A 72089-nucleotide genomic window follows, 5' to 3' on the forward strand; every position below is an offset into this window, starting at 1 on the left:
GGATTACTAGTCCCATGATAGTACCACCATCTCCATTTGTGAATTAGTGGGATTTTAATTTCTGGGATGGAGAATCTTAAATCACACAATGACTTCTCAGTGGAAATATCTCACAACAACCAGAAGGTGGCAACAATAACACATACAACCAGGAACGCAGCAATCTGTCTCCAACCGTTTAAGCATAAAGTCACTATTCAAATTTTAGTGCAATACAGGGGCTCACCCCAAGAAAATTTAGAATAAATAGTTTATTTTTAGTACGGTCTAAATCTAAAATCGAGTCTATATTATTATTCATTTTGTTCTCTACTCACTAAGTCTCAATGTAATATCTGTGACGGCGCATTATCTAACAGTGCCTTGAATGCTGGGTTATAGTTTGAAGCTGTTAGTTACATACAGTCCATCATAAGGATATCAATGAGGTTGATGTGATACTTGGACTTAATTATCTTCCACAGAGATATGTGAAATCAAATTAAACTTTTACTTTAAAATAAAATCATAGAGTCAGACAGCACAGAAACAGACCCTTAGGTCCAACTCATTCATGGTGACAAGGTTTCCCAAACTAAACTAGTCCCCTATTTGTCTGTGTGCGGCCTATATCTCTCTAAACCGTTCCCATTTATGTACATGTCTAAATGTTTTTTAAATGTCATAACTCTACCTGCAGCCTCTCTTTCTCTGGTAGTTCATTCCACATATTTTGTGTGTGAAGTATCCCTCGGGTCCCTTTTAAATCTTACTCATCTTAGCTTAAAATTAGGCCTTCTAGTTTTGAATTCCCCCACCCTAGAGAAAAAAACCTTTGCTATTCACCCTATCTATACCCCTCATGATTTTATAAACCTCTACAAGTTGACCCCTCAACCTCTTGCGTATCAGTAGAAAAATGTCCTAGCTTATCCAGGTTCTCTTTAACTCAGACCTTCTATCCTTGTAAATCTTGAATTTAATAATATCCTTCCTTAAGCAGGGTGACCAGAACTGTATGCAGTATTCCAAAAGTGGCCTCACTAACATCCTGTAAAACCTTAACATGATGTCCGGACTCCTATACTCAATTCTGATAAATGAATGCAAGCTTGGCAAATTGTGTACATGTAATGCAACTTTCAATGAGCTATGTACCTGAACCTCGAGGTCTGTCTGTTTGACAACACGCCCAACCATTGATTGTTTAAGTCCTGCCCTTGATCACCTTACCAAAATGCAACACCTTGCATTTATCAAAATTAAATACAATTGCCACTCGTTGGCGCATTGGCCCAATTGATCAAGATCCTGTTGCACTCTTAGATAACCTTCTTCACTGTCCATGATACGACCAATTTTTGTGTCATCCTCAAATTCACTAACCATGTTTCTTATATTCTCAATAAATCATTTATATAAATGATAAATAATAGTGGACCCAACACCAATCCCTGCAAAATACTGCTGGTCACATGCCTCCAGACAGAAAAACAACCCTCCACCACCAACTTCTGTCTCTTACATTTAAGATAATTTTGTACCCAATTGGCAAGCTCCCCCTGAGTCCCATGTGATCTAACTTTACTAACTAGTCTACCATACAGAACCTGATCAAAGATTTTGCCAAAGTCCAAGTGGACACCGTCTACTGCTCTGCCTTCAACTTACCACTGACATAAGACTCACTAGTCTGTAGTCCCAGGCTTCTCCTTACAGCCTTTCTTAAATAAAGGCACAACATTAGCCACCCTCCAGTCTTCTGGCACCTCACCTCAATGTCTCTGCCAGGGCTTCACAATTTCTTCCAAGCACAGGAGTATAAGAGTGGCTATTTTTCCCTATTTAAGAGTCCCCAAAAATCACAATTCCTTGATCTGACTTACAGCTCAAATTCATTTTGCATAATAATTATCTCTACATCAACTCCACTGCTTTGTAATCAAACATTAGATGGAATTTGATAGCCAACCAATCAATGTCTACTTGAAGGAATGAATTTGAGGCAAACACAATGACTTATTTCGTTGCATAGAATTCTGGCAGCATGGTGGCATGGTAGTTAGCACTGCTGCCTTATGGTGCCAGGAACCTGGGTTCAATTCCAATCTCAGGTGACTATCTATGTGGAGTTTGGACATTCTCCCGTATCTGTGTGGAATTCCTCCAGGTGCTCTGAATTCCTCTCACAGTCCAAAAATGTGCAGGCTTGGTCATGCTAAATTGCCCAGAGTATCCAGGGATGCACAGATTTGTTGGAACAGCCATGGTAAATGTGGGTTGTAGGGGTCTGGGTGGGATGTTCTTTGGAGGGTCAGTCTGGGCTGAATGCCTGCTTCTACACTGTAAGGATTCTATCTAATTCTTGAAATCACTTATTGAATCTCTCTGCTAACATCCTCAGGTGTGCATGGGGATTCATGGATGGAACTATTTTTGTTTGTCTTTGACTTTTTTCTCCTATTTTCTTCAGATTTTGGAAGAGTTGCAGTGTTTTGTAAATTGAGAAGACCACAGACCCAGTTTTAATTTAAGTGTATTCACAGCATTGATCAACTTTTGGAATATTTTGCACAACGAATAGGCTGGGGCTGTTTACCCTGGAGCATCAGATGCTGAGGGGTGACCTTATTGAGGTTTATAAAATCATGAGGGGCATGGATAGGATAAATAGACAATGTCTTTTCCCTAGGGTGGAGGAGTCCAGACCTAGAGTGCATAGGTTTAGGGTGAGATGGGAAAGATATAAAATAGACCTAAGGGGCAACGTTTTCTCACAGAGAGTAGTGTATGTATGGAATGAGCTACCAGAGGAAGTCGTGGAAGCTGGTATAATTACAATATTTAAAAGGCATTTAGATGGGTGTATGAATAGGAAGGGTTTAGAGGGATATGGGCCAAGTGCTGGCAAATGGGACTAGGTTAGGTTAGGATGTCTGGTCGGCATGGACGAGGTGGACCACTGTTTCTATGCTGAACATCTCTATGACTCTGTGACTAAATATGCTAAATTACTGTCCTTTCATTGCAGCTTACAGTTCAACCCATTCAGTTTTGACCTGATGTCTATAGTAAACACAAAGCTGAGTGACAGCACTTTAGCTGACAACTCACTACACACTTCAATCCTTGAGTCAGGCTAAAAATCATTGCAGGACCTTTGCTCGACTTAATCACCTCACATCAACATGGAGGATTAGTTAACCATAGACAGCACTGAGTTTATTGAGTAAGCACTTAAACAGGTAATGCTGAAAAGCTCTTGTGCAAATTGAGTTCACAATCTTGAGAGCAACTTTCATTATATAAAGTCCATAACTTTATTTGCTAACCATGGTGGTAGATTATACAGTGATAATTGGCTAAAAAGGAGTATCAAGATCATTTCTACAAAAGACAACAACATTTGTGCTCAGCATAAATGTTATGATGGAGACCAGCTTCTTGATTGGTACATTCTTCTCAAGCCTGTACCTTTTGAATACATTGTGGGTATCCTCATTTCTATGCTTGCTTTAAGGGACAAAAGGGTGAGAAGATTCTCTTTAGTTGTTATATTTTAAAACCATGCACCCAAAAGCAACCAGGTGGGCTTTACCAGTCATGTTTATGGACTTGTCAAACTGCAATGAGAAACATTCACAGTCCTTCAGGTCTTGCTGTAGTTGCTAAAACTTGTCTTTGGACAAAGATTCCATTTGTCTTGCTGCTGGGGAATCAGCAAATGGCATCCTCTGGATTGCCTTTATTATTGTTCTTCATGCTGTTGAATAAAGAGTCAGTTTTTGCTTCTTTAATTACTTCACCATCTGTGAATGATACCTTGTGTTTTGCCAAAGGATGGCAAATGCGAAATGATGTATGAGTGCAGGCCTTACCTGTTGTTGCTAGTTAAGGAAAAAATGAGTTTTCAAAACTGCTTTCAGCTCACCACCTTTCTTTATCTGATGGATGCTGTTCACTGGAAAGCCATCCTTCCATTTTAGATTAGACTTACAGTGTGGAAACAGGCCCTTCGGCCCAACAAGTCCACACCGACCCGCCGAAGCGCAACCCACCCATACCCCTACATTTATCCCTTACCTAACACTATGGGCAATTTAGCATGGCCAATTCACCTGACCCGCACATCTTTGGACTGTGGGAGGAAACCGGAGCACCGGAGGAAACCCACGCAGACACGGGGAGAACGTGCAAACTCCACACAGTCAGTTGCCTGAGTCGGGAATTGAACCCGAGTCTACAGGCGCTGTGAGGCAGCAGCGCTAACCACTGTGCCACCGTGCCATTTAATGTGCATTATTATGTGGTGTTGTTCCAAATGTTTTGCTTTTACTTATTATTGCACTTCAGTCACAAATAAGACAAACACTCTTACCTTTTACAATTGTGAACAGAAATTCATTTCTCATTCTGTCTGGAAATTGTACATTTTTGCTTTTTTTTAAATGGCCCAGGTTCATCACTCCATCATTATTCTTCACCTTGTAGTTTATAACATTACTCTGTTGCTGGTCACACTGCAGCTCAGCCTCTGGAACATCCAGAATATTGCTAGCTGCTTTCAAACGTGGAGCTATAGGAGGTCACGTCTGTGGTTGTGATGTGTTTCTGGATCCTCCGATCGGCTTACATTGATCAGATATTGGATATGGGGCACAGCAACATACCTTCCAGCTTTTCTTCATCCTCTTAGATGTATTAGATAAGTAGCTGAAGAAAGAAAACTGCAGGCCTACAGAAAAGGGGCCGAGGAGAAGGACTAACTGAGCTGCAGAGCAAAAGCTGAGTGGGCTTGTATGGATATGATGGGCTGAATGGTCTTGTATGTGTCTAGTACAGGTTACATACTGGCTCCACAAAATAGTTCCTAGAACATTTCTTCTTCATTTATTGGAATTGCAACCACAAAACTTACTTTGCTCTGCAATGATAGTCCATCTGCACCAAACTGAAATACTCTGCCACAAGCTGGTAAAAGCTCTACTTCCAGAAATGGAGACCATTCAGTGGCATGGTGATTGATGTGTGTATGACAAAGGAACAGAGTGGGCAGTGAGATCAACTATCAGAGACTCTGCAATTGAACAGTTGGTTGCGATCCATGCTTTGGAGACCATGGTTTTATAGTATTACACTTCATAATAGTCATTACTGCTTCTTTGAATAGAGGCTGAAGCAGTTCCTATCCACCAACACGTTCCCCTACCTGGCTTCGATTGTTCTCACTTCGAACAATTTCTCCTTTAAATGTCACTTTAACATGCAACTTTATCCAAGTAAAGGATGTCGTTATAGATACGCACATGTGTTCTAATTATGCCTGCCTCTTTCTGGCATATGTAGAATATTCCTTGTTCTAATCTCTGATACATTGATAACTGAATCAGTGCTGCTTCCTGCTTTCTTCCAGAAATGGAAAAGTTAGTCAACTTTGTTTCCAATTTACATCCTTCTCTCACCTCCAGCTTCTATCTCAGATTCTTCTCTTGCTTGAACTCTCTGTTTTCATTTCTGGAGATAGGCTGTCCACCAATATCCACTAGAAACCCACCAACTCCCACAGTAACTTTGATTACACATCCTCATAAGGACGTCTTCCATTCTCCCAGTTTCTCCATCTCCATCTTATCTGTTCTGATCATGCTACCTTCCATAGGGTGCATCTGACATGTCTTCTTTTGTTCTCAACCGAGGACTCACCCACCCTTCTCTGCTTCTTTCCCCTTAGAGCCTGTGTCCTATCCCTTTCCTGCACATCTTACTCATACTTCCTCCTCCCTTCACAGGAATGAAATGATTCAATTTCTCTTCACTTTCCACCACACCGCTTTCAAAGGATCATCCTCCTCTATTTCTGCCACCTCCAGCAAGATGTCACCACCAAACATACATTCCCATCCCCTCCACTGTCAGCATTCCACAGTGACTGTACCCTCCTTGACACACTGGTCCCCTCCTCCATCACTCCCAACATCGCTTCATGATATCATTTTGATTATACCACAAAGCCCCATGCTCTACCCACCCCCCACCCCTCCACCCCCCCACACTCTCCTGTGTCTTGTTTGCATAGTTTTGATCTCAGAACAATTTATCTGATTTATGTTAGTAAGGCCTACCATTCACATCTACTCTTCATCTATATCTTCTCCCTACTAATATTAACACTCCCTTTACCTTTTTTTTCAGATATAACTTTACTATCTGTTCCACCTGCTCTTCCCTGTTTCTTATTGCTGTGGTATAAAACCTACCATCTTTCCCATATCTTTCAGTTTTAAGGAAGTGTCATATTGGACATCAAACATTAACTTTGTTTCTCTCTCCACAGATGCTGCCAGACCTGCTGACGTTCCCCAGCATTTCCTGTTTTTCCTCTAATACTTTACAGTGCACTTTTTCTGCTCAACGGAGAAAGAGGGAGAGGAACAGAGGCAGAAGGAGAAAAGGAATGGGAGGAGAGCAAACGAGAGACAGCAGAAGCGATAGGGTTAGAGGGTGAGAACAAGAAAGAAGACAGCAAGGGAATGAAATGGACAGCAAGAAAATAATTAAGAGAGCAAGGAGAGGGGAAAGAGAAGGAGAAAAAAACAACAGAAAAAGAGATTAGGAAAAGAAAAGCAAAGGTGAAAAGGAAAAAAGAGAAATGGCCATCACAAAAACAAGGGAGAATGGGAGCAGGAGGGGAACAAAGGCTAAAGGAATATGAAGGAGAGATCAATGAAAGACTGAAAAGAACTGTGACTGTTAGGAAAAAGAGAAAGTGTGAAGAGTCGTGAAAGTGTTAAAAAATGTGAAAAGGACAAAGAATGTTAAACTTAGATCTATCCCAGAGTACTGTAGGCTTTTATTCCCATTATCCTGGTCCACCGTATTTACTGTGGATAGCAATAACCAAGGCAGCTTTAACAATGGAATCTAACCAGTTTTCCTTATTAAAGAAAAGCACACTACAAGAAATACTGCAAGCAATCTTACCCTTACAATGCTTACAAGTCTATTTACATGGACTTGTCCAAGATCAGACCAAAAGAGGTAATCAGCCTGCTCCATTCAACCTCCAGTCATTGAGCCGATGACCTCGTCCTGACCTCCTCCTGACCTAGCTAACTGTGCTCTGAAGCAATCTTTCTTTACACTCTTTCTCTATACAGACAAACTGCATTCAAATTTTTACACTATCCATTCTCCAGCGAATGATCAGTTTGATCACTGGCAAACATCACAATTGTGTCATCCACCATGACTAGTATGATTAATTGCTCATTAAGACTTGCTTGTGAATCTAGCTCATCTGTTTGACTTAATAAACTTTGACCTCAGCTTTAGTTTGCCATCTTTATATTATTGAAATCAACCGTATGATGTTTACATAGATAATTTTATGATAATCACAAATTATTAACTGATAAATAATCCATATGATCATATTTATTTCACGGTTCTAAGCAAAACTTCAACTTTTTCAGAGTTACTGTAACCGTTAAGTTCATTACTGCTAAGTTAACACCTAATATAAACACACATGCTCCTTCAGCAAAACACAGACACACATTAAAACCCATGACCTTTTTGATCATTAGGCTATCACCAGGCTTCATATGTTTTCTTATTCATCTTTCAGTTTAACTTAACATCATCTTAGCTAACCCAGCAAATTTTAGGTTAATATCTACAGTACCTACATCATGAGTCAAATTAATTTAATTCAGTATAAATGACAATAAAGCTGCAATCTGAATCATGTTGACACTGGATATTATGCAGACTAACACATTTGAGACATCAGTCATATGGCCAAACCCTTAACATTAATATAACTTATTATAATGCTTGCAGTTCCATCTTGACAAAAAAAACCCTGCCTTCCTTTGTATGAAATTTCAGAAGGATTCTTTTGTCAAAACTCAAATGCTGAACAGCTAGTCATACTCTGGGAAATAGCTTTGGTGACTCATCAAATGGAGTGAGTTACTAGAGGACACAAGGAGCAATTATTGGCCATCAGAATGTGGAAGGCAGAAGAAAACAAATGGAAGGTCTTTAAGGTTTCCCTAATATGGTGCCCCACCCACAAAACTTAGCATGAGCTTTGTGAGTCCATGATCCAAGAATTGAAGCAAAGTGAAGTCTGAAAGACATGGGCTGAAACATTCAATATTTTGGTGCAATGTTAATTTTGTAGAGTTTCACAGAGAGTTTCTGTTCCGAGGCCTATCAAGATTTCTCACACTATCAGCCAAACTTGCCTCATTAATTCCTTATCTTGCCTTATGCTGACTCTCTTAACTGATGCCTGTGCCATTCTACCAGTGTAGCTTGAAGAACTCACCGCTCAACAGATATCCCAGAATACACTAGAATCTCTGACATCAGTAGTATGTTTAATACCAGTTCAGAATTGGCATTGTGGAGTTCACTGACAATGTAATGGCACAGCAGCCCCACACTCATGCTGCTCATGACACAAGGTACTGTCTCACCTCTAGACCATACAGCTTACATGCGCTTTAGGACATCCCACTCTGCTACCTTTTCAAAGACACTGCTACTCTGTCCCCAGTGCCCAACATCTTATCATTGTCCAATGGACAGCATCTACTGAAATCTATTGGAACCGGGTGTCCATCAAGTTCTGTCTGCTTGATGCAGCTAAGCTCCGTCATACACAAGGAGACCTTTCTCCTTCTCAATGTCCTTGTCTTCTTTCTCAGAAGATTTTTTTTCTATTCACCCAGTTCTTCAGCAACTAGCACATTGCCTCATTACCTGACCCAACTGTGCACTTGTGCAGAGTACAGCACGCTAGGGTGATGTGGCACATTCTGTGTGGAGTATGTTGCAGGCTCCCACCCCTCCAGACCAGTCCTAGCACACCTTCAGCACACTATTAGCTGCTCCACCAAATTCTACTGCCCGGGCTGCAGTAGCACTGACCTCTTTGTGAAAAAATGAAGGTAACCAATATGATCTTATACTGATGGCATCAGTCACTGTCCTGATACATTGTGGTTGGATGAATTGGAAATCCCATGCAGGTTACTCCTCATCCTCTGATGCCTAGACGTTCCAAATAGCTCACATCTTCACAGCCAGGAGAAGGAGATGGTCCTTCCACTCCTGCAGGCCTCAGGTCCTGATCTACCAGCTGTCACAATTCTGTTAGTGTCCCAAGTTATAGGTCAACGCTGTGTTTCACTCACTTCAACCTGACCCTCCTGGGGCCCCAATGCATCCTCAGGAGCCAAGCAGTTGCAACCTCTCACTGAGCTGGATGCTCCTCAGCCTTGTCTTGCTGCTGTTCCTGGGCTTCCTGTCAAATCCTGCTCTTCCTGTATCTGTTTTCACCTTCTCAGCAAGGCAGGTACTGCGCCCATCTATATCCCTGGCTCCTGCTGGTAAGGATCTCTGTTGGGAATACAAGGAAGAGAACAGCTTGAAGAAGGGTCAGTGCCAGCACAACCTGCAAATAATGACCGCACACACTCCTTCCTACCACGAGACATCCTGCACATTAACAACAAGATCCATGTATGGAGTTCTTGTGGACCAGTGGAATAGCCCCTAGTTAGTGGAGGAATTTCAGACACTCTCACACTGTCTGAATTTCACGTGTTTGATGATTTGCAGAATCATACAGTACAGAAGAGGCCCTTCAGTCATCAGGTCTTCAGCAATAAAAATACCCTAAATCTACATTAATGCCACTTTCCAGCACTTATCCCATAGCCTGAAGATTATGATGCTTCAAGTGCACATCCAAGTACTTTTTAAAGGTTGTGAGGTTGTGCATTCCAGATTTCCACCATCCTCTGGATGGAAAGGTTTCCCTCAAGTCACCTCTAAACCTCCTGATTTTAACTTTAAAATTTATAGCACCCCTCCACATCCCACCATTATTGACCCTTCAACTAAGGGGAACGGCTGCTTTCTATCCACCCTGTCCATGACACTCATAATCTTATACACCTCTATCAGGACCCCCTCAACCTTTTCTGTTCCAAAGAAAACAATCCAAGCTTACCCAAAGCCCTTCAAAGCTGAAACGTTCAAACCCAGGCTACACACTGGGAAATTTCTTCTGCATCCCCTAGTGCAATCACATCCTTCCTATAGCGGTGACCAGAACTACGCACTGTATTCAGCTGTGGCTCAACCAACGTCCTGTATAGCTCCAACATAACCTCTTTGCAGCTATAATCTATACCTTGACTGATAAAGGCAAGTATCCCATATGTCTTCTTAACTACCCTATTAACCTGCCAGCTGCCTTCAGGGATCTGTGGAAAAGCTCAGGGAATTCAGCATTTATTTTTAAAGTAGAGATTTGGTGTCATTTTTACTTAACTTACTTTCAACAAAATTGAGCATGACCCAACACTCAGATATGCTTACTAAGTATGGACTTTCAGATCTAAGCAATGCTAACAGCAGAGGGCAGCTGACTGAGGGGTCATTGGGGGAGCACTTTGGGGTCAGTAACTGTATTGCTATTAGTTTTAAAATAGATTTTTTAGATTAGATTGCTTACAGTGTGGAAACAGGCCCTTCGGCCCAACAAGTCCACACCGACCCGCTGAAGCGAATACCACCAGACCCATACTCCTACATTTACCCCTCCACCTAACACTACGGGCAATTTAGCATGGCCAATTCACCTAACATGTACATTTTTGGATTGTGGGAGGAAACCGGAGCACCCGGAGGAAACCCATGCAGATACAGGGAGAATGTGCAAACTCCACACAGAGAGTCGCCTGAGGCGGGAATTGAACCCAATACTGACAGAAAAGAATAGACTGGATCCAAAAGTTAAACTTCTAAATTGGAGGAAGGCCAATTTTGACGTGATTAAGCAAGAACTTTCAAAAATTGATGGGGGCAGATGTTTGCAGGTAAAGGGACGGCTGGAGAATGGGAAGAATTTTAAAATGAAGTAACGGGAGTCCGGAGGCTGTATGTTCCTCTTAGGGTGAAAGGCAAGGCTGGTAGGTATAGGGAATGCTGGATGATGAGAGAAATTGAGGTTTTGGTCAAGAATAAGAAGGAAGCATTTGTCAGGTATAGACAGCAGAGATCAACTGAATCCCCAAAGAGTATAAAGGAGAGAGACCTGTTGCTTTTCTTTATATTACTAATGAGTAACACAAATTGAGTGGTGTTTACTTGAAAAGCTCAAACAGGTTTGTTATCAGCTTAGATTACAACTAACAGTTCCACAGAATACTTACAGGGAACCTCCTGTTTCTTGTTGGACTGTACACAGCAGTTTGCCCTGTGGCTTACACTTGGGTCCTTGACCCCTGTGATCTCATGGGTAATTGTGGCCCTATGGCTAACAGGTAAAGCTCAACAAGAATGATGGGAAATGATGCTAATTTTACCATAAACACCAGATGAACTTGCTGTGAAAGGAAGAACTAAACTAGACTGCTGAAAAAGGCAAATGGCTCACGGTAGAATGTTATTTGGTTGCAAAAGGTACAAAAGAAGACTGATAAAGTACTATAGACACAGATGTCTCCTGCATATATGACTCTTGGACAAATGAGGTCTAAGCTATGAGGGTTTTGTACAAAGAAGCAGGACATCAACAACCTGAATGACTGTAAAAACACATAAAAGACACACCGAAGACATAACCAATGACAACTCAAGACCAACTATCATGAAGAGGAGACGGTGAGTTCAGAACTCAGAGAAGACTGCAACTTGTCAGAATTAACCTGGCCAGTTCATCGCCCATATGTAGGATCTAGGTAATGTGTTGATCGTGTGTTTACAAATAACTGAAGAGTTAACAACAAAGAGGAAGTTAGATTATATTCTAATTTGGCTGCCTGTTTCTTTATCTGTTACAAAATTTGAGATCCTCATGGAATAGGGGTCAAACAGCTCATTAGCATATTACTCTTAAAGCAAAAACACACATCTTTTTTCCAAGGTTGAATTATATCCACTAAGAGTAAAAACATGTGTACATTAGCATAGTTGCAACTCTAATAACGCAGAAAAATGTGTTGCCTATGATCAAACCACAGCTCAGGGATATCAAACACAGGGATACCAACATACTCACTCCTCTTTGATGGGAATTGGCTCCAACACTGAGCCTTGGCACTTTAATTTTCAGGACAGGGGCCTGCAAGGTCTGGGCAAGGGTACTGTACAATTGTGGAGGGTTGGGTAGGATGTGAAAGGGACAGATTCCAAAGCATGGCTGAGGAGGTGTAATGAAGGAGGGGTGTTACCCAAGGTCAGTCGCAGTAGGGAAGATAACCATGTTCAGGATCAGCAAGACAAATGACATGATCTATGAAGGAGGGGACTGTAGCACACACCAGTCTGAGGGTTTTTAAAGGGGTACAACATTCCCCTAAAACGTCTGGGCAAAGTCCTGTAGAATTCATACTCCCCTACACCATTGACCATCTCTGAACACGGCATAATTGGACAACTCTTTGGCAGCTACAGCTTTGTGCACAAAGTGATCCAAACATCGGGAATTGTCATCCAAGAGGGCCAAAACCCCCAGCTGGACACAAAGCCATGTGTATAGCCTGCTCCCCTGATTGTAGCTGATGTTGTCAGCACAACCCTAAATCAGCGAAGCCTTTTGTTTGGCTACTGCTGGATGCTGCAACAAGGTGTTGAGCACCTACATAGACAGGCTGACAAAAAAGTGCATGCAAGTTAGTCAACAACATTTATATACAAAATGTGAAAAACAAGATAACAATGCCCTTAATGCCTTTTGTTCTTTATCTCCCTTTTTAAAAAAATATTCATTCTTTAACCCCTTTTTAAAAAATATTCATTCACAGGATGAGGGCATCACTAACTGGACCAGTATTTATTGCCCATCCCAACTTGCCGAGAGGCCAGTTAAGAGTCAACTCCATTGCTGTGGGTCTGGAGTCACATGTAGGCCAGACTAAGTAGAGATGTCAGTATCCTTCCCTAAAGAACATTCGTTCACCAGGTAGATTTTCCCTGACAGTCAATAACAGTTATCATTATTAGACTCTTAATTCCAGATTTGTTATTGAATTTAAATTCCCCCAATGTGGGATTCAAACTTGGGTCCCCAGAACATTATCTGGGTCTCTGAATGAATAACCTGGCAATCTTGCCACTAGGCCATCACCTCCCCCCAGCTGGTCCTACAGCTGGGGTGGAGGGAGCATGTACCGATGTAGAGGACATTGCCCCTGAACCATGGTGGGTAATTCCGGGGCACTTGTGCACGGATGGGCAAGACAGGATGATAGACTTGTTGTCAGAGTAAGATTGACTGTCCATCCCCAGTTGCCTAGAGGCTGGTTAAGAGTCAATCACATTGCTGTGAGTCTGGAGCCACATGTGGGTTTGACCAGGTAAGGATAGCAGTTTCCTTCCCCATAGGACATTAGTGAACCAGATGGGTCTTTTTGACAATCAGCAATGGGATTCATGGCTATCTCAATTCCAGGTTTTTTTTTAGAATTGAATTCAAATTCCCCCCAAATGCCATGGTAGGGTTTAAACCCAGGTCCCCAGAATATCAGCTGGGTCTCTGGACTAACAGTCTAGCGGTAATACCACTCGGCCATCTTCTCCCTGGGGTGGGGGAACTGAGATTACAATGAGTGGCCTGGCTGTTAGTGCTGGTGCTTGGGGTGAGTTGTAGAGAAGGACTGAGGAAGCAGCACAGCGGTTATGCAGGATTAATGGTGTGAGAGGCTGAGGGTGGAGAATAGTGAGGAAAACTGTTATAGACAATAAAGAGAGTAGTGGGCCATGAGCCTTTTTGGAGATTGTCTACAGTGGCACAGAGAGTATATGTGAGGTGGCAGAGAGATGAGGGTGGTACATACCCTGGTAGAATTGCAGCCATTCCTCTGCATCGTGGAGGCGGTATTAACCCAAGCAGTGATCTCAGCCCAGACTGGTGAGGTCAGGTAGTAGGGTCTTTTCTGGCAGTCTTCTGGGAAAAGGCAGCTCTCTCCAACACCACACTGTCCACCATGCCCTCCAGGTCTCTGTCAGTGAGAATAGTCCTACCATCTTCCCTTTTTTCTGGTCTTTTCTGGACACGTCCTTTAATGATCAGGGCAGTATTGGAATGCCAGGGCTTTGGTGCAATGTGGCATTTTTAAGATGGTGCAGATACAAGGGATGCCAGTCCTTGGGCAGATATCCCACTCAATGGTGTGTTTCTGTGGGTAGGTTGTGTGTATAGGATGAGAATCTGACATGAAGGGACACATAGTGGCGATGTAGGCAATTGATGCAGCGGGTTTGGTAAGATACAGCAAGAAGATTCACTTGTCCTCGAGGGGACAAACTCTCCCCTCGAGGAAAGGGGATGAAAATAGATAAGTCTCCTGGGCCTGATGGCATTTATCCTAGGATCCTCTGGGAAGCTAGGGAGGAGATAGCAGAGCCATTGGCCTGGATTTTTATGTTGTCATTGTCAACGGGAATAGTACCAGAAGACTGGAGGATGGCGAATGTGGTCCCCTTGTTCAAGAAGGGGAGTAGGGATAGCCCGAGTAACTATAGGCCAGTGAGTCTGACTTCTGTGGTGGGCAAAGTCTTAGAGAGAATTGTAAGGGATAAGATTTATGAACATCTGGATAGGAATAACGTGATCAAGGATAGTCAGCATGGTTTTGTGAAGGGCAGGTCGTGCCTCACAAACCTTATTGAGTTCTTTGAGCAGGTGACTAAGGAGGTGGATGAGGGTAAAGCAGTAGATGTTGTGTATATGGATTTTAGTAAGGCGTTCGATAAGGTACCCCATGGTAGGTTAATGCAAAAACTACGGAGGTATGGCATTGAGGGTGCATTAGAGGTTTGGATTAGAAATTGGCTGGCTGGAAGGAGACAGAGGGTAGTAGTTGATGGTATAGATTCATCTTGGAGTGCAGTTACTAGCGGTGTACCTCAAGGATCTGTTTTGGGACCATTGCTTTTTGTTATCTTTATAAATGATCTAGAGGAGGGGCTTGAAAGCTGGGTGAGTAAGTTTGCGGATGACACAAAAGTCGGTGGAGTTGTGGATAGTGAGGAAGGATGTGGCAGGTTACAGCGGGATATAGACAAGTTGCAAAGCTGGGCAGAAAGGTGGCAAATGGAATTCAATGTAGCTAAGTGTGAAGTCATTCACTTTGGTAGGAGTAACAAGAAGATGGATTACTGGGCTAATGGTAGGCTACTTGGTAGTGTGGAAGAGCAGAGGGATCTTGGTGTCCATGTACACAGATCTCTGAAAGTTGCCACCCAGGTAAATAGTGCTGTGAGGAAGGCATATGGTGTACTGGGCTTTATTGGCAGAGGAATTGAGTTCCGGAGTCCTGAGGTCATGTTGCAGTTGTATAAGACTCTGGTGCGGCCTCATCTGGAGTATTGTGTGCAGTTTTGGTCGCCATACTATAGGAAGGATGTGGAGGCATTGGAACGAGTGCAGAGGAGGTTTACCAGGATATTGCCTGGCATGATAGGAAAATCGTATGAGGAAAGACTGAGGCACTTGGGGCTGTTCTCATTGGAGAAAAGAAGGTTTAGGGGAGATTTGATAGAGGTGTACAAGATGATTAGGGGTTTAGATAGGGTAGACACCGAGAACCTTTTACCGCTAATGGAGTCAGCTGTTACAAGGGGACACAGCTTTAAATTAAGGGGTGGAAGGTATAGGACAGATGTTAGGGGTAGATTCTTTACACAGCGGGTTGTGAGTTCATGGAATGCCCTGCCAGTAGCAGTGGTGAACTCTCCCTCTTTATGGTCATTTAAGCGGGCATTGGATAGGCATTTGGAAGTTATTGGGCTAGTGTAGGTTAGGTAGGATTCGGTCGGCGCAACATTGAGGGCTGAAGGGCCTGTACTGCGCTGTATTTTTCTATGTTCTATGTTCTCCAAGAAACTCAACGCAACTCAGACTCCGCAAAAAAGAAATGATTCATCGCTCTCAGTCTGTATGATGTCTAAGCGGTTTGAAAACCCTTCCAGATCTTGTGATAGTATAACCTTTTGGGATTAACACCTGACACTTGTTCTTTACCTGTAGGTGTGCTGAAATCTTGAATGTTGTACGCATGTTGATTGTATTCCATTATCCATGCTTGATTTTATGTAAAAACAAAAATGCTAGGGAAATTCAGCCGGTCTAGCAGCATTGGTGGAGGTTTAAAAACAGAGTTCATGTCTTCAGTCCAAAAAGCTCATTAACATAACTTTATTGGATCTACACTCACGGCATGGCTTGAATACTTATGTGAGTTACCATGTTCCTTTGGTCGGATATATGACTCTGGACCTTTGTCCTATGTGCACTTACATGGCAGACATTCACCATTGTTACTCTCCTGTGTTTTTCTAGAAGTTGTCTTATATCTCTCAAAATCTTCACAGGTGATGGTTTCACAGGGTTGTTCAAACTTGCCTTCTAAATGAAGCTGTTGATGATTAGCCCATACCCAGATGTGTTACTCTTAGCTGTAGCACAGCAATATGAAAATCTTGTTTTGTTGTCCTGCACTTAATGATACGTTCTTTGACAGTGCAATTCATTCCTCGAGACAGTTGGATCTGGGATAATGTGGTAAAGCTGTCATATGGTTTATGCTTCATTTGGCACAAATATGTGAAAGGGCTCCATGTGTATTGTGCCCTATTGTCAGATACGAGTCTTTCAGCAATACTGAACAGACTGTATATAGTCCTCATTGTGTCAATCACTGATGTGGTTGAAGAGTTCTTTAACTGTTTGGCAATGGAAATTTAGAAATGTAGTTGATGACTAAAAGAAAATTGGTGCCTCAGCCAGTGAATAAATCCATCGTAATTTTGGACAAAAGAACTGACAGATGCTTGTGAGATTTTTTTTGCCATGGTTAGTGGCTCTGACATGCCTCACACATCCTCACTGACTTCTCTCTGTCACTGTTGATTACTGGCCAAGACATAGTATCCTGTGCCAGGTGTGCTGTTCATTCTATGCCTACATCCCTGAGGTGGTTGTGACAATATGTCCTGGCAAAGAGATTTGAAAACAAGCACTTGTTTCCCTTCTTGAGATACCTAATTCATCTCTGTCCAGCCAAAAACATCTGAGAGTGTCTGGCACCTCTTACACCTGGTCAGCCCATTTTTTGATGATAACTTTCCACAGTACCTTCAATTGTGGATCATTATCTGTTTCTTCCTGAAGTAGGTTGCATTGGTGCTGACAAAATTTAATCAAAATGACCTTGAGCACATCTTCCACCTCAATGTGCATACTTGAATAAAAACAAAGTTCAGTGGATGCTGGAAATCTGAAACTGCTGGAGAATCTCAGCAGTTGTGGCAGAATCTGTAGCAAGAAGAACATTTTGACGAAGGGTGATTGGCCTCGAAATGATAACTGTTTTTCTCTCTACTGGTGCTGCCAGACTTGCTAAGCTTCTCCAGCACTTTCTGTTTTTCTGTCAACTTGTATGTCTGGCTCAGTATGCTCAATGTAACCATTTTAGTATCAATTTTGTTGCAGACGTCAAAATCTTGTCTCTGTGCGTTTGCTAGGAGAGGTTGTAGGCTAGGTTGTGCACTTGGCAGCGGTTTGTATCAAATTATTTCCAATGGTTTGTGATTAGTTTTCACAGTGAATTGTTCCCTGAACAGGTACATATGAAATGAAGCTGGAAAAGTACAGCAGGTCAGACAGCATCTGAGGAGCAGAAAAGTCAATATGTCGGCCCAAAACGTTGACATCTATTGACTCTGACCTCCAGCATCTGCAGTTCTCACTGTCTCTAGGTATGTATGAAATCTTTGATATCGAACACGAAGAGAACATCTTTCATGTTCTGTGTTGGAATACTTAGATTGTGCTTACAGTAGACCTTTGGATCCAAATACAATCTCTTTAGCATCTTGCATAGTGCACACTCCTAACATTTTCTGAAATGCTCTGACTTTCATGTTCGCCTTCCGACTTTGGTGATTGTACTGTAGGATACAAATTTCTGCTGACAGCACCTGGCTGATGATTGGAACACATGCGGATGGTCTTCCTACCTTACAAAAGGCAAATTTTACATATGCAAAACATATACATCCAGGGACATTTTTTGCAATTCTGTCCATATACTGCTGGAAGAGATCCTGACTGACACATAGACATAAGGGTGGTCTCTGGAAGCAATATCTTCCAAATGGTGTTCTTAAAATGGCAATTTACTGAGCTTTATTTACCAAATAAACCAACCAATATGAATGCTTGACATCCTTCTTGGAAAGTAATTTAGTTCCTGCGAATTTCAGATTCAATTTTTCTGATGATTTTGACATCTTGAGTCCAGATTCCACATCATCCCACTTACTTTGAAGCTGCTCTTGCATGTAGACACTACATTTTCTGAAAGGGTCAATTGACAGAATTGCAACTTCTTGAGGTGTAATACTGCTTCACCTTTGAAGTTTACAATCATTTGAAATCTATTTCTGTCCGATTTCTTTGATTGGATTAACTCAATGTGAGTATTCTTGCTTTCTTCTGCTACAACTGGTATCTTGGTGACCTTGTGGATGGTCATAATATTGAGATCTACGCATGCTGTAGTCCTGCTATTGCTTGTCTGTTTCTGTCCACCAGGCAAACTTGTTGTTTCCATGCTAGAGCTGCATTTCATTGTCCATGTACCAATGCAAAGGATTGGTTTGATTTGATTTTATTATTGTCACATGTACTGAAATACATGAAAACTATTGTTTTGTGTGCTATCCAGACAAATAATACCTTACATGTACATCAGAGTAATAGAACCAAATGCAGAATATAGTGTTACAGCTGCAGAGAAGGTGCAGAGAAAGATCAATATATGAGAGGTCTGTTCAAAAGTCTGACAACAGCGGGGAAGAAGCTGTACTTGAATCTGTTGGTATGTGCTTTCAAACTTTGTATCTTCTCCCTGATGGAAGAGGGTGGAAAAGATTATAACGGGGTTGGGAGGGGTCTTTGACTATGATGGTTGCTTTTCCAAAGCAGTGGGAAGTATAGATAGAGTCAATGGAAGGAAAGTTGGTTTTTGTGATGGACTGGGCTGTGTCCACAACTCTCTGTAATTTTGTGCAGTCTTGGGCACAGCAATTGTTATACCAAGCTGTGATGCATTAGGATAGGATACTTTCTGTATTGCAGCTATAAAATTTGGTAAGAATCATTGTGAACAATGGAATTTCCTTAGCCTTCTGGGGAAGTAGAGGCATTGTTGTGCTTTTTAACATGTCGAGCATTGACGTGGATGTACCAGGACAGATTGTTGGCAATCTTTAATCCTAGAAACTTGAAGCTCTCGAACATCTTCACTTCAGCATCCTTGATACAGTCAGGGGCATGTCTGCCACTTCACTTCCAAAGGCCAATGACCAGCTCCTTCATTTTGCTGACATTTATACAGAGATTGTTGTTTTTATATCATGCCACTAAACTCTCTATCTCTTCCCTCTACTCTATTTCATTATTGCATCAGAACTGATCCATTATGGTGGTGTCATCAGCCAACTTGTAAATGGCGTTAGAGCAGAATTTGGCCACCCAGTTGTGAGTGCACAAGGAGTATAGTAAGTGGCTGAGTATACAGCTTTGTGGGTCACTGATATGAGGATTATCATAAAGGAGATATTGTTGCCTATTCTTACTGATTGTGGCCTGTGAGTAAGGAAATTGTGGGTCCAATTACAGAGGGGGAAAACAGAGTCCTAAGAGTCAGAGTTTGGAGATGAGTTTGGTTGGAATTATGGTGTTGAAGGTGCAGCTAAAGTCAGTAAGTAGGAGTCTGATGTGAGTGTCCTTGCTTCCAGATGTTCCAGGAATGAATGTAGGGTTAAGTGTCTGCTGTGGACCTTTTGCATCAGTAGATGAATTTATGAGGATCATGGTAGTCTGGGAGGCTGGAGTCGATGTTTGCCATCACTCACGTCTCAAAGAACTTCACAGTGATGGCTGTCAGAGCCACCAAGTGGTTGTCATTAAGGCATACTGCCTGATTTTTTTTTGGCACTGAAATAATAGTTGTCTTGAAACAAGTGGGAACCTCAGATGGGAGTAAGGAGAAGTTAAAGATGTTTGCAAATACTCCTGCCGGCTGGTCTGTGCATGATGTGAGTGTACAGCTGGGGATTCCATCCAGGCCAGTTGATTTCCATGGGTTCACTTTCAAGAAGGAAATCCGCTGTCTGTGGCAGTGATTGTGGGTACCGGTGTACCTGAGGCTGTCAGGGCAGGTGATATCATTTCACTGACCTTCTGTTCAAAATGAGCATAGAATATGTTGAACTCATCAGGGAGTGATGCCCTGATGCCAGTGATTCTATACAACTTTGCTTTGTAGCTCATTATGCCATCAGCCTTTCTGATCAATGCGTGCTCATATGGTGAGTCTAGAACCCTTGCTTCATCTGGTATTGTCTTTTGGCTTCTCTGATGGCTTTGTGAAGGTCATATTTAGATTACATTTATAGGTCAAGGTCACTTGACTTGAACACCTCAGACCTTTACTTCAGTAGGGAGTGAATCTCTTGGTTCATCCATGGGTTCCGGTTACTTGGATAAACATCTTTGGCACATTGTCCTCTTCATCAATATTGAAGAAGGTTGTGATGGTAGTGATATACTTATTTAAGTTAGCTACTAGGTTCGTGAAGATGATGTTCTGTTATAGGCAGTTAATGTTTCTGTAAAAGATTGTATCATTGACTTCACGTGATTCAGGTATATTTCATTCAGGATTTTATTTTGATAGGCTTAAAGCAATAATCAGCTCTATTAACCGCCTAGGCATCTGAAAAATGACAATCATTGCCCCTGTCATGGCACCCAATGACAAACTGATCAATTGATTCTTGTGCCTGCTGCTTGTAAGACATCAGCTCTACATGATGATTTCTATGAGCTTAATAGTTATCTTTACTTTCACTGCTTGCTTATCTAGTTCTCCAGGAGCTAAATATAAAAACGACTGCTTCCATCCTTTGTTTAAGAAGCTTAAATTGACATCTGTGGTATTCCAATTCATGTGTTTGAATCCAACCATGGTGGATGGTGACATCTGAGTTTAATAAAATTTGGAATTAAAAAAGCTAGTCTAATGACAACCATCTAACTATTGTCAATTATTATACAGGCCCATATGGTTCATTATTATCCTTGAGGGAAAGAAATCTGCCATCTTTACCATGTCTGGCTTTCAGGGGACTCCAGATTAACAGAACTATGGTTGACTTTTAATTTCCCTATTTAAATGGCCTCACAAGCCACCCAGTTTGTGGGCCATTATGGATAGGTGACAAATGCTGGCCTTACCCTGTGAGACCCACATTCCATGGAAACACCTAGATTTTTCAATTCCAGTATCTTAAATCTTTTGGGGATGTGAGTTCTTCTGTTGTGCCTTCCAAAATACTTTCATTAACCTTAATTTCTAAATAAGCTTTAGGAATTTGCTCATAATAACAAACTAATCCACTAATTAGTTTTAGCTATTTCAATTATTCTATGTCATGATCAAATCTCTTTCTTGAGATATCAAAAATCCAATGCTTGGTTTAGCTTTAAACTACTGCAACACAAGTTGATCTGTTAAAGAGGAAATGGGAATGCAATCTCTGTATCAATATTGTGGAAGGTTCCTGCTGAATAGCACCCTTCACCTTCAATTGACTTCCATGATAAACTGCACAAGTGTAAAGATAGCTTACTGTAATTATGCTAGACTTTCGTGAGATCACACCTGGTGATATTTGTCTCTACTTGAAGAATGATCTACCAAAGGTTCACTAGATTTATTATTGGTTTCAAGGTTGATAAGTGCTTGTGGAAAATGAGTTTATATTCTCTAGAGTTTAGAATGAGACGTGATCTCACATTACATTTGAAAGAGCTGTCAGGGTGGATGTTGCTAAGCTAGTGTCCCTGGCTATTGAGTCTGAAAGGAGAGAGTGCAACTAAGGGTGTAGACGCCGGGTCAGGGATTGACTGTTTAGGACTGAGATGAGGAGAAATTTCTCTATATAGAGGACTATGAATCTTTAGAATTCTCTACTGAGAAGGAAACTCAGTCATTGACAGTACTTTAGGCTGAGATAGATAAGTAATATGTAGATCAGGCTTTAAAGTGGAATTGAGGTGGAAGATCCAGTAATATATTATTGAATAGTGGGAGCAAGTTAACAGGGCTGTAAGAATTTTTCCATACTTCCCAGACTCTATGCTCACCCATAGACTGCAATAATTCAAAAAGAAGGCCTATTGTCACCTTACCAAGGGCAACTTGGGATGTGCAATGAATCCTATCCTTTGGAAGCTGAATCATAATACTTTTGACAAGGCTTATAAAAGGCAAAATTGATTCATTCTGGTCATAAAGATTTCATATACTTTTCAAAACTGGTGAGCACATTCAATCATTTTACCACACAAACATTTAAATCTTGGGAAAAAAGATGGTCAGGGCTGATCTATATTCAACTCATGTCCTCATTGGACAAAATAGATGATGGTTCATCCTACAGCATTGGGTGTCCTTCCGTTACCAATGATGTGCCTATTTAACAACACGAGTAGAGCATATTGCTAATGATCATTTAATTAATGTTGTTTTTCATTATTAATACAACAGGTAGGATAAACAAAGGAGTGTCATTCTAATTTGACTAGCAGATTTTGTAATTTACAAAGCCTTGTCTCCATAGTCCTCTCATTCAGTAATCACTGATTGCAATCTGGAGAGTGAGCGGAGTTTTGTCTGGGTGAGACAGAGGGATTCATCTCTCTTTAGAGAGGGGACACTTGCAACTGTCAAATAATAGTTGAGATTCACTGCCTTTTGTGACTTTCTTTTTTAAAGAAGTATGGTAGATTTGTGTCCTGCTACTGGGTGTATCACAGGAATTGTGAATTGCTTGTCTAATTTGGAAAGCTATGTGAAGACATCTTAGGATGTCTCAAACGTTGAGCTGCTTTAGAGTGCTGTTATGTACATTGTGAGCATTAGTACCTTTGGTGAGTTGGAGACCAAGTACAACCTACAGTAGCGACTCCATTGATCAGTCATGGAGAAAAATAAGATTGACAGAACAGCTGTCATTTATGCTATTTTCTGGTATTTATGTGCAGCATATTGGCAAGACTGACATACATCGTCAATCCCAATATGTCTTTGTGAAGATTATGGTGAGCTGACATCTAAAACCACTGACGTCTACCTAATAAAAGTACACCACTGTGTTGTTAGGTAAGCTGGTCCAGGATGTTGACCCAGAGAAACAACAGTATTTATGAAACAAAAGCAAAATGCTGTGCAAGTTAGAATCTAAACAATATTTCTACATGAAGATAATATGTTACTGGGAGAGAAACCTGCAACAGTTTGGTGTTCTCACGTGTTTTTTGTTCTTGTCTTTCTAGATGATAAAGTTCACATGGTTGAAAGATTCTATTGATGAACTCTTGCCAGGGTAGAGGGAGTGAAGTTTTGAAAATGGTAGATTGGATGCCAAACAGATTGGCTGCTATGTCTTGAATGGCATTGAGTTTATAGAGTCATAGAGATGTACAGCATGGAAACAGACCCTTTGGTCCAACCCGTCCATGCCCACCATATATCCCAACCCAATCTAGTTCCACCTGCCAGCACCCAGCCCATATCCCTGCAAACCCTTCCTATTCATATACCCATCCAAATGTCTTTTAAGTGTTGCAATTGTACCAGCCTCCATCACTTCCTCTGGCAGCTCATTCCATACATGTACCACCCTCTGTGTGAAAAAGTTGCCTCTTAGGTCTCTTTTATATCTTTTCCCTCTCGCCCTAAACCTATGCCCTCTAATTCTGCACTCCCCCACCCCAGGGAAAAGACTTTGTCTATTTACCCTATCCATGCCACTCACAATTTTGTAAACCTCTATAAGGTCACCCATCAGCCTCCGACGCTCCAGGGAAAAAAGCCCCAGCGTGTTCAGCCTCTCCGTATAGCTCAAATCCTCCAACCCTGGTAACATCCTTGTAAATCTTTTCTGAACCCTTTCAAGTTTCACAACATCATTCCGATATGAAGGAGACCAGAACTGCATGTAATATTCCAACAGTGGCCTAACCAATGTCCTGTACAGCCGCAACGTGACCTCCCAACTCCTGTATTTAATACTCTGACCAATAAAGGAAAGCATACCAAGTGCCTTCTTCACTATCCTATCTACCTGCGACTCCACTTTCAAGGAGCTATGAACCTGCACTCCAAGGTCTCTTTGTTCAGCAACATTTCCTAGGACTTTACCATTAAGTGTCTAAATCCTGCTAAGATTTGCTTTCCCAAAATGCAGCATCTCAGATTTACCTAAATTAAACTCCATCTGCCACTTCTCAGTCTATTGACCCAGCTGATCAAGATCCTGTTGTAATCTGAGATAACCTTCTTCGCCGTCCACTACACCTCCAATTTTGGTGTCATCTGCAAACTTACTAACTGTACCTCTTATGCTCGCATCCATAACATTTATGTAAATGACAAAAAGTAGAGGACCCAGTATTGATCCTTGTGGCACTCCACTGGTCACAGGCTTCCAGTCTGAAACAAAAGCTTCACCACCACCCTCTGTATCTAAATGGCTAGTTCTCCCTGTATTCCGTGAGATCTAACCTTGCTAACCAGTCTCCCATGGGGAACCTTGTCGAACTCCTTACTGAAGTCCATATATATCACATCTACCGCTCTGGCCTCATCAATTCTCTTTGTTACTTCTTCAAAAAACTCAATCAAGTTTGTGAGTTTCTTGAGTGTTATTCCAGTTCCTCTCAATCAGGCACCTGTCTCTTATAGAAGTGGGAACGCTTTAGGCAGGAAGCGCATGAATTATTCACTGCAGAATTCCCACATTCTCCTGAGATCATAGATTCCCTTCAGCCATTAGGCCCAACCTGACCCTCTGAAGAGTAACCCACAAAGGCCCATTCCCCTACATTTGCCCCAACAAACGCACCTAATCTAAACATCCCTGAACTCTATGGGCAATTTAGCATGGCTAACTCACCTAACCTGCGCATCTTTAGACTACGGGAGGAAACCGGAGCACCCGGAGGAAAGGATGGGGAGAATGTGCAAACTCCACACAGACAGTCACCCGAGGCTGGAATCCAAGCTGGGTCCCTGGCGCTGTGAGGCAGCAGTGCTAACCAGCGAGCCACCGTGCCCCTGCTTTCAGATCTGCTTTCATAAGCTACAGTGGAAGTTTGTTATAACACTGGTGTTAGGATACAAAGCATGGAACTGTATAGTAGCTGGATTGCATTATAGCTGAACTGTGTTAACAGAAAATTCTTATTTTCTTTCATTCTTTATCAAGCAACATGAAAATTTAAATAAAGATTTAAGGGAACTATAAGACTCCTGTGCAATAAACAAATTTGCAACAAACTGAAATGCATCATGACCAAATGCCATCGTGTTTATATGGCTTGTCCATTTAGCTTTTGGGTCAGGTTGTTGATATTGGTGGATTCAGCAATGGTCATGCTGGTGAATGTCAAAGGGAGGTAATTATGTATACTCTTGATGCAGATGGTCAATGCCAGACACTTATGCGACACATGATGTTACTTGCCACTTATCACTCCAAACCGGAATGCTATTCAGGACTTGCTGCATGAGTGGCATGAACTGCTTCATTGTAAGCAGTTGTAAATAGAATTAATCGCAGTGCAGTTATCAGCAAACTTTCCCACACCCCCATTTCTGAGCTTATGATGGACTGAAAGTCATTAGTGAAGCAACTGGAGATGGTTGAACATAAGACATTACCCTGAATAACCACTCTTGTCGTAAAGTGGTAGTGTCCCAAACCCTGATCCAGAGGTCTGAATTCAAGTCCTACCTGCTTCAGAGATATGTCGCAACAGGTCTGAGCATGTTAGTTAAAATTAAAGCCTTACTAACTGGCTTTTGTAGTGCAGTGGTGGCGTCCCTACCTGGGAGCCAGAAGGCCCAAGTTCAAGTCTCACCTACTCCAGAGATGCTTAATAGCAGCTTTGAACAGGTTGAGTAGAAAATATCTAGCCTGATAACTCCTTAACCAATGTGCTGGAGCTGAGATGACTGGGCTTCAACAATTACTGGCACTTACTTTTCCTTCAGCCAGTTTGTTGCCTTCCTGATCTTAATGCCGTTGGGTGAATGCGTCTAGTCCAGTTGGGAGGGAGTATTTTTTAATTCATTAATAGGATGGGTGTCACTGGCTAGGTTAGCATTTATTGCCTACCTGTAATTTCCCAGAGTGCAATTAAGAGTCAATCATATTGCTGTAGATCTGGAGCCACATATAGGCCAGACCAGGGAAGGATGACGGATTTCCTTTCCTAAAACACATTACAGTTATAGAGTGGTACAGCGCAGAAACAGATCCTTTGGTCCACCCTGACATTACTGACCAGACATCCTAAATTAATCCAGTTCCATTTGCTAGCATTTAGCCCATATCCATCTAAACCTTTCCTATTCAGACAACCATCCAAATGCCTTTAAAATGCTGCAATCATATCAGTCTCCACCACTTCCTCTGGCAGTTCATGCCGGACATGCACCACCCTCTGTGTGAAAAAATTGCCCACAGGTCCCTTTTAAATCTTTCCCCTCTCACCTTAAACCTACGCCCTCTTATTTAAGACCTGCCTACCCTGGGAAAAAGACGTTGGCCATTCACCCTATCTATGCCCTCATGATTTGAGAAACCTCTATATGTTCACCATGAAGTGTATCAGACGAGTTTTTAAAATGGGAATTTACAGTGGTTACACAGTTGCCATTACATCAGCTTTTTATCCCAGATTTTTAATAAATGGTGTAATTTAAACTCTTGTTGCCCAGAACATTAGATGAACGTTCTCGATTACAAGGAGAAAGTGAGGTCTGCAGATGCTGGAGATCAGAGTTTTTTAGATTACTTACAATGTGGATTACTTACACGGGGAGAACATGCAAACTCCACACAGACAGTCGCCTGAGGCGGGAATTGAACTCAGGTCCCTGGTGCTGTGAGGCAGCAGTGCTAACCACTGTGCCACCGTGCCGCCCCAAAGTTGAGAGTGTGCTGCCTGAGAAGCAGGTCAAGCAGCATCCGAGGAGCAGGAGAATCGACGTTTCAGGCCAGAGCCCTTCATCAGGAATGTTTCAGCAACACATTCTCATTTTCGGTTACAAGTCCAGCAACAATACCACCAGCTGCCCTCAGTTCAGCGGACCAAAGAGAAATTGCTGTGAATTTGGCCATTTGATAGAATCATAAAGTCATAAGGCATGGAGACAGGCCCTTTGACCCAAACTGGTCAATGCCGACCAAAGTGTCCATCCATGCTGACAGCATTTCCCTGCACTTGGCCAATATCCCTCTCATCCTTTCCTATCCATGTATTTGTCCAAATGCTGTTTAAATTCACCTGCCTCAACCACTTCTACTGGCAGCTCATTCCATACGCGTACCACCCTCTGTGTAAACAGATGACCCTTAGGTTCCCTTTTATTCTTTCCCCTCTACCCTTAAACTGATGCCCTCTATTCCTTGATTCCCCAACCCTGGGAAACTCTGAGAGCATTCACTCTATCCATGCCTCTCATGATCTCATACATCTCTATAAGGTCTCTCCTCAGTATCCTATACTCTAAAAATCCTAGCTAGACCAACCTCTCCCTATAAGTCAAGACCACTGAGTCCAGGCAACAACCTTGTAAATTTCTTATGCACTCTTTCCAGTTTAATAACATCCTTCCTCTAGCAAGGCAACCAAAACTGAACACAATGCTCCAAGCTCAGACTCACCAAAGTCCTGTATAACGCAACATAACCTCCCAACCTCAATACTCAATGCCCTGACTGATGAAGGCCAGTGAAGCCTTCTTCACTGGCCTGTCTACTTGTGACTCCACTTTCAGAGAACTGTGAAGCTGAACTCCAAGATCTCTCTGTTCCACTGCACTCCTTAAGGCCCTACCATTCACCTTGAAACTCCTACCTTGACTTGACTTTCCAAAATGCAAGACCTTACACTTATCTATATTAAACACCAATCTCCATTTCTCGGCTCACTTCCACAGCTGATCAAGGTCCTGCTGCAATTTCTGATAACTTCTTTTCTGTCCATGATACCACCTATTATCGTGTCATCAGCAAACTTACCCATCATGCCTTGTACATCCTCAACCAAATCATTGATATAGATAACAAACAGTGATGGGCCCAGCACCGAATCTAGTCATTACAGGTCTCCAGTCTGAAAAGCATTCTTCCACTATTACCCACTGCTTCCGACCATCAAGCCAACTTTGTATCCAATTTGCCAGCTTGCCATGGATCCCGTGCAACCTAACCTTCCCGAACTGCCAACCATGTGGAACCTTATCAAGGACCTTACTAAAATCCATATAGATTACGTCTACTGCTCTGCTATTGTCAACCTTCCTGGTCACTTCATCAAAGAATTCTAACAAATTAGTGAGGCATGATCTCCCACTCACACAGCCATACTGACTACTCCTAATCAAATCCTGTATTTCTAAATGCATGTATATCTTATCCCTCAAAATCTTCTCAAGTATTTTGCTCACCACAGATGTTAAGCTTACTGGTCTACAGTTCCCAGGCTTTTCTTTGCAGCCCTTCTTGAATAATGGCACAACATTCGCTACCCTCCAGTCTTCTGAGACCTCATCCGTGGCTAACAATGATGCAAAAATATCAGCCAGGGCCCCCGCATTTTCTTCTCTAGCCTCTTGCAGTGTTCTTGGATATATCTGGTCAGGACCAGATTTTTCAACCTTCATACATTCTAATATATCCAACACCTCCTCTATTGTGATATGGGTTGCTCCCAATATATCACCACTAACTTCCCCAAGTTCTCAAGTCTTCATGTCTTTCTCCATGGTAAACACAGAGGAAAAATATTCATTGAGAACCTCACCCATCTCCTGCAGTTCTACACATGCATGTTCACTTTGGTCTTTGAGAGGCTCTATTCTCTCTCTAGTTATTCCTTTTCCTTTAACGTACTTAAAGTACCTCTTTGGATTCACCCTAATCTTCTCAGCCACAACTATCTCGTGCCCCCTTTTTGCCCTCCTGATTTCCATCTTCAGTCAACCCCTGAATCCCCCATATGCCTCTAGGGTTTCCATTGATCCCAGCTGCCTGCACCTGAGTCATGCCTCCTTCTGTTTTCTGGGCAAAGTCTCAATATCTCTTGTCATCTTGATGATCATGAAATATTTTTTAAATTGGTAAGAGTTAATCTCTTTTATAAAACCTGGTATTGCTTGCTTGCAATTAGCATTTAGCTTACGTTTAGTGTTTTATGTTTCAATTTTCTTTAAAGCTTGGTCCAGGCTAATCAGGCACTCTGCTGGAGAGAAGGTAAGCTTAGCTAATTAAATTGTGGGCTTAATTCGGTTCTGTAACTGCCAGATAGTTGATTCATCTGATTTTCAGTTGCAGAAATAAAAGAAGTTAAGTATAGTTGGCATGGAACAGGAGTGAAATGACTGTGAGTTTGATGAGTAAGGGAATTCAATGAGGAGGGAGGAAGGTGCTCTTTTCATTATTTTTTTCCATTTTTGTCAGCTTCTCGGAGATAAGAAGTTAGAAAGTGGCACACAAGAGGTCCGATTCTGAACAAATATCAAAGGATGAGATGAAAGCTGTAAGACGGTGAAAAACATCTTGCTATGGAGTGTCTTCAAGAAGCTGAAAATTAGGAAAATGTATTCTTTTTAAAAGAAGTAGCTACTTAGGTTTAAGCAAGAAACACAGGTTGGCTAAATATAGAGTCATAGAGTCATAGAGAGGTACAGCATGGAAACAGACCCTTCAGTCCGACTCATCCATGCCGACCAGATATCCCAACCCAATCTCGTCCCACCTGCCAGCACCTGACCCATATCCCTCCAAACCCTTCCTATTCATATACCCATCCAAATGCCTCTTAAATGTTGTAAATGCCTCTTAAATGCCTCCACTACTTCCTCTGGCAGCCCATTCCATACACACACCATCCTTTGTGTGAAAGCATTGCCCCTTAGGTCCCTTTTATATCTTTCCCGCTCACCTCTAAACCTATGCCCTCTAGTTTGGGACTCCCCTACCCCAGGGAAAAGACTTTGTTTATTTATCCTATCCATGCCCCTCATGATTTTATAAACCTCAACAAGGTCACCAGGCCCAGCCTGTTCAGCCTCTCCCTACAGGTCTGGTAACATCCTTGTAAATCTTTTCTGAACTCTTTCAAGTTTCACAACATGCTTCCAATAGGACGGAGACCAGAATTGCATGCAATATTCCAACAGTGGCCTAACCAATGTCCTGTATAGCCGCAACATGACCTCCCAACTCCTGTACTCAATACTCTGACCAATAAAGGGAGGCATACCAAACGCCTTCTTCACTATCCTATCTACCTGCGACTCCACTTTCAAGGAGCTATGAACCTGCACTCCAAGATCTCTTTGTTCAGTATACTCACCTTACCACTAAGTGTATGCATCCTGCTCTGATTTGCTTTCCAAAATGCAGCACCTCGCATTTATCTGAATAAAACTCCATCTGTCACTCCTCAACCCATTTGCCCATTGTGATCAAGATCCCGTTGAACTTTGACGTAACCTTCTTTGCTCCCCACTGCACCCCCAATTTTGGTGTCATCTGCAAACTTACTAACTATACCTCCTATGTTCACATCCAAATCATTTATATAAATAATGTAAAGTAGTGGACTCAGCACCAATCCTTGTGGCACACCACTGGTCACAGGCTTCCAGTCTGAAAAGTAACCCTTCACCACCACCTCTACCTTTGAACCAGTTCTGTATCCCTGTATTCCATGAGATCTAATCTTGCTAACCAGTCTCCCATGAGGAGTCGTGCCAAATGCCTTACTGAAGTCTGTATAGATCACGTCAACTGCCCTGCCTCATCAAGCCTCTTTGTTATTTCTTCAAAAAACTCAATCATGTTTGTGAGACATGATTTCCCCTGCACAAAACCATTTCTGGTAAGTAATCACAGGGAATCTCTTCTATTCCTAAAACTTAAAATTGTTCAGTGATTGGTGGTAAGATAAATGAAGTTTATGAAAAAGGAAAACAAATAATTGAAAAAAAATATTTAAATAGTTAATTTAAAAGTACATACTAAGGGTGGCAGGTGATGTGTAACAGCAGCAGTTTGTGGGAGCTCCTGAATTCCATTTTTATCCAGGTCAGCAGAAAATATTTGCAGTTGAAACAGCTTTGGCACAGAGTTTGTGAACTGAAGCTGAACTACAGACACTGACATTTCACAATTACCTGGATATTTTGTACCAAGAAGCAGTCATTCCCCGGAAGATTGGGTTTTCTGATTTGGTCAGTCATCACAGAATGGAGGGTGTGACTGCAAGCGAGGCAGATATTAAAACCCGGAAGGAGAGTATATTGGAGCATCAATCTTGTCCAACAGGTTTGTTGTTCATTCAGCTCGATAGTGAGGGCTGCAGGGTGTGTGAGCTACTCGATCGTTGCACCAAGGCACACAACGCTGCGTGAATCGGCAAAGCATTAACGGAATGTTTTGATAGCAGGGTAGTTGAATGAGTGGGTGAAATACTGTTCAATGCAGCAAAAAGTCTGAGTTCCTTGCCTTGTGTGAGGGTTTGGGACTTCTGCTGAGGGCTAAATGGGAAATTGGAGTGGGAGGCAGAGAATCTAATTGTCACGACACATTTAAGTACCAATGACATAGGTGCGTCGGGGAAAAATGTTAAGTAAAATCAAAATACTGCAGATGCTGGAAATCTGATTCAGAAACAGAAAATGGGGAAATTCAGCAGGTTTGGTAGCATCTGTTAAGAGAGAAACCGAGTTAATGCTTCGAGTTCAGAAACGTTTCAGTTTAGAACTGAAAGGGATTTGAAAATGGGGAGGTTTACACTTTTGACAGATGAAGGAAGAGCCTGGGAACCAAATACCTGTGGAAGTCCAGCGCAAAGACAAAGGGGTTGTTAATTGTGATGAAAGAGAAAAAAGGGAAATGTAAGATGAGCGTAAATTAGGATGTGACAGGGAGAAAATAGGTCCTATCCACCTAAAGCAAACTAAACAAGATATAACAAGGCAAGGCCATGGGGGTGGATGGGTGAAGGGGGAGAATGCAAGAAAAGTGTCAGACAGACATCATGTGGTCAGGCTCTGATAGTGTAGATTTCAATATTGAGTGCTAGTGTCTGTCAAGTGCCTAATGGAATGTAAGGTGTTGCTCTTCCAGTAAATGTTATGCTTTGTTGGAATATTGCAGCAGGTCCAGGACAGAAAAGAAAAAGGATCTGAGGATCTAGACATGAAATTGAAAAGCAGAGCCTCAAGGGTGGTAATCTGTAGATTGTTACCTGAGCCATGTGTCCATTGGCAGAGACCACAGAAAATTAGTGGAAGGAATATGTGACTTTAAGACTGGTGGAGAAGTGGGTTCTGATGCAGGGTGCGCTATCATGAGTACCAGGGAAACAAGGGCTGTATCGTTTATTTGGTCTGCACCTGAACTGTGCTGGGATCACTGTTCTGGAAAATCATCAAAGTAGGGGAGTAGAAAGGACCGCACATAATACTTTTGAAATGGAAACCGAAGAAAACTGTGGATGCTGTAAATCCAAAACAAAAACAAAATTTGCTGCAAAAGCTCAGCAGGTCTGGCAGCAGCTGTGAAGAGAAATCAGAGTTAACCTTTCGGGTCCAGTGACACTTCCTCAGTTCCAGTTCCTCAGAAAGGGTCATCAGACCTGGAACATTAACTCTGATTTCTCTACACGGATGCTGTCAGACCTGCTGAGCTTTTCCAGCAACTTCTGTTTTTGTTTATGCTTTTGAAAAAATTTTGTTAGAGTAGCATTTTCTGGAACCAATCAGAAAGGATGTGATACTAGACTTGGTATCATGTAATGTGACAGGATTGAAGTAGCAGTGACCACAACTGCAGCAGGGCGGGGGTCAGGCTCTGGGGCCTGTGAGTGGTCTGGGAAGCTATAGTCAGGAATGTGTGAGGTAAAAATGGGGTGTGTTAATTAGTTACACACGAGTTAGACTATGTGTCTGATAGTCTAACATTCTTTGAGTAACCTTACTTACTTCATCAGAATCCTTTGATTTAAATGGAAACCTTTGGAGTATTCCAGGTGTAGAGGAATAATCCAGTGGAATTTTCAATTTTCCAGACAATTCCTTTGGAGTCTGCTATGGCAGAGATTCTGCAGGGTTCTCATTTAGAACTCCCATCCATGCTGGAATAACCACTGGCTGACCATCAGAAAACCCAAGCCAGTGTGAGATTAAGATTGAACTAATTTTACCTTCAATTGATATTAAACAATCAACACAAAGCAAACAAAGCCAGAATATTTTGAGAGGAGGGAGAGACCACAGTCTGAATTTATATCTTCAAACTCTGTCGAGCTTGTGATGAAAGGTGTGCCAAGAACTGTGTAAGGGTAGTTGTATTAAGTGAAGAAGAAATGGTTAGGAGACAACACGCTGGGGTTTTAGCAACCAGCAAGTTATAGTGGTCAAAGATAAAGGTGAAAGATTTTACAATTGAGAGATTTTAGGGAAGAACAAATGATAAGTCTGAAAGAGAACTATTTGATGCTATGATTATCAACTATAATAGTCAACTTCCCAAGCAGTTATACTTGGGGATTGAATGAGAGGAAGAAGGAGGAGAGATCTGGAGATATTTGAACCAAGGTACCCTAATACAACCCAAATGTTTTGTCCCTTTATTTGTGCACAACTAATGTATAACAAGTTTACATTGGGAGATTTGTTCCACATGTAGGCATAAGAAATCAAATGAGAAAGATTAATAGAAGTCTGCTCAAAAGCATGATTTCTAATATTACATATAGAATTTATATGCTTCTCTCCTGTGATGTGACCACCTCCCTAAATGTGCTATCCATATAGTCTTCTGCTTCATGGATGCACAATAATAAGAGAACCAGCCACTGAAGCCACAAAATGTAGAGTTCAAGTGTGTGCAACTGGTCATAGGCTTATAAAGGCCTACAAACAGAATTGCAATCTCCTGGGAATTCTCTCAGACCATGAACATGATGGGAAAAAGGCAGCAATTTAGCTGAGAGATGTGTATTATGTTTTTATCTTTCAAAAACACCATAACAGAGGTTAAAAGTCAGTTCAACCCCGTTAGTGGATGAAGATGGACTAGTGACCTGAGGTTTTCATATGTACTAGCCTGGGTTTGAGTGCGAATGTGCTTTCAAGATTACATCAAAGAACAGCTCACTAGGTCACCCCTCTTGCAGATAAAGGACTCTTCCTGTGAGTTCTAGAAGCTAACTAGGCAGCAAAGGAATTTCAATTAAATGTGAAAAGTCAAAAATCTTAAAATCAACTGCTGAACCATCAATGTTTCAATAGCCACTCTTCATGAACAACCCAGCGACTGGACTGTATATATTGTAACATTGTTTTAATCTCATTTCACTTTCCTGATCTTGTGTAAGTGGGTTGCATTATTATTGCTTCCCACGTTGAGTAATTAATAGACTTACTCTTTTCTTAATGCTTAAACCTTACTAAATAGGCTCATTTTAAAACAAATTCATTTTATGTGGACAAGGGTATCTACAAGGGAGAGGATCATTTGTAAATCAACCATTGGAAGGGGCAAGTGAACAAAGAAGGGGATCCACTCTATCCCTCCTCATATGGAAGCTTAACAGTTTGGTGTGTTTTATGTGGAGCTATAACTTGGGGCACCTCGCCTGGGGTCTGGTCATGACAGTTGGCAAATGTTGTTCAAATGCTGGTCATCACCCAGTTATGTTGGTCATTTTGGCCCTGCCCAATACAGTTTAAAGGACAGTCAGCCCGTTTCCCTCTTTATTATCCAGAGGACAGAAGACCAACTGTGACATCCATTCTGCAACCCCAGATAAGATCGAGTGACCCACCTACCAGCTGGGGAAGGAGTTTGGCACCTACTAGATTGGTATAGACTGGTGTTGCAAATGTTGACCAGAACATCAGGAAGTTGATCACTGTGTTCGAACTTTGTGAATTCTGTTTGAGCTTCTTGGACAAACTTAAAATGCTGCTGCATGATTAGCATCTGTTTTTACTGAAGGAGAAATAGTTAAACCGGATGACAAAAACAAATCTCAGCTCTTTGTAGATATAACTGAAGCCTAGCAGCAGCTGATGCCAAAAGCCAAATATACATCTGTCAGGCAGGAGGAGCTGGCTAATATTTTTCCCTCGCTCTCTAAATTAACAGGAACAAACTTCTTTGCGTCTGAGGCATATCTGAGGCTTTTCTAATGCACTGTGTGTATTATCAAAGTGCGATCAATAATTGGAGTTCAAGCGTGGCGTATAGTCTGTTCTCCAGACAGCTTATTTCATGGATCAGAGGGAGCGCACACAACCATGGCCTGTTCAGCAGTTGAAGGAATTAATCAATTCTTATGCTTTAATAGAGAAAAAAAAAAGTCCAAGACCTAATCTTGACTGGCCTGGCTCTCTCTTGCTTGATTATGACTCAGGTTGATAAGGCTTGATCCATATGTACAGTTACCTGCCTTAATGTACTGGGACATGAACAGAATAATGTGCAGCCAATGAGTATCTGCTGATATCAGCAGGTTACCTTGTTGAATGTAGATAGAAATTCTCTGGCTTTCTGTATTCCATTTAATATTAGTATGATCTAGCTCTCTGTTTACTTGCCTACAAAAGTCTTGAGCTTGGTAATGCTCCATTGCAATTTTTTTGTCACACAGATTGTCTACCAGATGCCACACTTCAAGGGATTTTCAATCCAGGGTGGAGAACCCGACTGCAGGATCATTACCATGACCCATCCCTCTGCTATAACTGTTTAAAAAAGGGAGCACCTTCTCCTAGGATAGATTGCAGGCTTGTTGCTGCTTTTGAGAGTAGAAGGGGCAGGAAATCAGATGGCCAGCACTGTTATGGCACAGACAAGCAGTGAAACAGTTAATGACAAGGTAGCAGACCTACACTGAGAAAATAACCGCCTTTTCCCCAAAATTTTTGTTCAACGGAAACATGACTTAATGGCTGCTTAAATCACACCACAGCTGCACACTAATACACACCAGGCTGTTCAGTTTTGCCAAACTGCATTTTGAAATTGCTTTCTAGCACTTCCTAGCCATTAACAAGTTCCTGAAGGAGATTAAAAGGTCATTACTTGAAAATAAGCAGCTTCTGAGTTCTCCTTCACCCTCATTTTGAAAGTGGCTCTCTGAGTATACTGGTATGTCCTGGCAGAACAATTTTGAAAGCTTGCTTCCCAACTTTGTCCCCATGAGCAATTGAAAGTCAAGCATCAGATGTCGGAACAGATGAATGCTCTTGTTATAAAGGTCACAATGTGTTTCAAAAGAATTTGCCTCTGATATACCTCTTAATAGGCTTATTTGTATTGAACATAGAACATTGAACAGTACAACACAGGAACAGGCCCATTGGCCCACCAAATTTGCACCGACCATGTTGCCACTCTAAACGAATCCCATCTGCGTACACATGACCTGAATCCCTCTATTCCTTGCCTGTCTGTGCGTTTGTCTAAATGCTTCTTAAATGTTGCTACTGTACCTGCTTCTATCACCTACCCAGTAGCATATTCCAAGCACTAACCAGCTTCTGGTAAAATGTTTACCTCGTACATCTCCTTTAAACTTTCTCCCTCACACTTTCAAACTCTGTCCCTATGGTCCTTGTTGCCTTTATGGAATAGGTCAAGTGACAGAAAAATGGGCTAAACAATGAAATAAGGGATTGATTTCTGTTTGTTCAGCTAAGACTGTATAATGAGGCTTGGCTGAGTTAAGACACCGATTAGAAGTGCCTTTGGGCCCCAGGAAAACCTTGCTTAATTATCAGCTCTGGCCTTCTGAACTCTTTGATAAATTACACAATATTTAGTTGCACAAGAAGAAGGTGCCTCAAGTGTTTTCAGTTTCTGCTATAGATACTTCAAGATTCTAGATTATGACCATATTTGCTTATCTGTAGGTGCCTGGAGGAGACAATTGTTTTTGAACAAAGTGGAAAATGATCTATTAAAGGGTTTTCTTTGACATTTTGTGTTGTCACTATAGGCTGCATTGATTCTATGCAGTGGATGAATTGCAGGAAGATGGTGATATTTTTGTATTATTTTGAGAGAAAAATATAGCGGGAATGCTGTTACCTGTTCTGGCTGACATGTAATTCCAGACTGTTAGTAATGTGGCTGATTCCGAACTGCCCACTGGGGCCATTAGGAATAGGCAATTAGTGCTGGACCAATTAGTGATGCTGACATCCCATGAAAAAAAGTGAAAAATAAATGGACATTGACGCGCAGTAGCTTGGCACTGAAGAGCAAAGTGGTCATGTGGTTTAGGTGGAGCTGCATATCTTGGCATGGGAGCATAAGGAGGATGTTTTGAACTTGCCTTTCAAAGCTTCCTTCCCATAGACTATGGCTAAAAGCACTTCTGAGGTGCCATCAAAACCCTTTAGAAAGCTGGCCCTATTTGATTGTTGCAGACGACTAAGGCGGTCTCTTGACCTGAACCAGCCTCACTCTTAAAAGGTCTTTGTGAGAGTCAGAATCACTTGGAATGGTGTTTGGAATTATGAAAGTAGGTTCCAGCAGCCATTTTCATCGATATTCTATGAAAATCAAAGCCATTGTGTCAAATCCTTGACACCATTGGTTAAGAAGGATGTCTAGGCCTTAGATGAGATGCAGAAGCCACTTATTAAAATGGACAGAAAGATTGCAGAAGTTGGAATTATTCTCCTTGGGTCAAAGAAAGTTAAGGGAGGTTTCAAGCAAGATGTTCAAAATTCTGAGTCTTCATAACAACTTAATGAAGAAAAACCTTTTACCAGTGGCAGGAAAATGATAACCAGAGGATACAGATGAATAGCAATTGGCAAAGAAATCAGAGATGAAGAGATTTGAAAAGCAGCTACTTGTTATAATCTGATACGTCTTACCTGAAAGGCAGTAGATATTTGTTTGAAAAGGAAAAAAAAAATAGAGTTATGGAGAAAAAGCAGCGAAGTGTGGCTCTGTGGATAACTCTTTAAAATAAACATGATGGGTCTAATGGATGACTTCTGTGCTGTATCTTTCTGTGATACTTACAAATATATTCAATGAGATGTTTAACTTTTCTAAGCAACAGTGCATTCCGACATCAATCATGTTATATCAATCACCGCAATTTGATTTGATGTGAAGTGAAGACTTCTTTAAAGTTTACAATTTCTGACAAGTTTTAATGGGGTAAAGCATCATATTTTATTTTAAAAGAGAAAGTTTAATTAGACATGGCATTAAAAACCTATTCTTATTTAAACGCCTCAAGGGAGAAATCTTAAATGGGTGCTGGGAGTGTGTTTACTAATTAAATATCACACTGAGCAGATTAGCGTTGAATATTACTTCTGGTTTAAAAAAACACAATTTGTATTTCTCATCCAATGAAACCCCTCTACTTGTTGCTCAACTTCAAATGTTCTAATCCTGGAACCAAGACGTATTGCATTATGTTATTCTCTACCACAATCATTAGTGAGACCATGAGCTAGGTTGAGGTGTATTGATGGTGGATGGGCCTGCATAGCCAAGGGAAGGCTGTGCACCCCATTCCCACAGCAACAAAACTGATCACAATTGAAACAGTGGCGGGAATGGGCTGATGTAGGGGAACAAGCCCATTGGTTAGTTAGGCTTATTATTGAACCTCTTGAATTCCATTATTCCTGCTCCCACTGGGATTTAGCATTGTTTTAGAGATTCTCCTGAACTCTCATTGGTTTCTGTTCCTCCTGAAGGCCATCCAGCAAGCCCCATCAGATTGCAGGGGAAATTTCCCTCTTAAAAACATTTGGTGCTCAACTAAGGGACAGAGCATTAGGGAGGGTGGTGATCTCTGACAGCTATCACCTTGCTTTTTCATCCAACTCTCCCTCCTCACCCTTGTGTGCTAGCTCATCCTTGTGATCCCTGCCATCTCACAGTCACTCAACCATGTTCTGGATTTCTTTTCTCTGCTGGTTCATTACCAGCAGAAACATTGTTCCTGCTGGTAATAGCATGTAACATGTGTGGCTGTCAGTTCTTGGCAGATGAGATTTCTGCTGCTGGGTTTTTCTTTTCCAGGTAAGGCCTGATGCTGTATTTAATTGCAATATTTTACTTAATTCAGTCAGACTTGCCCCTCCCACATGATGTTAGTCCTCCGTTCATTCACCAATCTGTGCGCAGAAAACATGCCAGGAGAAATAAATCCAGCCCCATACCCCATTGATTCTCTACTTGCCTTTCCTTCATTTTAAAAAACTGCACAATTCACAAAGCTTATAAATAAATGTTAGCTTGTGCAGTAAATGGTTGGTTTTCAAATACTAATGATAAGGTGAAGTTGGACAGTGCTGTGAGAGCTTGACTCTGTACTTAAGCCCTAGCTGTAAGAGCCTTGAGTGCTTAATGGAGTTTTCACTAAGTAGCTAATTTGCACTGGCTCAGACGTAGTAGTCCTTGTTGTTGACATTTAGTACCATAAAGCATTCCATACCTTGATCAAAATATTTAAGAGGTAATATTTTGACAAAAAATGCAAAGTGCTGATCCAACTGCAAGTACTAATAGGTTTCCTGTACAAATCCACTATCAAAGGCCTTCACTAAAAACAGATAAAGTGGCCACCTCATTGTTGTAAACCTCTCAGTGTTCCTTATAGTAGCTCTCTCACTTTGGATATGGAAGCTGTTCAAAAATCATAAGACATTTGCAGCATGTCAATAGTGTCTGTATTAGCTGCAAATAAAGTCATCCAGCCTATTCACACTTTTTAGCTGCAGTTCTATAGCCTTGCATGTTAGAGTATTTCAATTGCTTTTTTTCAGACTTTTGAAACATTATGAGGGTTTCTGTCCCTCTCATGGGTTCAGGTATTGAGGAACAGATCCACACTGCACGCTGGGTAAATGTATTTGTGATCTTCCCCTCAAATCCCTATTAATTCTTATTTGCTCACTCTAAATCTACATCCCCGCGTATGATAATTATGCTTTCCTAGTCATGCTATCCAGACTCTCAATAATAGTAATAATGATGATGATGGTAATAATGATAATAATAATAACGACCCCGAATGACACTTCAATCTGTTAACATCCTGGGGCTACCGCTAACCAAAAACTGAACTGAACCAACTATATAAATACTGTGGTTATAAGAGCAGGTCAGGGACTAGGGATTCTATTGTAAGTAACTCATCTCCTACCTCTCCACTGACTTTTAGTCTGCTAGAGACTTGTCTCCCATTGCCTGACTAAGTGCAAAACAATAATCAAGAGTCTTCCCACCATCTAGGACTGCCTGATTTGCAACACATCCACCACCTTCAACATGTATTGCCTTTACCACTCTTGCACGGAGGTAACAGGGCATAGTTTCTACAAGATGCACTGCAGCAGCTCACCCAGAGTCCTTCAACAACACCTTCCAAACTGTAGCTTGTGCCACCTCAAAGGGTCGACAGCAGCAGCTGCATGGGAATGTTACTATGTATTGGCCTCTGAATGGCTCAGTTAGAGCAGAATCATAAAATTCCTACAGTGCACAAAGAGGCCACTTAGACCACTGAGTCTGTTAGCAACCCTCTGAAGATCATCCCACCTTGACTTTAGGCTGTGGGATTTCTGGCAGAAATCCATGCAGATACAGGGAGAATGTACAAACTCCACACAGACGTCACCTAAGGTTGGAATTGAACCACAATCCCTGGCACTGTGAGGCAATGGTGTTAGTCGGTCAATTTGAGGAAATTCAAAACAGGAGGACTATTACCCTCTGTGTAGTATTGTGGCACTGATTTGACTCTGATGCCAAGGATGAAACTCAGAGGGTGAAATGCTGCCCATTGCGTCCATAGAATCTCCTTCAACACCTATTGTACAATTCTCCTTCATAAATTTAAACCCCTCTGCCACTTAAAGTCTAGAGGCAATGTTCTACATTAGCCCTGATACTTTTTCTCTCTTGGCGGGGTCCTGACTTTGATACTTCCTCTATATAAAGGTTTCTTTTGGGTCTCATTTTTTGAGAACAAGGGACAAATTCAAGCACACACAGTTACTACAAATTTCAAGTAATTAAATAAATGACAGGATGATTGGTAGTAGAACATATAGATGTATGGGTTTTTTATTCATTACTCTCAGTTGTTAGCATCATAGGACCTGCAATGGAGCACTTCATCATTTCATTGCCGCATGTTGGATTCCTACACATATACTAGCAGCTCAACCCTTCTCGTCAGTGACCATCTGCAGAAAAAGGGTACTCTAACATACCAAGAAAAAAGACTGAGGGAAAAATAGCAAGAAAACACCTGTGTGTTGGAAGAAAGAGGTCAAACGTGATAGAAAAACAGGGTTAGAAAGAGAATGGTAAGAAAACATGAGAAAGATTCAGAGTGAGAGTGAGAGTGAGAGTGAGAGATAAATGAGAAACGGTGTGTGACAAAGAGAGAGACGGACAGAAAGTGGGACCTTCCAGGACCTCCTGAAGTATGTAGAAAGACAGGAGGGAGAACTTAATTGGGCTGGAAACCAAAACTTGGATTATTATTTGTGAGTTAAAGTCTTGGTATTAGAGGGAATCTTCAGGCAGGTCTCCCCTCTTGACTATTGTGATCAGGAAGCTGTTTTGTATTTAATAGCTATCATAAATATTCATGAAGTGCCCAGCCAGCTGGAATTATGCAATTTTCTTGATGAAAAATGAGAAAAAAGTATCTTCACAAACCCAACCATATAAAATGAGTTTTGTACCTGATGGGGTGGACTTCTTCCTGAAAACTCCAGTTAGTACTCACTGTTTCATGAGATTTCTTCAGTAACTGGGTTCATCATGATGAGTCTTACAAGGTATTTCTTTGTTCATAACCGTAGGATGCAGCCTATCTGGTCATTTTCAGATGAAGAACTTTGTCTTGCAAAGCACTCCTACTGTCTGAGTGTTATCAGGTAAGGAATCTATCCTGTCAGGGGTAACTAGCTTCCCAAGTCAGGCAGCCAGATTGGCTCACAGCAGAAAACCTGACCAGACAGGCAGGAGAGACTAAACATAAGAGAGGGGAAATAGAAAAGAGGTGGATAAAGATGGGAAGATAAGTAAGTATGGGAAGGGAGAGGGATCCAGAGAAGTGCAGGCAGCAACTGGGAAGCTAAGGGGAGAGAAATAATGTGAGAGGCAAGGGAGGCAGGGACGGGTGGGCGTAGCATATTAAGAGTTGAACGAATGGAACTGAATGGGATAATTAAATTTGTTGTTGAGGGTGAAGGAGCAAGTGAATTGGATAAGGGGCAGTGCCAAGATAAGGCTGGGCACAGGAGCTGGATGGGTGTGGGCTCAGAAGGAAGATCATGAAGAAAAATGGTGAATGGGGCCACAGTTACAGGGAGGGAGGTGGAAGCAAGGCAGAAGGGAGGCCAGAGGAAAGGAGTAGGCCATCTATAGTTATGCGGTGGGGGGGAGGTGCTTGAGGTGGGGGGTGGTTGGTGAAGAGTAAATGTTAGATGGGAGGGAAGATTGAAGGTGAAGATATCTAAGGAAAACATTACATGTTCCATCATTGTATTCAGTTGTGTCAATATTGAATTCCTCAGAGAGAATGTGCAGTAGAAATGGAAGAGGCCTGAGCTCCATTTGCATGAGTTTCTATACAATTCACATCCAAATGGACATAAAGTGAAACAGAAAACAAAAGGACAGATCATGTGACCACTCAGTTAAGACTCAATTCTGAAATGAAGCACTCTCGGCACCATAATGACCACAATGCTCTTGCCTCTCCTTCCAAGAACCATAGAAGTGATCCAGCACAGAAGGGGGCCATTCACATCACTGAAATCCCAATCAGGTCATATAATGCATTGAATTCTGAGCTGAAGGACAACTCACACTCAGTAACTTTAGAAGTGGCTTTGGTTCCATGTGTAAAGCTGTGCAGGAACCTTAATTAGCCAGGAATCTGAATTTGAATGGAGCCTTTATACATGTTATTGTTTAGCATTGCCACAACAAAGACAATATGAGGACAAGCAAGAGCCAGAGTGAGCTATGTGCCATATGCATGGACAATACTCAAGGCTACAGATTCCTTGCATGTGGCTGATTGAGGAAGAGGACAAGTCGTCATAGCCATGCAGAATGGCCTTGCCCTGTCTGGATAGCTGCATTAGCAGTCTGATACAGGCCCACATTTGGGTGCCAACAGCACATCCTCCAAAGGAAACCAAACATGTCTTTCCTCCTCAACCCCAAAATCAGATATTGCTGGAAAAGCTCAGCAGGGCTGGCAGCATCTGTGGAGAGAAATAGGAGTTAACGTTTCGGGACCAGTGAACCTTCATCAGAACTGACAGTAGCTAGGAAAATGTTGGTATGTATGCAGAATAGGGTGGGTAGGGAGTAAGGAGTAAACGATAGGTGGAGATAGAGCCAAGGAGAGAGAAGAACAGTTGGACAGACAAAGGAGTGGATAATGATTAGCCTAGGAAAATAAATAACCACAAATGGGGACTACAGTGGGTTGTGTGTAATAGTAGACCATGTGATAACAAGGCCTGCTACATGTGGACTGGGGGTAGGGACATCGGAGAAGGTGCATCAAGCCCTAAAGTTGTTGAAATCGATATTGAGGCCAGAAGGCTGTAGTGTCCCCTAGTGGAAAATGACGTGCTGTTCTTCGAGCTTGCACTGAGATTTGCTGGAGCATTGCAGCAAGCCTGAGACAAAGACGTTGGCCAGGGAACACAATGGTGTGTTGAAATCGCAGGCAATTGGAAGCTCAGGGTCTTTTTTGAGGCCAATCTCTTGCCATCACTTTCCTCCTACTTGTTGACAGATCCATACCTAAACAGAAATGTTTGTGAAACCTAACAGCTGTACTGGCTTTTTATACCTGAGCAGGAGGAGGAGAGGAAGAAGACCTGAGCCTGAGACTCAGACACCTACAGCTGCGAATTGATAAGCAGCGCCTAATGAAGAGAACCAGGGTCTTCAGCATTGTTGAGCAGTTTACAGAGAAAGGGTGTACTGAAGGGATAACTGCTACTAAACACCAATGCTGCAGGAGTCTTTGCACAAGTTGGGACACCATCACTTGTAGGAAAATCTACAGCTGCACAGCTTAGGAGGTGCTGTGCCTGTGGCACTGATGGTCACAATGCCACTTCCTCTCCACACTCTTTAACTGGGGATATGTACAGCATCTCCTAATCAGGCTCACACGAGTGCATTCATGTGTTCACTGATGCCCTGCTCAGGAAAGCAATAGAGATTGTACAGTTCATCATGGATGTCAGGAGCCAAGCTTCCTGAACCATCATATTTGCATCCATCACTGGGTCCCTCAGATCCAAAGGGTCATTGACTTTACACATGTGGTGCTCAGAACTTCCTAGCCCTGTCCGGCCAGGTTCCTGACAGGAAGGGATTTCACTCCCTCAATGTTTAGTTTGTTGTGACCACAGGCAAAAATTTCTGCGCGTAAGTACCCATTATCCAGGGAGCTGTCAGAATATTTACGCTCCACACAACTCCCAGATGCTGGAAATGTTTGCTCCACCTATTATTCCTAGGGCTGATTTGTGGGTGGGAGGGGGTAACCCCAGAGGAGGTGGTTAATGACCCCATTGAAAACCCACAGATTCATGCTGAACAGTAGTATAAAGTGTTTATTGGTCATCCTTAGTAGCCTTTAAGGTGGCAATGCTGAGCTTCTTCTTTGAGTTAGGTACACATACACCCAATACTGAGAGAAGTGGTGTTCCAGGATTTTAACCTAGGGCCAATGAAGGAATGACAACATGGTTCTAATTCAAAGATGTCTCTGTGGCTTGGAGGGGAAGTTGCAGGTGGCAGCAAATCCGTGTATCTGCTGCCCTTGTTTTTCTAAATGGTAATGGTCATGGTTTTGGATGGTCCTGTCAAAGGAGCCTGAATGAGTTCCTGCAATGCATCTCGTGGTTGGTCTACACTGCTGTCTGTGTGTCAGTGGCGGAGAGGGTGAATGTTGAAGACAGTGGGTAAGTATCAAGCAGACTGCTGTGTCCTGGAAGGTGTTAAGTTTCTTGATTGTTGATAGACGTGGCCCCATCCATGTAAGTGAAGGGTATCCCATTACATTCCTGATGTGTGCTTTGTAGTTGGTAATCACGCACAGGGCAGACAAGGGGTGAGGTACTTTCCACAGAACTCTGAGTTCCTGGCTTGCTCTTGTAGCCATCGTATCTATATGGCTAGTCCAGTTCAGTTTCTGGCCAATCCTAACCACCAGAATGTAATAAGGGATTCAGAAATAGTGAAGCCAATGAACATCAAGTGGTGATAGTTAGATTTTGTCTTGTTGGAGATGGTTGTTACCTGGTAATTATGTATTGTAAACGTTACTTGCCATTTATCAGGTCAAGCCTACAAGTTGACCAGGTCTTGTTGGGAGTAGCAGAGTAGAGATTTTCTCAATTGATGGCTATTTATATCCCATCTCCCTTTTGGACAAGCACAGTCCCTTTGCTCACTTGTCAGCTCCATGACCTCTTTGTTAAAGGGGTCAGGAGCCTTATATCAGGCAACCCCCAGATGACCTCATCAATAACCCCATTTGGATTACTCATACTTATTATGATGTTCTTCTCTTGCAGACAACAGAAAAGCATTGACTAATATTAGCAGAAGAACATGAGCACTTCCCTTGAATGTGCAGCTACAGATTCAATCCCAAAAACTGTGAATCTTTCTGTGTGTTACTACAAGGAAGGATATGATTTGAGGCATGACTGATGCGTTTGCTTCATCAAAGAGTTACTGTAGCTGAAGAAAAACCCAGCCATTATATGGTTTGTGTTACCAAAGAGATAGCTCTGAATTCTGTTTTGAGATTGAACCCAGCTTTTATGGTTGTGTGTTTGTCCCATCCAATCCTTTGCAGAAACCACATCAGATGTGCAAGTTCTCCCACCTGAGATGAAAGTTCAATGGCCTGATGTATATTCAATGTCCTTTTATGTATTTACTGTAACCCTGGCACATATGTGAGACCGCTGCAAATGTGTTGCTGGTCACGACGCATGACCCCGCCCCCACGTCGAGCAACGTCACCACGTCTAACTCCGCCCCTACTTCGATCTCTGTCCCCGCCCCCAGCTCCAGCTCCAGCTCCAGTCCCACACCAGGTCCTAGCTCCCAGCCTTGCCGGAATACAGATCTCCCCCTCTCTGAGGATGAAAGATCAGTCCTCAGCAGGGGCCTCACCTTCGTTCCCCTACGCCCTCGGATTAATGAGTTCAACACGCGGCGAGATATTGAACAATTCTTCCGCCGCCTTCGCCTCCGTGCCTACTTTCACAACCAAGACTCCCGCCCACCCTCTGACGACCCCTTCTCCCGCCTCCAACACACCCCATCCACCTGGACACCCCGTGCAGGCCTCCTACCCGCCCTCGACCTCTTTATAGCCAACTGCCGCCGTGACATCAACCGACTCAACCTGTCCACCCCTCTCACCCACTCCAACCTCTCACCCTCAGAACGTGCAGCCCTCCACTCCCTCCGCTCCAATCCCAACCTCACCATCAAACCCGCAGACAAGGGAGGCGCGGTGGTAGTTTGGCGCACTGACCTGTACACCGCTGAAGCCAAACGCCAGCTCGCGGACGCCTCCTCTTATCGCCCCCTTGACCACGACCCCACCTCCCACCACCAAACCATCATCTCACAGACCATCCAGGACCTCATCACCTCAGGGGATCTCCCATCCACCGCCTCCAACCTCATAGTCCCACAACCCCGCACCGCCCGTTTCTACCTCCTGCCCAAAATCCACAAACCTGCCTGCCCCGGCCGACCCATTGTCTCAGCCTGCTCCTGCCCCACCGAACTCATCTCCCAATACCTCGACACGGTCCTGTCCCCTTTAGTCCAAGAACTCCCCACCTACGTTCGGGACACCACCCACGCCCTCCACCTCCTCCAGGATTTTCGCTTCCCCGGTCCCCAACGCCTTATTTTCACTATGGACATCCAGTCCCTGTACACCTCCATCCCCCATCACGAAGGACTCAAAGCCCTCCGCTTCTTCCTTTCCCGCCGCACTAACCAGTACCCTTCCACTGACACCCTCCTTCGACTGACTGAACTGGTCCTCACCCTGAATAACTTCTCTTTTCAATCCTCCCACTTCCTCCAAACTAAAGGAGTTGCCATGGGCACCCGCATGGGCCCCAGCTATGCCTGCCTCTTTGTAGGATATGTGGAACAGTCCATCTTCCGCAACTACACTGGCACCACCCCCCACCTTTTCCTCCGCTACATCGATGACTGTATCGGCGCTGCCTCGTGCTCCCACGAGGAGGTTGAACAGTTCATCAACTTTACTAACACCTTCCATCCCGACCTGAAATTCACCTGGACTGTCTCAGACTCCTCCCTCCCCTTCCTAGACCTTTCCATTTCTATCTCGGGCGACCGACTCAACACAGACATCTATTATAAACCGACTGACTCCCACAGCTACCTGGACTACACCTCCTCCCACCCTGCCCCCTGTAAAAACGCCATCCCATATTCCCAATTCCTTCGTCTCCGCCGCATCTGCTCCCAGGAGGACCAATTCCAACACCGCACAACCCAGATGGCCTCCTTCTTCAAGGACCGCAGATTCCCCCCAGACGTGATCGACGATGCCCTCCACCGCATCTCCTCCACTTCCCGCTCCTCCGCCCTTGAGCCCCGCTCCTCCAACCGCCACCAAGACAGAACCCCACTGGTTCTCACCTACCACCCCACCAACCTGCGCATACAACGTATTATCCGCCGCCATTTCCGCCACCTCCAAACGGACCCCACCACCAAGGATATATTTCCCTCCCCTCCCCTATCAGCGTTCCGCAAGGACCACTCCCTTCGTGACTCCCTTGTCAGATCCACACCCCCCACCAACCCAACCTCCACCCCCGGCACCTTCCCCTGCAACCGCAGGAAATGTAAAACTTGCGCCCACACCTCCACACTCACTTCCCTCCAAGGCCCCAAGGGATCCTTCCATATCCGCCACAAGTTCACCTGTACCTCCACACACATCATCTATTGCATCCGCTGCACCCGATGTGGCCTCCTCTATATTGGTGAGACAGGCCGCTTACTTGCGGAACGCTTCAGAGAACACCTCTGGGCCGCCCGAACCAACCAACCCAATCACCCCGTGGCTCAACACTTTAACTCCCCCTCCCACTCCACCGAGGACATGCAGGTCCTTGGACTCCTCCACCGGCAGAACACAACTACACGACGGCTGGAGGAGGAGCGCCTCATCTTCCGCCTGGGAACCCTCCAACCACAAGGTATGAATTCAGATTTCTCCAGCTTCCTCATTTCCCCTCCCCCCACCTTGTCTCAGTCGGTTCCCTCAACTCAGCACCGCCCTCCTAACCTGCAATCCTCTTCCTGACCTCTCCGCCCCCACCCCACTCCGGCCTATCACCCTCACCTTGATCTCCTTCCACCTATCCCACCTCCATCGCCCCTCCCCCTAGTCCCTCCTCCCTACCTTTTATCTCAGCCGGCTTGGCTCTCTCTCTCTTATTCCTGATGAAGGGCTTATGCTCGAAACGTCGAATTCTCTATTCCTGAGATGCTGCCTAACCTGCTGTGCTTTGACCAGCAACACATTTGCAGCTGTGATCTCCAGCATCTGCAGACCTCATTTTTTACTTACATATGTGAGACCCACTATCACTAAGGTGCAAGAAGTACAACATTAGTAGCTGTAATAAAGCGATACACATTCAAATAAACAAGGCATCTGATAGATATGCCCGTCACCCAATCTACTGTGTGACAGTCCCCTGCAGTGACAACCTCGTAATACTTAATGCCTTTTTGAGTTTGATTTGGCATTGAGTAGACAATTAACACATACACTGGCAGAGCGCAGTATATCATTCATCCTCTGGTGGCACTGCAGCCAGGCTCTCTTGTACCACCCAAGGTACTGACATCCGCAGCTAGCTCGGCTTTGTCAGTCAGGATGGTCTCCTATTGCCATCCATCAGAAAGAAAACATCCCTTTCTTCCTGGATGGTCTGCAATAGAATCTCTAGTGAGATGTTACTGAAATGTGGGGGCACCTTCTCTCTTGGCAGGAGTGTTACCCAAATTCACCAGCACTATACTGGGGCTTAAAGGGCTCAACTGCATGGAATAATTGCATAGTCAGTTTGTATTGCCTTGCATTTTGAAGGTTGAGTGGTACCATAATTAAGTGTTTAAAAAATGATAAGATAATTCAATAGAGCAGATTTCCTGTAAATGAATCCAGAACAAGTGGCATAACCTTAAAATTAAAGTTAAATTGTTCAGGAGTGAAAGCAGGAAGCAATTTATTCTAGGAGTAGTGATGAATGTATTATATTATTGTCACAAAAAAATGTGTGGATGTTGAAATTTTAAAGACTGAGATGGATAACAAACTTCTGTTGAACAAGTATATCAAAGGATATGGAGAAAATGTTGATGATTAAGTTGACCTAGATCATTCATGATTTGATTTAAAGGTGTACAGGTTTGAGGGGCTGAATGGCCTCCTCCCCTGCCTTCATTGATCGCTATTACGTTTTTGAAAAGGCAAGGCTCATACAATTTTAGAGGATTCAAATCAAATTTGATTCGAAAATTTAATGGTGCTGAAGCAGTTTGACTGCAATACGACAATTTACCTTTTAATTGCATGTCACAAGAATAATTAGATGAATTAATATAGGCTGGCTTGAGCACACATTATCTTCAATTGCCACATTAGGATAAGGGTTTAATTGAATGTGTCACTGCTGCTCCATCCAATGGCTGACGAAAGCACTTTTCTGGTGGAGCTGTATTAAATGTTGACATTCTCTGAGTTCCTGAACTACCTGAATGTGTTGTTCCATAAAGGGGACCATTATAGAGGGATTCCTGCTTCATCAGCGTTTCTAATGCTGGCATTCACTCTCTCAAAATCACCACAAATCCATCTGACAGGTTCAACACATCTCTTTGTTGATGGGATTTCAAAGTTATGATGGATCCTGTCAGACAATTCCATCAGCAGACTGTCAACGTCAATTGTCAGAATGGTCTACCACTCAAACTTTCAGAGGAGTATGGAGACTTGGCATGGCTGGCGGTGAGAGAGCTCTCCCCTTTAGATTCTTCCTGCAAAACTAGAATCTCACAGCGTCTGCAGCAGCCCTGGTGGAAAGACAACATTTCCCGACTCCTCCTGGGGTGGATCTTTAAGAAATAGTTCTGGCAATATATTCAGAGGATTTTCAAAATCAAGATTCATCCTGAAGAACTCTGTAAAATGGGACTTGGTGCTCTAAGAGTTCTTCAGGATGAAGAACTGAGAGGCACACTGAGATATAGATAAACTGTTGCTGGAAGAGCATCAAATGAGAAAAGATGCTCTGTGATCTGTTCAAAACTTGCTGGTCTTGCTGTATAAGGTGCTATCAATGACTTGGTATTGCAAACTGGCTCATTCCAGGGCTCAGCATTATGTGCTGAACAAAGTGCACTACCTTTTGGGGAAGCTGACGCAATAGGTAAAGATCACTGGCTAATGTCTTCCTGCCAGGTAGACCAAGAGAGTGGGACCTTTGTTCAACGTCTCAGAATGCTTGCACAAAAGAATGTATGAAATGAAATATAATTATATAATATGAATATAACCTGTAATGGCAAGTGAGACACTTTATACACTATTGAAAGGAACTTGTCGTATAGCAGAGTTAATACCTGAACAGGTTGATTGATATCATGAGATACGTTCCATTTATCAACATATTCCTGGGAGGAACTAACCAGTTGTTGTTCAATTGTCTTTACGTTGCTTCTTAGAATGTTTCAATAACAGTAATGTGTACTGGCTCTTAAAAACAATCTGAGGCCTTATCAAGGTCTTCAAAGTTTGTGAGAAGATTTGTAGCTCGGGTACTCGTTGTTGTGGTTCTGTTCGCCGAGCTGGGAGTTTGTGTTGCAGACGTTTCGTCCCTTGTCTAGTGACATCCTCAGTGCTTGGGAGCCTCCTGTGAAGCGCTTCTGTGATCTTTCCTCCGGTATTTGTAGTGGTTTGAATCTGCCACTTCCGGTTGTCAGTTCCAGCTGTCCGTTGCAGTGGTCGGTATATTGGATCCAGGTCGATGTGCTTACTGATTGAATCTGTGGATGAGTGCCATGCCTCTAGGAATTCCCTGGCTGTTCTATGTTTGGCTTGTCCTATAATAGTAGTGTTGTCCCAGTCGAATTCTTGTTGCTTGTCATCTGAGTGTGTGGCTACTAAGGATAGCTGGTCGTGTCGTTTCGTGGCTAGTTGGTGTTCATGGAAGCGGAAGCGGCAGATTCAAACCACTATAAATGCCGGAGGAAACATCACAGAAGTGCTTCACAGGAGGGTCCCAAGCACTGAGGATGTCACCTAGACAGGGGACGAAACGTCTGCAACACAAATTCCCAGCTCGGCGAACAGAACCACAACTTATCAAGGTCTCTCAGGCATCTGACATGCAATGTAAGTTCCAAGACAAAATCTATTTTCTGTCAAAGACTTCATCTAGGCATCCCTTCCCAATTAGTGTTATGAATGTAGACTGATGCCAATCAGAGGAACTGGGGACAATGAATCTACCCAAGGCATTCCAGACGTTTTCAGGGAACGTGACAACAGCATTTGGCAAAATTGATGTGATGGTCCCCGCCTTGCTCCAGACTGACCCACTCTGCTACAGACTGTTCCCCTGCCCTGCTCCAGACTGACCCTTCGCCCTGCTCCAGACTGACTCCCGTCCTGCTCCAGACTGACTCCCGTCCTGCTCCAGACTGTCCCCCGTCCTGCTCCAGACTAACCCCCACCCTGCTCTAGACTGTCCTCGCTCTGCTCCAGACGAACCCCCGCCCTGCTCCAGACCTTTTCCCGCCCTGTTCCAGAATAACCCAGCCCTGCTCCAGACTGTCACCGCCCTGCTCCACACCGTTTCCCTGCCCTGCTCCAGATTCACCCCCTCTCTGCTCCAGACAGCCCCCTGCCCTGCACCAGACTGACTGCCACTCTGCTCCAAACTGACCCTGCCCTGTTCCAGAATGACCCACGCCCTTCTCCGGACTCTCGCCCACCCTTCTCCAGACAGCCCCCTGCCCTGCTCCAGACTGACACCCGCCCTACTCCAGACTGTTCTCTGTTCTGCTCCAGACAGTCCCCTGTCCTGCTCCAGACTGACCTCCGCCCTGCTCCAGACAGTCCCCTGTCCTGCTCCAGACTGACCTCCGCCCTGTTCCAGACAGTCCCCTGTCCTGCTTCAGACTGTCCCCGCTCTGCTGCAGACAGACCCCCCCGCCCTGCTACAGACTGACCCCACCATTCCAGACTGTTCCCTGCCCTGCTCCAGACTGTCCTCCTGCCCTGCTCCCGCCTGACCCCCGCCCTCTCCAGACTGTCCCCCGCCCTGTTCCAGACAGTCCCCCGCCCTCTCCAGACTGTCCCCCGCCCTGTTCCAGACAGTCCCCGCCCTGCTCCAGACAGTCCCCCGCCCTGCTCCAGACAGTCCTCTGCCCTGCTCCAGACAGTCCCCTGCCCTGCTCCATACTGTCCCACGCCCTGTTCCAAAATACTCCCACCTTTCTCCAGACAGTCCCCCGCCCTGCTCCAGACCTTTTCCCGCTCTGCTCCAGACTCTCCGACTGCCCTGTTCCAGACTCTCCACGCCCTGCTCCAGACAGTCCCCCGTCCTGCTCCAGACCTTTTCCCGCTCTGCTCCACACTCTCCGACTGGCCTGTTCCAGACTCTCTATGCCCTGCTCCAGACGGTCTCCCGTCCTGCTCCAGACTGTCCCCTGCCCTGTTCCAGAATATCCCACACCCTGCTCCAGACTGTCCCCCCGCCCTGCTCCAGATTGACCCCCGCTTTGCTCCAGAGTGACCCCCACTCTGCTCCAGACTGTCCATGCTCTGTTCCAGACTGACCTCGTCCTGCTCCAAACTGACCCCCACCCTGCTCCAGACTGTCCTCCGCCCAGCTCCAGACTGACCTCGCCCTACTCCAGACTGTCCCCCACCCTGCTCCAGACTGACCCCGCTCGGCCGCAGACTGACCCCCACACTGCTACAGACTAACCCCACCATTCCAGACTGTCCTCCTTCCCTGCTCCACACTGTTCCCTGCCCTGCTCCAGACTGTCCTCCTGCCCTGCTCCCGCCTGACCCCCGCCCTGCTCCAGACTGTCCCCCACCCTGCTCCAGACTGTCCCCTGGCCTATTCCAGACTGACCCCTGCCCTGCTCCAGACTGACCCCTCTCTGCTCCAGACTGACCCTACCCTTCCAGACTGTCCATGCCCTGTTCCAGACTGACCTCGCCCTGCTCCAGACTGAACCCCATTCTGCTCCAGATTCTCCCACTGCCCTGTTCCAGATTCTCCCTGCCCTGCTCCAGACTGTTCCCCACCCTTTCCAGATTGTCCCCCGCCCTGTTCCAGAATAACCCACAGAATGCCCTGCTCCAGATTGACCTCCACCCTGCTCCAGACTATTGCCTGCTCTACTCCAGACTGACCCCTGCCCTACTCCAGACTGTCCCCATTCTGGTCCAGACTGTCCCCCGCCCTGATCCAGACTGTCCCTGCCCTGCTCCAGACTGTCCCCTGCCCTGCTCCAGACTGTTTCCCGCTCTGCTTCAGTCTCTCCCACCTGCCCTGTTCCAGACTCTCCCAGCCCTGCTCCAGACTGTCCCCTGCCCTGCTCCAAAGTGACGCCCTGCCCTGCTCTAGACTGACCCTGCCCTGCTCCAGACTGACCCGCACCCTGCTCCAAAGTGACGCCCTGCCCTGCTCTAGACTGTCCCCCCGCTCTGCTCCAGACTGTCCCCGCCCTGCTCCATACTGACCTCAGCCCTGCTCCAGACTGTTCCCCGCCCTTTCCAGACTCTCCCCTGCCCTGTTCCAGAATAACCCACGCCCTTCTCCAGACTGTACCCCCTGCCCTGCTCCAGATTGACCTTCACCCTGCTCCAGACTGTTGCCTGCTCTGCTCTAGACTGTCCCCTGCCCTTCTCCAGACTGTCCCCATTCTGCTCCAGACTGTCCCCTGCACTGCTCCAGACTGACCCCGCCCTGTTCCAGACTGACCCCCGCCCTTCTCCAGACTGTCACCCGCCCTTCTCCAGACAGTCCCCTGCTCTTCGCCCGACTGTCCTCCGCGCTGCTCCAGGCTGACCCCCGCCCTGCTCCAGACTGACTCGTGCCCTGCTCCAGACTGAACCTGCTCTGCTCCAGACTGACCCCTGACCTGTCCCAGACTGTCCACTGCCCTGCTCCAGACAGTCACCTGTCCTGCTTCAGACTGACACCACCCTTCCAGAATGTCCCCTGCTCTGCTCCAGACTGACCCCTGCCCTACTCCAGACTGTCCCCATTCTGCTCCAGACTGTCCCCCGCCCTGCTCCAGACTGTCCCTGCCCTGCTCCGGACTGTCCCCAGCCATGCTCAAGACTCTCCCCCGCCCGCCTCCAGACTGACTCCCGCACTGCTCCACACGGTCCCCCGCCCTTCTCCAGACTGTCCCCCGCCCTGCTCCAGATTGACGCGCTCCCTGCTCCAGAGTGACGCCCTGCCCTGCTCTAGACTGTCCCCCGCCCTGTTCCAGAATAACCCAAGCCCTGCTCCAGACTGTCACTTCCCTGCTGCAGACTGACCCCCGCCCTGCTCCAGACTGTCCGCGCCCTGCTCCAGACTGTCCCCTGCCCTGCTCCAGACTGTCCATGCCCTGTTCCAGACTGACCCCTGCCCTGCTGCAGACTGACCCCGCCCTGCTGCAGACTGACCCCGCCCTGATCCAGACTGACCACCATCCTGCTCTAGACGGTCCTCCGCCCTGCTCCAGACTGACCCTGCCCTGCTCCAGACTTACCCCTGCCCTGCTGCAGACTGACCCTGCCCTGATCCAGACTGACCACTGTCCTGCTATAGACAGTCCTCCGCCCTGCTCCGGACTTACCCCTGCCCTGCTGCAGACTGACCCTGCCCTGATCCAGACTGACCACTGTCCTGCTATAGACTGTCCTCCACCCTTCTCCAAACTGACCCCTGCCCTGCTCCAGACAGTACCATGTCCTGCTCCAGACTGTTTCCCGCTCTGCTGCAGACTCTCCCACCTGCCCCGTTCCAGACTCTCCCCGCCCTGCTCCAGACTGTCCCACGCCCGCCTCCAGACTTATCCCTGCCCTGCTCCAGACTGACCCGCGCCCTGCTCCAAAGTGACGCCCTGCCCTGCTCTAGACTGTCCCACGCGCTGCTCTAGACTGTCCCTGCCCAGTTCCAGATGGTCCAACGTGCTGCTCCAGACTGTACCCTGCCCTGCTCCAAACTGTCCCCCCGCCCTGCTCCAGATTGACCTCCACCCTGCTCCAGACTGTTGCCTGCTCTGCTATAGACTGACCCCTGCCCTGCTCCAGACTGTCCCCATTCTGCTCCCGACTGTCCCCTGCACTGCTCCAGACTGACCCCACCCTGTTCCAGACTGACCCCCGCCCTTCTCCAGACTGACCCCCGCCCTTCTCCAGACTGTCACCCGCCCTTCTCCAGACAGTCCCCTGCCCTTCTCCCGACTGTCCTCCACCCTGCCCCAGGCTGACCCTCGCCCTGCTCCAGACTGACCCCTGCCATGCTCCAGACTGACCCCCGCCCTGCTTCAGACTGTCCTCCGCCCTGCTCCAGACTGACCCCGCCCAGCTCCAGATTGACCTCCGCCCTGCTCCAGACTGTCCACTGCCCTGCTCCAGACAGACCCCTGTCCTGCTCCAGACTGACCCCACTCTTCCAGACTGTCCCCCGCTCTGCTCCAGACTGACCCCGCCCTGTTCCAGACTGAACCCCGTCCTTCTCCAGACTGTCCCCCACCCTTCTCCAGACTGTCCCTGCACTGTTCCAGATTGACCTCGCCCTGCTCCAGACTGAATCCCATTCTGCTCGACTCTCCCACTGCCCTGTTCCAGATTCTCCCCGCCCTGCTCCAGACTGTTACCCGCCCTTTCCAGACTGTCCGCTGCCCTGTTCCAGAATAACCCACACCCTGCTCCAGACTGACCCCTGCCCTGCTCCAGACTGACCCCCGTCCTGCACCAGACAGTCCCCCACCCTTCTCCAGACTGTCCCCATTCTGCTCCAGACAGTTCCCCCGCCCTGCTCCAGACCTTTTCCTGCTCTGCTCCAGACTCTCCTACTGCCCTGCTCCAGACTGTCCTCCACCCTGCCCCAGGCTGACCCTCGCCCTGCTCCAGACTGACCCCTGCCGTGCTCCAGACTGACCCCCGCCCTGCTTCAGACTGTCCTCCGCCCTGCTCCAGACTGACCCCGCCCAGCTCCAGATTGACCTCCACCCTGCTCCAGACTGTTGCCTGCTCTGCTCCAGACTGACCCCTGCCCTGCTCCAGACTGTCCCCTCCCTGTACCAGACTGACCCCCGCCCTTCTCCAGACAGTCCCCTGACCTTCTCCAGACTGTCCTCCGCCCTGCTCCAGATTGACCCGCGCCCTGCTCCAGAGTGATGCCCTGCCCTGGTCCAGACTGTCCCCAGCCCTGTTCCAGAATAACCCAAGCCCTGCTCCAGACTGTTCCCCCCTGCCCTGCTGCAGACTGTTCCCCCGCTCTGCTCCAGACTGACCCCCGCCCTGCTCCAGACTGTCCCGCGCCCTGCTCCAGACTGTCCCCTGCCCTGCTCCAGACTGACCCTGCTCAGCCTCAGACTGACCCCCGCCCTGCTACATACTGACCCCACCGTTCCAGACTGTCCCCCTGCCCTGCTCGATACTGACCCCGCCCTACTCCAGACTGTCCCCCGTCCTGCTCCAGATTGACCCGCCGCCCTGCTCCAGACTGTCCATGCCCTGTTTTAGATTGTCCCCTGCCCTGCTGCAGACTGACCCCGCCCTGATCCAGACTGACTCCGCCCTGCTGCAGACTGACCCCGCCCTGATCCAGACTGACCACCATCCTGCTATAGACTGTCCTCCACCCTGCTCCAGACTGACCCCTGCCCTGCTCCAGACTGACCCTGCCCTGCTCCAGACTTACCCCTGCCCTGCTCCAGACAGTCCCATGTCCTGCTCCAGACTGACCCCCGTCCTGCACCAGACAGTCCCCCACCCTTCTCCAGACTGTCCCCATTCTGCTCCAGACAGTCCCCCGCCCTGCTCCAGACCCTTTCCTGCTCTGCTCCAGACTCTCCTACTGCCCTGCTCCAGACTGTTCCTCGCCCTTTCCAGACTGTCCCCTGCCCTGTTCCAGAATAACCCACGCCCTTCTCCAGACTGTACCCCCTGCCCTGCTCCAGATTGACCTCCACCCTGCTCCAGACTGTTGCCTGCTCTGCTCCAGACTGACCCCTTCCCTGCTCCAGACTGTCCCCTCCCTGTACCAGATTGACCCCCGCCCTTCTCCAGACAGTCCCCTGACCTTCTCCAGACTGTCCTCCGCCCTGCTCCAGATTGACCCACGCCCTGCTCCAGAGTGATGCCCTGCCCTGGTCCAGACTGTCCCCCACCCTGTTCCAGAATAACCCAAGCCCTGCTCCAGACTGTCACTTCCCTGCTCCAGACTGTTCCCCCCTGCCCTGCTGCAGACTGTTCCCCCGCTCTGCTCCAGACTGACCCCCGCCCTGCTCCAGACTGTCCCGCGCCCTGCTCCAGACTGTCCCCTGCCCTGCTCCAGACTGACCCTGCTCAGCCTCAGACTGACCCCCGCCCTGCTACATACTGACCCCACCGTTCCAGACTGTCCCGCTGCCCTGCTCGATACTGACCCCGCCCTGCTCCAGACTGTCCCCCGTCCTGCTCCAGATTGACCCGCCGCCCTGCTCCAGACTGTCCATGCCCTGTTTTAGATTGACCCCTGCCCTTCTGCAGACTGACCCCGCCCTGCTGCAGACTGACCCCGCCCTGATCCAGACTGACCACCATCCTGCTATAGACTGTTCTCCACCCTGCTCCAGACTGACCCTGCCCTGCTCCAGACTGACCCTGCCCTGCTCCAGACTTACCCCTGCCCTGCTCCAGACAGTCCCATGTCCTGCTCCAGACTGTTACCCGCTCTGCTGCAGACTCTCCCACCTGCCCCGTTCCAGACTCTCCCCGCCCTGCTCCAGACTGTCCCCCGCCCACCTCCAGACTTACCCCTGCCCTGCTCCAGACTGTCCTTGGCCACCTCCAGACTTACCTCTGCCCTGCTCCAGACTGTCCCCCGCACGCCTCCAGACGTACCCCTGCCCTGCTCCAAAGTGACGCCGTGCCCTGCTCTAGACTGTCCCACACCCTGCTGCACACTGCCCCCGCTCTGCTCCAGACCGTCCCCGCCCTGCTCCATACTGACCCGCGCCCTGCTCCATACTGACCCCAGCCCTGCTCCAGACGGTCCCATGCGCTGCTCTAGACTGTCCCTGCCCTGCTCCAGATGGTCCAACGTGCTGCTCCAGACTGTACCCTGCCCTGCTCAAGACTGTCCCCTCCCTTTCCAGATTCTCCCCTGCCCTGTTCCAGAATAACCCACGCCCTTCTCCAGACTGTCCCCCCTGCCCTGCTCCAGATTGACCTCCACCCTGCTCCAGACTGTTGCCTGCTCTGCTCTAGACTGACCCCTGCCCTGCTCTAGACTGTCCCCATTCTGATCCAGACTGTTGCCTGCTCTGCTCTAGACTGACCCCTGCCCTGCTCCAGACTGTCCCCATTCTGCTCCAGACTGTCCCCCACCCTGCTCCAGACTGACCCCCACCCTGCTCCAGACTGATCCCCGCCCTTCTCCAGACTGTCACCCGCCCTTCTCCCGACTGTTCTCCACCCTGCTCCAGGCTGACCCCCACCCTGCTCCAGACTGACCCCCACCCTGCTCCAGACTGACCCCTGCCCTATTCCAGACTGACCTCGCCCTGCTCCAGACTGTCCTCCGCCTAGTCCAGACTGACCCCGCCCAGCTCCAGGATTGACCTCCGCCCTGCTCCAGACTGTCCACTGCCGTGCTCCAGACAGACCCCTGCTCTGCTCCAGACTGACCCCACTCTTCCAGACTGTACCCTGCTCTGCTCCAGACTGACCCCGCCCTGTTCCAGACTGAACCCCGTCCTTCTCCAGACTGTCCCCCACCCTTCGCCAGAGAGTCCCCTGCTCTGCTCCAGACTGACCCCGCCCTTTCAGACAGTCCATGCCCTGTTCCAGACTGACCCCTGCCCTGTTCCAGACTGACCCTGCTCTGCTCCAGACTTACCCCTAGCCTGCTCCAGACTGTCCACCGCCCTGCTCCAGACTGACCCCGTCCTTCCAGATACTCCATGCCCTGTTCCAGACTGACCTCGCCCTGCTCCAGACTGACCCATGCCCTGCTCCAGACTGACCCCTGCCCTGTTCCAGACTGACCCCTGCCCTGTTCCAGACTGACCCTGCTCTGCTCCAGACTGTCCAACGCCCTGCTCAAGACTGACCCTGCTCTGCTCCAGACTGTCCACCGCCCTGCTCCAGACTGTCCACCGCCCTGCTCCAGACTGTTTCCCGCTCTGTTTCAGTCTCTCCCACCTGCCCTGTTCCAGACTCTCCCCGCCCTGCTCTGGACTGTCCCCAGACCTGTTCCAGACTGTCCCCCGCCTGTCTCGACTGTCCCCCGCCCTGCTCCAGATTGACCCGCGCCCTGCTCCAGACTGTCCTGCGCCCTGCTCCAGAATAACCCCCCAAGCCCTGCTCCAGACTGTCACTTCCCTGCTGCAGACTGTCCCCCTGCTCTGCTCCAGACTGACCCCCGCCCTGCTCCAGACTGTCCCGCGCCCTGCTCCAGACTGTCCCGCGCCCTGCTCCAGACTGTCCCCTGCCCTGCTCCAGACTGACCCTGTTCAGCCTCAGACTGACCCCCGCCCTGCTACATACTGACCCCACCTGTCCAGACTGTCCCCCTGCCCTGGTCCAGACTGTCCCTATGCCCTGCTCCAGACTGACCCCCCGCCCTGCTCCGGACTGTCCATGCCCTGTTCCAGACTGACCCCTGCCCTGCTGCAGACTGACCCTGCCCTGCTCCAGACTTACCCCTGCCCTGCTCCAGACAGTCCCATGTCCTGCTCCAGATTGTTTCCCGCTCTGCTGCAGACTCTCCCACCTGCCCCGTTCCAGACTCTCCCCGCCCTGCTCCAGACTGTCACCCGCCCGCCTCCAGACTTACCCCTGCCCTGCTCCAGACTGTCCTTCGCCCGCCTCCAGACTTACTCCTGCCCTGCTCCAGACTGACCCGCGCCCTGCTCCAAAGTGATGCCCTGTCTTGCTCTAGACTGTCCCACACCCTGATGCACACTGCCCCCCGCTCTGCTACAGACTGTCCCTGCCCTTCTCCATACTGACCCGTGCCCTGCTCCATACTAACCCCAGCCCTGCTCCAGACGGTCCCACGCGCTGCTCTAGACTGTCCCTGCCCGGCTCCAGATGGTCCAACATGCTGCTCCAGACTGTACCCTGCCCTGCTCGAGACTGTCCCCTCCCTGCTCCAGACTGTTCCCCGCCCTTTCCAGACTCCCCCCTGCCCTGCTCCAGATTGACCTCTGCCCTGCTCCAGACTGTTGCCTGCTCTGCTCTAGACTGACCCCTGCCCTGCTCCAGACTGTCACCAGCCCTTCTCCAGACAGTCCCCTGCCCTTCTCGCGACTGTCCTCCGCCCTGCTCCAGGCTGACCCCCGCCCTGCTCCAGACTGACCTTGCCCTGCTCCAGACTGAATCCCATTCTGCTTGACTCTCCCACTGCCCTGTTCCAGATTCTCCCCGCCCTGTTCTAGACTGTTCCCCGCCCTTTCCAGACTGTCCCCTGCCCTGTTTCAGAATAACCCACGCCCTTCTCCAGACTGTCCACCCTGCTCTGCTCCAGATTGACCTCCACCCTGCTCCAGACTGTTGCCTGCTGTGCTCTAGACTGACCCCTGCCCTGCTCCAGATGGTCCCACACGCTGCTCCAGACTGTACCCTGCCCTGCTCGAGACTGTCCCCGCCCTGCTCCAGACTGTTCCCCGCCCTTTCCAGACTCCCCCCTGCCCTGCTCCAGATTGACCTCTGCCCTGCTCCAGACTGTTGCCTGCTCTGCTCTAGACTGACCCCTGCCCTGCTCCAGACTGTCACCCGCCCTTCTCCAGACTGTCCCCTGCCCTTCTCGCGACTGTCCTCCGCCCTGCTCCAGGCTGACCCCCGCCCTGCTCCAGACTGACCTTGCCCTGCTCCAGACTGAATCCCATTCTGCTTGACTCTCCCACTGCCCTGCTCCAGATGGTCCAACGTGCTGCTCCAGACTGTACCCTGCCCTGCTCCAGACTGTTCCCCGCCCTTTCCAGATTCTCCCCTGCCCTGTTCCAGAATAACCCACGCCCTTCTCCAGACTGTCCCCCCTGCCCTGCTCCAGATTGACTTCCACCCTGCTCCAGACTGTTGCCTGCTCTGCTCTAGACTGACCCCTGCCCTGCTCTAGACTGTCCCCATTCTGATCCAGACTGTTGCCTGCTCTGCTCTAGACTGACCCCTGCCCTGCTCCAGACTGTCCCCATTCTGCTCCAGACTGTCCCCCACCCTGCTCCAGACTGACCCCGCCCTGTTCCAGACTGATCCCCGCCCTTCTCCAGACTGTCACCCGCCCTTCTCCAGACTGTTCTCCACCCTGCTCCAGGCTGACCCCCACCCTGCTCCAGACTGACCCCTGCCCTGTTCCAGACTGACCTCGCCTTGCTCCAGGATTGACCTCCGCCCTGCTCCAGACTGTCCACTGCCGTGCTCCAGACAGACCCCTGCTCTGCTCCAGACTGACCCCACTCTTCCAGACTGTACCCTGCTCTGCTCCAGACTGACCCCGCCCTGTTCCAGACTGAACCCCGTCCTTCTCCAGACTGTCCCCCACCCTTCGCCAGAGAGTCCCCTGCTCTGCTCCAGACTGACCCCGCCCTTTCAGACAGTCCATGCCCTGTTCCAGACTGACCCCTGCCCTGTTCCAGACTGACCCTGCTCTGCTCCAGACTTACCCCTAGCCTGCTCCAGACTGTCCACCGCCCTGCTCCAGACTGACCCCGTCCTTCCAGATACTCCATGCCCTGTTCCAGACTGACCTCGCCCTGCTCCAGACTGACCCATGCCCTGCTCCAGACTGACCCCTGCCCTGTTCCAGACTGACCCTGCTCTGCTCCAGACTTACCCCTGCCCTGCTCCAGACTGTCCAACGCCCTGCTCAAGACTGACCCTGCTCTGCTCCAGACTGTCCACCGCCCTGCTCCAGACTGTCCACCGCCCCGCTCCAGACTGTCCCCTGCCCTGCTCCAGACTGTTTCCCGCTCTGTTCCAGTCTCTCCCACCTGCCCTGTTCCAGACTCTCCCCGCCCTGCTCTGGACTGTCCCCAGACCTGTTCCAGACTGTCCCCCGCCCGTCTCGACTGTCCCCCGCCCTGCTCCAGATTGACCCGCGCCCTGCTCCAGACTGTCCCGCGCCCTGCTCCAGAATAACCCCCCAAGCCCTGCTCCAGACTGTCACTTCCCTGCTGCAGACTGTCCCCCTGCTCTGCTCCCGACTGACCCCCGCCGTGCTCCAGACTGTCCCGCGCCCTGCTCCAGACTGTCCCGCGCCCTGCTCCAGACTGTCCCCTGCCCTGCTCCAGACTGACCCTGTTCAGCCTCAGACTGACCCCCGCCCTGCTACATACTGACCCCACCTGTCCAGACTGTCCCCCTGCCCTGGTCCAGACTGTCCCTCTGCCCTGCTCCAGACTGACCCCCCGCCCTGCTCCGGACTGTCCATGCCCTGTTCCAGACTGACCCCTGCCCTGCTGCAGACTGACCCTGCCCTGCTCCAGACTTACCCCTGCCCTGCTCCAGACAGTCCCATGTCCTGCTCCAGATTGTTTCCCGCTCTGCTGCAGACTCTCCCACCTGCCCCGTTCCAGACTCTCCCCGCCCTGCTCCAGACTGTCACCCGCCCGCCTCCAGACTTACCCCTGCCCTGCTCCAGACTGTCCTTCGCCCGCCTCCAGACTTACTCCTGCCCTGCTCCAGACTGACCCGCGCCCTGCTCCAAAGTGATGCCCTGTCCTGCTCTAGACTGTCCCACACCCTGATGCACACTGCCCCCCGCTCTGCTACAGACTGTCCCTGCCCTTCTCCATACTGACCCGTGCCCTGCTCCATACTAACCCCAGCCCTGCTCCAGACGGTCCCACGCGCTGCTCTAGACTGTCCCTGCCCGGCTCCAGATGGTCCAACATGCTGCTCCAGACTGTACCCTGCCCTGCTCGAGACTGTCCCCTCCCTGCTCCAGACTGTTCCCCGCCCTTTCCAGACTCCCCCCTGCCCTGCTCCAGATTGACCTCTGCCCTGCTCCAGACTGTTGCCTGCTCTGCTCTAGACTGACCCCTGCCCTGCTCCAGACTGTCACCCGCCCTTCTCCAGACAGTCCCCTGCCCTTCTCGCGACTGTCCTCCGCCCTGCTCCAGACTGACCCCCGCCCTGCTCCAGACTGACCCGCGCCCTGCTCCAGACTGAATCCCATTCTGCTTGACTCTCCCACTGCCCTGTTCCAGATTCTCCCCGCCCTGTTCCAGACTGTTCCCCGCCCTTTCCAGACTGTCCCCTGCCCTGTTTCAGAATAACCCACGCCCTTCTCCAGACTGTCCACCCTGCTCTGCTCCAGATTGACCTCCACCCTGCTCCAGACTGTTGCCTGCTGTGCTCTAGACTGACCCCTGCCCTGCTCCAGATGGTCCCACACGCTGCTCCAGACTGTACCCTGCCCTGCTCGAGACTGTCCCCGCCCTGCTCCAGACTGTTCCCCGCCTTTTCCAGACTGTCCCCTGCCCTGTTCCAGACTGTCCCCTGCCCTGTTCCAAAATAACCAAGCCCTTCTCCAGACTGTCTCCCCTGCCTTGCTCGAGATTGACCTCCACCCTGCTCCAGACTGACCCCTGCCCTGCTACAGACAGTCCTCATTCTGCTCCAGACTGTCCCCCACCCTTCTCCAGACAGTCCTCTGCCCTTCTCCCGACTGTCCTCCGCCCTGCTCCAGACTGATCCCCGTCCTGCTCCAGACAGTCCTCCGTGCTGCTCCAGACTGTTCCCTGCCCTGCTCCAGACTGACCCTACTTAGCGTCAGACTGACCCCCGCCCTGCTACATACTGACCTTACCGTTCCAAGCTGCCCCCTGCCCTGCTCGAGACTGTTCCCGCCCTGCTCCCGACTGACCTCTGCCCTACTCCAGACTGTCGCCTGCCCTGCTCCATACTGACCCCCCGCCCTGCTCCAGACTGACTCCGGCCTGCTCCAGACTGACCCCGCCCTGATCCAAACTGACCACCGTCCTGCTCTAGACTGTTCTCCACCCTGCTCCAGACTGACCCCTGCCCTGCTCCAGACTGACCCTGCCCTGCTCCAGACTGACCCTGCCCTGCTCCAGACTTACCCCCGCCCTGCTCCAGACTGACCCTGCCCTGCTCCAGACTGACCCTGCCCTGCTCCAGACTTACCCGCGCCCTGCTCCAAAGTGACACCCTGTCCTTTTGTAGACTGTCCCAAGCGCTGCTGCAGACTGTCCCCCCGCTCTGCTCCATACTGACCCCAGCCCTGCTCCAGACGGTCCAATGCGCTGCTCCAGACTGTCCCCTGCCCTGCTCCAGACTGTTCCCTGCCCTTTCCAGACTGTCCCCTGCCCTGTTCCAGAATAACCCACGCCCTTCTCCAGACTTTACCCCCCGCCCTGCTCCAGATTGACCTCCGCCCTGCTCCAGACTGTCCCCTGCTCTGCTCTAGACTGACCCCTGCTCTGCCCCAGACTGTCCCCCGCACTGCTCCAGACTGTCCCCACCCTGTTCCAGACTGACCCCCGCCCTTCTCCAGACTGTCACCCACCCTTCTCCAGACAGTCCCCTGCCCTTCTCCCGACTGACCCCGCCCTGCTCCAGACTGTCCTCCGCCCTGCTCCAGACTGTCCTCCGCCCTGCTCCAGACTGACCTCCGTCCTGCTCCAGACTGTCCACTGCCATGCTCCAGACAGACCCCTCTCCTAGAACATAGAACATAGAACATAGAACAATACAGCACAGAACAGGCCCTTCGGCCCACGATGTTGTGCCGAACATCTATCCTAGATTAAGCACCCATCCATGTACCTATCCAATTGCCGCTTAAAGGTCGCCAATGATTCTGACTCTACCACTCCCACGGGCAGCGCATTCCATGCCCTCACCACTCTCTGGGTAAAGAACCCACCCCTGACATCTCCCCTATACCTTCCACCCTTCACCTTAAATTTATGTCCCCTTGTAACACTCTGTTGTACCCGGGGAAAAAGTTTCTGACTGTCTACTCTATCTATTCCTCTGATCATCTTATAAACCTCTATCAAGTCACCCCTCATCCTTCGCCGTTCCAACGAGAAAAGGCCGAGAACTCTCAACCTATCCTCGTACGACCTATTCTCCATTCCAGGCAACATCCTGGTAAATCTTCTCTGCACCCTCTCCAAAGCTTCCACATCTTTCCTAAAGTGAGGCGACCAGAACTGCACACAGTACTCCAAATGTGGCCTAACCAAAGTCCTGTACAGCTGCAACATCACTTCACGACTCTTGAATTCAATCCCTCTGCTAATGAACGCTAATACACTATAGGCCTTCTTACAAGCTCTATCCACCTGAGTGGCAACTTTCAAAGATCTATGTACATAGACCCCAAGATCTCTCTGTTCCTCCACCTGACTAAGAACCCTACCGTTAACCCTGTATTCCGCGTACTTATTTGTTCTTCCAAAATGGACAACCTCACACTTCGCAGGGTTGAATTCCATCTGCCACTCCTCAGCCCAGCTCTGCATCATATCTAAGTCCCTTTGCAGCCGACAACAGCCCTCCTCACTGTCCACAACTCCACCAATCTTCGTATCATCTGCAAATTTACTGACCCACCCTTCGACTCCCTCATCCAAGTCATTAATAAAAATTACAAACAACAGAGGACCCAGAACTGATCCCTGCGGAACTCTACTTGTAACTGGGCTCCAGGCTGAATATTTACCATCTACCACCACTCTCTGACTTCGACCGGTTAGCCAGTGTTCTATCCAATTGGCCAAATTTCCCACTATCCCATGCCTCCTGACTTTCCGCATAAGCCTACCCTGGGGAACCTTATCAAATGCCTTACTAAAATCCATGTACACTACATCCACTGCTCTACCCTCATCCACATGCTTGGTCACCTCCTCAAAGAATTCAATAAGACTTGTAAGGCAAGACCTACCCCTCACAAATCCGTGCTGGCTGTCCCTAATCAATCAGTGTCTTTCCAGATACTCATAAATCCTATCCCTCAGTACCCTTTCCATTACTTTGCCTACCACCGAAGTAAGACTAACTGGCCTGTAATTCCCGGGGTTATCCCTATTCCCTTTTTTGAACAGGGGCACAACATTCGCTACTCTCCAGTCCCCTGGTACCAACCCCGTTGACAGTGAAGACGAAAAGATCATTGCCAACGGTACTGCAATTTCCTCTCTTGCTTCCCACATAATCCTAGGATATATCCCGTCAGGCCCGGGGGACTTGTCTATCCTCAAGTTGTTCAAAATGTCCAACACATCTTCCTTCCTAACAAATATCTCTTCTAGCTTACCAGTCCGTTTCACACTCTCCTCTTCAACAATACGGTCCCTCTCGTTCGTAAATACTGAAGAAAAGTACTCATTCAAGACCTCTCCTATCTCTTCCGACTCAATACACAATCTCCCACTACTGTCCTTGATCGGACCTACCCTCGTTCTCGTCATTCTCATGTTTCTCACATACGCATAAAATGCCTTGGGGTTATCCTTGATCCTATCCACCAAAGATTTTTCATGCCCTCTCTTAACTCTCCTAATCCCTTTCTTACGGTCCCTTCTGGCTATCCTGTATCCCTCCACTGCTCTGTCTGAACCCTGTTTCCTCAACCTTATGTAAACCTCCTTCTTCCTCTTTACTAGGCATTCAACCTCCCTCGTCAACCAAGGCTCCCTCACACGACCATTTCTTTCCTGCCTGACAGGTACATACATATCAAGGACACGTCGTATCTGCTCCTTGAAAAAGTTCCACATTTCCACCACATCCTTCCCTGACAGCCTATGCTCCCAACTTATGCTCCTCAAATCCTGTCTTACAGCATCGTAATTTCCCTTCCCCCAATTGTAAAATCTACCCTGTTGTGCGCACCTATCTCCCTCCATAACCAAGGTGAAAGTCACAGAATTGTGGTCACCATCACCAAAATGTTCACCCACTAACAAGCCCATCACTTGTCCCGGTTCATTACCGAGTACCAAATCCAATATGGCCTCCTCTCTGGTTGGACAATCCACATACTGAGTTAGAAAAGCTTCCTGGACACACTGCACAAACACCGCCCCATCCAATTTACTTGATCTAAAGAGCTTCCAATCAATATTTGGGAAGTTGAAGTCGCCCATGACTACGACCCTGTGGCTTCTGCACCTTTCCAAAATCTGTTTCCCAATCTGTTTCTCCCCATCTCTGCTGCTATTGGGGGGCCTATAGTAAACACCCAACAAGGTGACTGCACCTTTCCGCTTTCTGACTTCAGCCCATACTACCTCCAAAGGCAGATCCCCCTCAAACTTCCTTTCTGCAGCCGTTATACCATTTCTAATTAGCAATGCCACCACCCCCCCCTCCTTTTTTACCACCCTCCCTAATCTTACTGAAACATCTGTAACCAGGAACCTCCAACAACCATTCCTGTCCCTCATCTATCCACGTTTCCGTGATGGCCACAACATCCCCGCCCTGCTCCAGACTGACCCCACTCTTTCAGGCTGTCTTCCGCTCTGCTCCAGACTGACCCCACCCTGTTCCAGACTGAACCCCGTCCTTCTCCAGACTATCCCCCACCCTTCTCCAGACTGTCCCTGCCCTGCTCCAGACTGTTTCCGGCTCTGCTACAGTCTCTCCCACCTGCCCTGTTCCAGACTCTCCCCGCCCTGCTCCAGACTGTCCCCTGCCCTGCTCCATACTGACCCCCCACCCTGCTCCAGACTGTCCCCAGCCCTGCTCCATACTGACCCCCCGCCCTGCTCCAGACTGACCCCGCCCTGCTCCAGACTGACTCCTGTCCTGCTCCAGTCTGTCCCCTGCCCTGCTCCAGATTGACGCGCGCCCTGCTCCAGAGTGATGCCCTGCCCTGCTCTAGACTGTCACACGCCCTGCTGCAGACTGTCCCCCCTGCACTGCTCCAGACTGACCCTGCCCTGTTCCAGACTGACCCCGCCATGCTCCAGACTGTCACCCGCCCTGCTCTAGACTGACCCCACCCTGTTCCAGACTGACCCCGCTCTGCTCCAGACTGACCCATGCCCTGCTCCACACTGTCCACTGCCCTGCTCCAGACTGACCCCACCCTTCCAGACTGTCCCCCTGCCCTGCTCCAGAGTAACCCCCGCCCTGCTCCAGACCTTTTCCTGCCCTGTTCCAGAATAACCCACGCCCTGCTCCAGACTGTCACGCCCTGCTCCACACTGTTTCCCTGCCCCGCTCCAGATTCACCCCCTCTCTGCTCCAGACAGCCCCCTGCCCTGCACCAGACTGACTGCCACTCTGCTCCAGACTGTCCCCCGCTCTGCTCCAGGCAGTCCCCGCGCCCTGCTCCAGACAGTCCCCCGCCCTGCTCCAGACCTTTTCCCGCTCTGCTCCAGACTGTCCCCCCGCCCGCCTCCAGACTGACTTCCACACTGCTCCACACGGTCCCCCGCCCTTCTCCAGACTGTCCCCCGCCCTGCTCCAGATTGACGCGCTCCCTGCTCCAGATTGACGCGCTCCCTGCTCCAGAGTGACGCCCTGCCCTGCTCTAGACTGACGCCCTGCCCTGCTCTAGACTGTCACACGCCCTGCTGCAGACTGTCCCCCCCGCACTGCTCCAGACTGACCCCGTCCTGTTCCAGACTGACCCCGCCATGCTCCAGACTGTCACCCGCCCTGCTCTAGACTGACCCCGCCCTGTTCCAGACTGACCCCGCTCTGCTCCAGACTGACCCATGCCCTGCTCCACACTGTCCACCGCCCTGCTCCAGACTGACCCCACCCTTCCAGACTGTCCCCCTGCCCTGCTCCAGACTAACCCCCGCCAAACTCCAGACCTTTCCTGCACTGTTCTAGAATAACCCACGCCCTGCTCCAGACTGTCACGCCCTGCTCCACACCGTTTCCCTGCCCCGCTCCAGATTCACCCCCTCTCTGCTCCAGACAGCCCCCTGCCCTGCACCAGACTGACTGCCACTCTGCTCCAGACTGTCCCCCGCTCTGCTCCAGACTGACCCCGCCCTGCTCCAGACTGACCACCGCCCTGCTCCAGGCTGACCCCTGCCCTGCTCCAGACTGTCCCCCACCCTTCTCCAGACAGTCCCCCACCCTGCTCCAGACCTTTTCCCGCTCTGCTCCAGACTCGCCGACTGCCCCATTCCAGACTCTCCACGCCCTGCTCCCGACTGTCCCCCGCCCTGCTCCAGACTGTCCCACACCCTGTTCCAGAATATCCCCCTGCTCCAGACTGACCCCGCTCAACCTCAGACTGACCCCCACACTGCTCCAGACTGACCCCACATTTCCTGACTGTCACCCACCCTGCTACAGACTGACCCCACCATTCCAGACTGTCCCCTGCCCTGCTCGAGACTGACCCCCTGCCCTGCTCCAGACTGTTCCCTGCCCTGCTCCAGACTTTCCTGCTGCCCTGCTCCCGCCTGACTCCCGCCCTGCTCCAGACTGTCGCCTGCTCTGCTCCAGACTGACCCCTGCCCTGCTCCAGACTGACACCACCCTTCCAGACTGTCCATGCCCTGTTCCAGACTGACCTCGCCCTGCTCCTGGCTGAACCCCTTTCGCTCGACAGTTCTGCTCGACTCTCCCACTGCCCTGTTCCAGATTCTTCCCACCCTGCTCCAGACTGATCCCCGCCCTTTCCAGACTGTCCCCTGCCCTGTTCCAGAATAACCCACGCCCTGCTCCAGACTGTCCCCTGCCCTGCCCAGACCTTTTCCCGCACTGCTCCACACGGTCCCCCACCCTTCTCCAGACTGTCCCCTGCCCTGCTCCAGATTGACGCGCGTCCTGCTCCAGAGTGACGCCCTGCCCTGCTCTAGAATAACCAAGCCCTGCTCCAGACTGTCACTTCCCTGCTCCAGACTGTTCCCCTGCTTTGCTCCAGACTGACCCCCGGCCCTGCTCCAGACTGACCTCGTTCTGCTCCAGACGGACCCCGGCTCTGCTCCAGACTGACCTCGCTCTGCTCCAGAAGGACCCCGCCCTGCTCTAGCCTGCCCCCTGCCCTGCTCCAGACTGACCCTGCCCTGCTCCAGACTGTCCCCCGCCCTTCTCCGGACTCTCCCCCACCCTTCTCCAGACAGCCCCCTGCCCTGCTGCAGACTGACCCCCGCCCTACTCCAGACTGACCTCCGCCGTGCTCCAGACTGTCCTCTGTCCTGCTCCAGACTGACCCCGCCCTACTTCAGACTGACCCTCGCCCCGCTCCAGTCACCTGTCCTGCTCCAGACAGTCCCCTGTCCTGCTTCAGACTGTCCCCGCTCTGCTGCAGACAGATCCCCCCGCCCTGCTCCAGACTGACCCCACCATTCCAGACAGTCCCTCGTCCTGCTCCAGACCTTTTCCCGTTCTGCTCCAGACTCTCTGACTGCCCTGTTCCAGACTCTCCACGCCCTGCTCCAGACTGTCCTCCTGCCCTGCTCCCGCCTGACCCCCGCCCTGCTCCAGACTGTCCATGCCCTGTTGCAGACTGACCTCGCCCTGCTCCAAACTGAACCCCGTTCTGCTCGACTCTCCCACTGCCCTGTTCCAGATTCTCCCCGCCCTGCTCCAGACTGTTCCCGGCCTTCTCCAGACTGTCCCCTGCCCTGTTCCAGAATAACCCACGCCCTTTTCCAGACTGTCCCCCCTGCCCTGCTCCAGATTGACCTCCACCCTGCTTCAGACTGAGTCCGCCCTTCCGGACAGTCCATGCCCTCTTCCAGACGGTCCCCGCCCTGCTCCAGTCTGACCCCTGCCCTGCTCCACACTGTCCCCATTCTGTTCCAGACTGTCCCCCGCACTGCTCCAGACTGACCCCTGCCCTTCTCCAGACTGTTACCCATCCTTCTCCAGACAGTCCCCTGCCCTTCTCCCGACTGTCCTCCACCCTGCTCCAGACTGACCCTGCCCTGCTCCAGACTGATCCCACCCTTCCAGACTGTCCCCCGCCCTGCTCCAGACTGTCCCCGCCCTGCTCAAGACTGACCCCGCTCTGCTCCAGACTGACCGCGCCCTACCAGACAGTCCATGCCCTGTTCCAGACGACCCCGCCCTGCTCCAGACTGACCCCTGCCCTGTTCCAGACTGTCCACCGCCCTGCTCCAGACAGTCATCTGTCCTGCTCCAGATTGACCCCACCCTTCCAGACTGTACCCTGCCCTGCTCCAGACTGTTCCCTGTCTGTTCCAGATTGTTTCCCGCTCTGCTCCAGTCTCTCCCACCTGCCCTGTTCCAGACTCTCCCCGCCCTGCTCCGGACTATCCCCAGCCCTGCTCCAGACTGTCCCCCGCCCGCCTCCAGACTGACTCCCACACTGCTTTAAATTAAGGGGTGGTAGGTATAGGACAGATGTTAGGGGTAGATTCTTTACACAGCGGGTTGTGAGTTCATGGAATGCCCTGCCAGTAGCAGTGGTGAACTCTCCTTCTTTATGGTCATTTAAGCGGGCATTGGATAGGCATTTGGAAGTTATTGGGCTAGTGTAGGTTAGGTAGGATTCGGTCGGCGCAACATCGAGGGCTGAAGGGCCTGTACTGCGCTGTATCTTTCTATGTTCTATGTTCTATGTTCTGTGCTCCACACGGTCCCCTGCTCTTCT

The sequence above is a fragment of the Hemiscyllium ocellatum genome, chromosome 20, assembly GCF_020745735.1.
Source record: "Hemiscyllium ocellatum isolate sHemOce1 chromosome 20, sHemOce1.pat.X.cur, whole genome shotgun sequence".
Taxonomy (NCBI): Eukaryota; Metazoa; Chordata; class Chondrichthyes; order Orectolobiformes; family Hemiscylliidae; genus Hemiscyllium; species Hemiscyllium ocellatum.